Source organism: Rosa rugosa, chromosome 5, assembly GCF_958449725.1.
Source record: "Rosa rugosa chromosome 5, drRosRugo1.1, whole genome shotgun sequence".
NCBI lineage: Eukaryota > Viridiplantae > Streptophyta > Magnoliopsida > Rosales > Rosaceae > Rosa > Rosa rugosa.
The window spans coordinates 43,029,865-43,100,438 of NC_084824.1; the positions used below are offsets into that span (position 1 = coordinate 43,029,865).

At 37.7% G+C, this 70,574-nt stretch overlaps 6 protein-coding genes and 1 long non-coding RNA gene across 21 annotated transcripts; 5 read left to right on the plus strand and 2 right to left on the minus strand.

Moving 5' to 3' along the window:
• The first annotated feature begins 935 nt into the window (after nt 1–935).
• LOC133711700 (probable receptor-like protein kinase At1g11050) lies at nt 936–3,512 on the plus strand. Its single transcript, XM_062137803.1, has 7 exons — nt 936–1,591; nt 1,696–1,849; nt 1,958–2,168; nt 2,267–2,320; nt 2,414–2,504; nt 2,592–2,742; nt 2,857–3,512. The coding sequence occupies exons 1-7, from the start codon at nt 936–938 to the stop codon at nt 3,163–3,165; spliced, it is 1,626 nt and encodes a 541-aa protein (XP_061993787.1). The 3' UTR covers nt 3,166–3,512.
• A 220-nt stretch (nt 3,513–3,732) lies between these two features.
• Nucleotides 3,733–7,697, plus strand: LOC133708392 (uncharacterized). 14 transcript variants are annotated; one of them, XR_009845818.1, is made up of 8 exons: nt 3,741–4,203; nt 4,529–4,659; nt 4,821–4,915; nt 5,127–5,315; nt 5,948–6,014; nt 6,117–6,236; nt 6,639–6,735; nt 7,379–7,697. It is a non-coding gene; the product is annotated as an uncharacterized LOC133708392 (long non-coding RNA). The 14 variants fall into 14 exon arrangements; XR_009845821.1 differs by having other exon boundaries at nt 4,833–4,923; XR_009845819.1 differs by having other exon boundaries at nt 3,742–4,203; nt 4,833–4,915.
• A 14,239-nt stretch (nt 7,698–21,936) lies between these two features.
• Nucleotides 21,937–33,717, plus strand: LOC133709692 (DNA ligase 4). The gene is made up of 27 exons (XM_062135511.1): nt 21,937–22,336; nt 22,553–22,644; nt 23,430–23,515; nt 23,602–23,738; nt 24,127–24,201; nt 24,310–24,401; nt 24,695–24,766; nt 25,263–25,342; nt 25,470–25,507; nt 25,605–25,611; nt 25,720–25,875; nt 27,059–27,134; nt 27,850–27,974; nt 28,071–28,105; nt 28,333–28,391; nt 28,982–29,065; nt 29,443–29,538; nt 29,620–29,668; nt 29,780–29,867; nt 30,046–30,249; nt 30,376–30,501; nt 30,581–30,680; nt 30,767–30,872; nt 31,004–31,134; nt 31,246–31,407; nt 31,895–32,050; nt 32,723–33,717. The coding sequence occupies exons 1-27, from the start codon at nt 22,001–22,003 to the stop codon at nt 33,510–33,512; spliced, it is 3,558 nt and encodes a 1,185-aa protein (XP_061991495.1). The 5' UTR covers nt 21,937–22,000; the 3' UTR covers nt 33,513–33,717.
• Nucleotides 33,718–34,172: 455 nt separating this feature from the next.
• LOC133707828 (uncharacterized) lies at nt 34,173–37,264 on the minus strand. The gene is made up of 2 exons (XM_062133311.1): nt 36,070–37,264; nt 34,173–34,511 (listed from the first exon to the last, which is right to left on the minus strand). Exons 1-2 carry the CDS (start codon nt 37,177–37,179, stop codon nt 34,353–34,355), a joined length of 1,269 nt encoding a protein of 422 aa, XP_061989295.1. The 5' UTR covers nt 37,180–37,264; the 3' UTR covers nt 34,173–34,352.
• A 3,424-nt stretch (nt 37,265–40,688) lies between these two features.
• LOC133707827 (mannose-6-phosphate isomerase 1-like) lies at nt 40,689–42,424 on the plus strand. Its single transcript, XM_062133310.1, has 3 exons — nt 40,689–41,174; nt 41,275–41,655; nt 41,734–42,424. Exons 1-3 carry the CDS (start codon nt 40,827–40,829, stop codon nt 42,310–42,312), a joined length of 1,308 nt encoding a protein of 435 aa, XP_061989294.1. The 5' UTR covers nt 40,689–40,826; the 3' UTR covers nt 42,313–42,424.
• A 21-nt stretch (nt 42,425–42,445) lies between these two features.
• Nucleotides 42,446–47,212, minus strand: LOC133707826 (uncharacterized). Of its 2 annotated transcripts, none has more exons than XM_062133308.1 (8): nt 47,058–47,212; nt 45,315–45,613; nt 45,194–45,217; nt 44,596–45,063; nt 44,335–44,484; nt 43,922–44,065; nt 43,392–43,834; nt 42,446–43,204 (listed from the first exon to the last, which is right to left on the minus strand). In XM_062133308.1, exons 2-8 carry the CDS (start codon nt 45,592–45,594, stop codon nt 42,590–42,592), a joined length of 2,124 nt encoding a protein of 707 aa, XP_061989292.1. In that variant the 5' UTR covers nt 45,595–45,613; nt 47,058–47,212; the 3' UTR covers nt 42,446–42,589. The 2 variants fall into 2 exon arrangements, with proteins under 2 accessions (XP_061989292.1, XP_061989293.1); XM_062133309.1 differs by having other exon boundaries at nt 45,315–45,605; nt 47,058–47,193.
• Nucleotides 47,213–56,367: 9,155 nt separating this feature from the next.
• On the plus strand, nt 56,368–57,066 carry LOC133711702 (F-box/kelch-repeat protein At3g04660-like). The gene has a single exon (XM_062137804.1). It carries the CDS (start codon nt 56,368–56,370, stop codon nt 57,064–57,066), a length of 699 nt encoding a protein of 232 aa, XP_061993788.1.
• The last annotated feature ends 13,508 nt before the right edge of the window (nt 57,067–70,574 follow it).

Sequence of the window (70,574 nt, forward strand, 5' to 3'; positions counted from 1 at the left end):
TTTGCTTACGTGGAGTGGGTGTAAATTGAATGAAAAATATGAATGAGTTTTTTCGAATAGAAACTTAAATTTTTGGGTTTGTGTCTAATTTTCTCTTGTATCTTACGGGAATTTCTTTCTTTTTTTCCTTTTTTTTTTTTTTTATTTTTTTTTTTTATTTTAAACCCCACCCCATTCCCAACCTTGATAGGGCTCGAACTCCTGACCTCTTATATATGAGGCCAAAGCCTTACGGGAATTTCTTTCTTTTTTTTCCTTTGCTTTACTGCTAAGTTTGGTCTCTTTCTCATTTTTTTCATCTACCTAGTTTTGCGTCACTCTTGCGTTTGTGACTGCGGTTATGTTGTATCCTCCTGCTTGTGTCTTTACCGGCCTCAATGAAGTTTCATTCATGTCCAAACAAAGATGAATATTTTTTTTTTTTTTTGGGTGTTTGATAAAATGATTGACAGACAGCAGGCCGAAGCCGCCGAACGGACAGCACTCACAGCAGTCCAAAAAGCCGTTACGAGTCATGGTTAAAAGCACGACCCGGGCAAACGTGCAGCACGAGTCTACAGCCCAAGGAGAACACAGTCAGCAAAGTGAACTTTAAATAAGTCGAGAGAACCAGTCAACAATGGAAGCTCGACAGACGGACAGAGACACAATGACAGAGAAACCACGAGTTAAAATGTGGACCTCTGCAATTCTCTGATATATTTGCAGATATCAGATGATAGAAATTGGATTTTGTCATTTTATGGTTGAAGTGATGAAATTCATTGGGCGTTTGTTGGTGTTTCTCTCACTACTTCCTCTCTCTACCGCTCAATCTCCAAATATAATTAGCAACAGAACAACATGCCCCATGCATTGATCTCAACTATGTTCTTAGAGTCCCCTTCAACTCCTCATCATGCAAAAACTTCCGAGCCCATCCTAAAACCCCCCAAATGGACATCACCCAGATCCCATGTTGTCAAACCCTATTGTCTCTCTTTGCAATAGGCCTTGCTCAACACCTCAAGGCCACCACTTTTTTCCTACTCCCCAACATAGCAGCCTCAAATTCTTGCCTCCAAAACTTCCAGTCCAAGCTCACCTCTCTAGCACTCCCTTCCGATCTTGTCTCTTATTGTTTTGACCCTATACAATTTGTAACTAGCCCCAACATCTGCGCCCAAATTGAGTCTTCCCAAGATTGGGTCTCTAAGCTTAATCAGACCACTGCACTTGACTCTGCATGCAAGCCAGACCTCACTGATCTATCATCCTGTGATGCTTGCGTGGCGGCTGGCCTTAGAATTCAGCAAGAATTAATCACCGTTGATGGTAACAGTTCTCACTCTAGAGATTGTTGGATCTTCACAGTAATGTATGCAGCAGCTGGTATTATCAATGACTCTGAACCTGAAAGTGAGGGTACTTGTGTTTTCGGTTTATCTTTATTGAATAACACTCTTGTGGATACTGCTGTGGACACTCCTGTGAATTTGCCCAAAAAGAGCTATACAGCTCTTGTAACTGCAGTAGTCTCAGCAACAGGAGGGTTGCTTACGATATTATTATTTTTATACTTCTTATGGAAGAAATCTTTGGGAAAGAAAAGGTACTGTTGTTTGCTAAAACGCACTCTCTCTGTCACTCACATAGCATAGCACATAGATTGAATTAAATCAAACCAACAATGCTCTAACAATAATACTGTAACAGGGCATATAGTGAGAATATTAGGAATTTTAGTGCTGGAAATGGGAAGAATGATACAGAACTACCGGTCTCAAGTTTAAGGAGTATATTAGCTGCTACAAACAACTTCTCTGAAGCTAATAAACTAGGAGAGGGAGGGTTTGGCCCTGTTTATAAGGTGACACTTCCACTATCTGCTCCCAATATTGTTGCAAGTACCCATTTCTTCATAATATGCTAAATCTTGTTCTTCAATAGTTTCAATCGCATTTTTCTTCTTTTACAGGGCATCTTAAAAGAAAATCAAGAGGTAGCCATAAAAAGACTGTCAAAGAAGTCAGGGCAAGGATATCAGGAGTTCATGAATGAGTTAAAACTTATAGCAAAGCTCCAACATAACAATCTTGTTAGGCTCTTGGGTTGCTGTATTGAAAAGGAAGAGATGATATTAATCTACGAGTACATGACTAATCGAAGTTTGGACAAATTTTTGTTTGGTATATATATGCTCACTTTTGATTAATTTTCATTATCGATGTCTAAGATACATTAATTTTCATTGTTAGTCATTCTTCTTTATGGTTTCTGTGATCAGATCCAAGGGAAAACACAAAGTTGGATTGGGGTAAACGCTTTCAAATTATAGAAGGTATTGCTCAAGGAGTACTTTATATCCACAAACACTCTAGATTGAAAATCATTCACCGGGATCTAAAAGTAAGTAATGTTCTGTTGGATGAAGAAATGAACCCCAAAATTTCAGATTTTGGAATGGCAAAGATTTTCGAGATAAATCAGACTGAAGCAAGTACCAACAGGGTTGTTGGGACATAGTAAGTACATGTAGGGTTATAATTTCAATATTTAAAACTCAATGGCATCACTACTATTACTCACATCTCCAGCATTAATTCATACAGCGGTTACATGTCACCTGAGTATGCACGCTATGGTCATTTTTCTGAGAAATTGGATGTATTTAGTTTTGGAGTGTTGTTGCTGGAGATTGTAAGTGGAAGGAAGAATTCCGCTTTCTATCATCTTGAACACCCACTAACTCTTGCTGGATGGGTAAGTGAAAGTCTAGTTTTTTCTTTTGTGAGCTGCACTGACTATAACTTTATTAGTTAGCTTCAAATTTAAGTGAATTGTCTTCCATAAATTTTAATATATGTTCAATCTTAGGCATGGAAATTATGGAAAGAAGGTAGAGGAATGGAGGTGATTGATGCATCAGTGAGAGAAACATGTCTGCCTCATGAAGCTTTAAGGTGTATCCATGTAGCATTATTGTGTGTTCAAGAAGATCCAGTTGATCGACCAACAATGTCTTCTGTAATTCACATGTTGGCTAATGAAGCTACATCACTTCCACTATTCAAAGAACCTGCATTTTCAACACATAGTAATTATAAGGCTGTTTGCTCTTCTTCTCCATCATCTAGCATTTTTTCGAACAATCTGGTAACCATTAGCATCCCTGAAGGTCGATAGAGGTTCAATGCCTATCTGTCGGTGAGTACTGTTTACAAATTACACTTTGAGCCGCATAATTTTATGTCCAGATGTCTTCGCTTTGGAATACACTTGTGTTCCTTCTCTTCCATTGGACGTAAAATTATGCAGCCTTTCTATTTCAATGAACTGCAGAATCCTAAGGGAACAAATTAAAATAGAAAGGTTGGAGATTTCCCTTGCCAAGTGTATGAAATTGTCAATCCAAGAGAAGGCACTGATGGATTTATTTGTTAAAACTTAGGCAAGAAGGTAGCTAGAGTGGGTTGATGATCTCTAAGCCAAACCTATGAAGCCTTATGATGTATCTATGTAGGAATCTTGTCTGTTCACTACTAGAAATCTGTTCATAGACATCGCATGTTTTAAATCGGTTGTACTTGCACACGATGTAAAAAAGTAATCTAACATCGTTTTACGAAAATACCGATTTAAATGTATGTCATTAACATCAGTTTTTAAAATGACCGGTGTTAAAAGTTTTGTTCGAAAATTTGCGGGAACCTATTTTTGCAAAAAACGCTAAGTCTTTTAAGTGAAATGAAGAAGCGGGGACTAAAACTCAAAACTTTCACACTTAGAAAAAAAAATTGCGCCCAACCCCAAAACTAAAACTTGAAAAAGTGAACAATTTCTCTGAAACTTTCGAACCCTAATGACTCTCACTCCTTCCAAACCCTATCTCTCTCCCTTCCCCCCGACTCTCACTTTCTCTCTCTATAAACTATGGAGAATATGATGAACAAGCTACGGACCAAGCCCCAAATTCAACGAAGATTTCTACAGCGGTACCCTCCCCGGCGGCGTCATCAATCTCGCCTCCTCCATCGTTATGCTTCTGCTCTTCTCCGAGGTCGTACCACAGCATCCCTTATTCCTCTTTTCCCTCTCTCTCTCTCTCTCTCTCTCTCTCTCTCTCTCTCTCTCTCTGTGTCTAATCAAAAAGGGGTTCTGAAACGCGCTGAGCCTTCCTCACCGCCTCCGACTCTCCGATCCCTCTTCGACTTGGTTTATGAGGTACCCTTTCTTTCTCTGCATCTGCTTTGCGATCTCTTTGCCTTTGCTTCCTTTTCTCTTCTGTAAAGTTTGCTGCTTTTGATTACATGTTATTGGGTCACAGATCTGGTCCTTTATCTAATTGGATTCTTTCAACTATTTCGAGGGAAATTTTGATTCTTTCTCTTGATGGGTTTTGCCTGTATCAGATTATTAGTTCAATTTATTGATCTTATCTTGCTGTATCCTATCTAATTAATTTAGCTCTTTGAAGTCGTATTATTTGGTCATCACACAAGTTTTTGTTTGAAGTCATATTGGTTACTAATTAAGTGATTCTTTGCAGATGACAACAGCAATAGCTATTGAAGATGTCCGTAGAGAGGTAAAAATACTGAAAGCATTATCTGGACATGAGAATCTGGTCAGATTTTATGATGCATTTGAGGATGCCAATAATGTCTACATAGTCATGGAGTACGTGTAATTTTTCTTTTAGTCTTATTTCTTCACATCAATTTATAGGAGTCAGCCTTGTTGGGACATCATTTGTATTGTTGTTGATGGTTTAGTTTTATGAACACACACACATATATTAAGCCTAGTCTTAGAACTGAGAAGAATGAGAAGTCTTACAGATTGATATGCAGGAAGAGCACACAGCATTGTTGTAGCTGAGAGGGTCGTACTGACTTTTATGCAGAGGATGAGTGGAGTAGCAACTATAACTATGGTACCCATGTCTGTGTTGCAACTAGCTCTTTCTGGGGATTTTTTTTCTGCATGTCTGTGTATTAGAGCACTTATATAAAACTAGCCCTCTCATTTTTTCATTTTCCCCGAAGACCTGATGCATATCCAAGTACTCCAAGTAATGATTTTCTGTATCTTTAAAGATTGCACAGTTGTGTCTTGTTTCTAATTCCTCTGCCCTTTATTTACAGGCTAAATCAGCAGTTCCACTGTCAAAGACAAAGATTCAGGTGTAGGCCGCTGGGAGTTCTAGAAAAGGTCAGAACGGGGAGCCAGGGTCCGGCCGCATTAACTACTCTCATGATATTGCAGATCCTACTCTGCCACATAACTCACAGATAGCTGTCTTATATCGTCCTTCTGTTACACATTTGCTGGCAGTAAGTCTGATAGGAATTAATGGTTGCCTGTTTCCCTTATAATTACTATGTTTTATTTGGCATGTCAGGTTGTGAATAGTAAAAATCTTCCTTTCGTAGTTCCTTAAGGAATTAATGGTTCTGTTACATCTCTACCCTGACCCCCTTTATGGATAGTGTTTGATTTGGTGTCCCTTTTTGTAGTAATTATGTTTGAAACTAAAGTTTCATGCTCCTACCGAACCTAAAGTTTGTTGCTTTGCAAATGATATCAATTCTTGAATGCTCTTAAAAGGCACATTTTCAAGTATGAATTATTGGTATATGGACCATGACTTTGTATAGCACCCAGATGAGTTTGGGCTTTAAACACAGTGCTCTAAAACCTAAACCACCAGATACCAAATGCCTAATACCATTGCTGACTTTTATTTATTGTGCCGTTGAGTAAGCATGTTATAATAAGTTTCAGTAAACACATTGATGAGTTTGGATGAAGATGGATTCTTACAGCATTTTTCCCCTTTTGGAATAGTTAATGCTCCTCATATATCAAGAATGTTATCCTTTATCTGCATCAAACAATCTAGTGTTTTCTTTTTTTGTTGAGAACTAACAAAAAATAAGAATCAATGTATTTACTTGACTGGCAGGTTCTGGCTACAGTTTGTGAGGAGCTTTCATCTGATGGAGTTGTCTTGATATATCTATCCGCTTCAGGTTTGAATAATTTTGTTATCTTGATATATCTATCCGCTTCCATCATTTCTTTTGTTCATTATATTGTCTCCATTAAAGGACATGACATTTAATTGCAAGCAGGTTCTGGAATGTACTCTGATGCGACATCTGATAGACTAAATCCTTCTTGCGGACAAAGTAAAGGAGATGACTCAAGCTTACATGCTAGTGGTTTAAACTTTGGGAGCCATGGAAATGGAGGTACTCTTCGAAACAAATTAGAAACAGTTAATGACGTAGACCTACTCAAATACATTTATATATATATATATATATATATATATATATATATATATATATATATATATATATATATATATATATATATATTCCATGCAAATTGAGACGATTAAATTAATTTTCATGCGTAAGAGGTTTAGCTTGCTGGTTTATGCCCCAATTGTCTAATTTGCCTGGGTTCATATTTGGATGATGTGCCTCAAAGGTTGACCTAACAAAAGAAAGAAAATTCAAACTTCTAAAGTGTGCCTTTGTTAGAATCTGTACTTTTTGGTTTTAGGAAGGGATATATTTCATACCATTTAATTATTCACATGTGGTTAAAAAAATACATAATTCATTAATGGAGTTCATGATTGATAGTTTATGATACTGCAATCAACAGGAAGAGGACATGAAACGCGCTGAGCCTTCCTCACTGCCTCCGACTCTCCGATCCCTCTTCGACTTGGTTTATGAGGTACCCTTTCTTTCTCTGCATCTGCTTTGCGATCTCTTTGCCTTTGCTTCCTTTTCTCTTCTGTAAAGTTTGCTGCTTTTGATTACATGTTATTGGGTCACAGATCTGGTCCTTTTGATTACTGTAGCATCTTCCATATAACAGGAAAGTGACTAACTCACTGATTGATCTGGGAGTCACTAAGACTCACACCAAACCACATGTTCAAGATATAAAGTCACTAAACTACATCAATTTAGGTCATAGGGAAGCGAGAGATTGCTCTTTTTTGAGCTCTCTGTTTGATTACTCATAAAGTTGGTGCTTCTGCAGTTGTAGCATCTTTGGTTCTTCAAGGAGTTCTCCGTGGTTTTAAGGATACAAAAACTCATCTTATCCAAGTTTTGTGTCCCTTTGTGCATGAACAGTCATTTTCAAAAGATAACCAGTTGTTTAAGTGTTAAGTTGTCTGCTGCCTGTTATTGACTGATAAGCTGTAGGAAGTTATAACTTATAATATACCTTCATTTCATGGTCAATCCTTTGAGGAGTTGTATTATTGGCATGCAAGTGCCATTAGCTCAGTTACAGCCATTCAATTTTTCAGATTATACAAGTTCTCATTGAAATCTTATTGTAAGTCTAAGAGTTTAGAGTATTCCAGGTTGCAGATGAACTTGTAGGAGAGTTTTCTGACCCTATCAATGGTGTCACATCCCCTGATCAAATTGACGAGGTGCGCATTGAAGTGGCTGATTATATACAGAGTTTGATGTAGGAATGTGACTGCCAAGATGTTTTTTGAGTAAGGCTAGCTAGTTTTGGCTTTGAAGCAAAGCTTGGTGTGGAACTTTTGTACATTGTTGCTCATATTTTTCCAAGCTAGCTTTTGTAAGTTTAGGGGTTTATTTTGGCTCATTATGTTGAATCATGAATTTGGAAAGAACATTAATGGAAAGCCCCTAATTTTGGATGATGAGAAATGCAATTTTTTTCCCAGCAATAGCTAAATGCAAACTTTTCACATCATGCTTGTCAAAATGAAGTGAAGTGTATTAAAGCATAATAAAACAGTAATGCCAAGGAAAACGAAGTCTGTTGAGAGATTAGAAATCAGTATCAAAAATGAAATCGATGTCCTATGATTATCAATATATCGAATTGTAACTCAAAATCGATGTAATCAAAACTACTGCACATCGATTTCTAATCACCAAACCGTAATCTTCAATGAACTAACACATCAGTTTGAATAAACATAGTCGACGTACATAATACCGTTGAACATCGGTTTACTTAATTGAAAACGATGTTCAGTCTCAAAACAAACATCATTTCTGAATAAAAACACGATGTATAATAAAGATACAGACATCGTTCCTAGGAAAATAATGTAGCAACCTACATGTAAAAATGGCCACGAACAAACAATACTCATGGGAACTGATGTCTACAAGTGTACTGGACATCGCTTCTGGAATAGAAATCGATGCAAATGTTCAAGTAGGTATTGTTCGACATATACTTTTTAAAGCATAAAATCTGAAAATATGAAGAATTAGACATACCTAACATACAAAAATATGATGATTATAACGATTATACATCGATTTGTTTTTTAGAATCGATGTTGGTTGTTATCTGGGACATCGGTTCAAAACGCGCTTATACTGATGTCTATACTTTTCTCTACACCCACTAAGACATCGGTCGAAAATTAGTTTAACATCGGTCCAGAACCGATGTCTATGAACAAAATTCTAGTAGTGGTTCAAGATGCTCTAATCTCTGATTGATCAACCAAAAATGTATTCGGTTCTTTTTGTTCTTCTTATGCTGCAGGACAATGAAGCTATAGTACTTCCATTTTCCAATCTATTTGCAATTCTCATTGTCAATATTATCCATTAAAAAGTAAACACGTACAACTAATGTGATTACATATTCAGGACTGAAATAGCAAGACTAAATCTAATATTTGTTGTGGACTAGTATTTCACGAGGTATTCTTCTCACTTAATTGAGGCACTTTCTCAATTTCTAAATTGAGGCTCTCAAGCTTTCAGTTCTTTACAAGTGAGACACATTTTTAGAGAAGCAAACAGCGTGGCCAATAGGTTAGCGCATGTTGCTAGTTACTCTTATGTTGATGAGTATTGGTTAGACGAGACTCCTGCTATTATTCAGGACGTTCTCGATGAGGATATTATTAAAGCTTGTAATGTAACCCGGAGTGAAGGTCTAATGTCCCCTCCGAGGTCTAATGTCTTTACTACTCACTTGAATAATCAGAACTAGGGGTGTTTCCCCTATCCAAAAAAAAAAAAAAAAAAAATTGAGGCTCTCTGTTTCTATCTCATCAAATGTGGTAATTCTTTTTGCAAGGACTCCCTGTATTTTGATATCAAACTCTCCGAAGCTTGGATAAGTTTGGATGCAATAGTTTTAAGAGAGTGAAATCCACACTCCCTAATTTGTAATCCACACTCCTCCTTTCCTTCTTTGGTCAAAATTCTCATAAAAAGACAAAGCTTAAGTTAGTAAAGACAAAATTTAAGTTACCAAAAAAGAAAATATGGAGTGTGGATTGTAAAATAGGGAATGTGGATTTCAATCCCCTAGTTTTAATGCCTATTGCCTTTGTATGCCCCTTCATGACATGGTAAATGTGGGAATGTCAATAGAGATTGAGACATGCTGATGTTTTCTCTTGCTAAGGAGAATTTGGCTGAAGTGGAGTGGTGCCTACCTCACTTTTGTGATTCTCTGCCTCACTCTGTTGGTTCTTCTCTTTAGAGTCACCAATAAAAAGGTTGTCATTCTGTAAGCAATGCTTACCAACTGTATGACCCTTAGACTGTAAGAAAGAAAAATAGAGGAAGATGAAGTATAATTTTCCTCACATGTTCATATGCCTACTGCAGATTTTAAAAAAAAAATTAAATGATCAGTCTCCGGTCTGTGCCGTGGTCTATCAAATTTCTGTGTATCCCAGGTAGACCATTAGTAGTAACCTATCAAATTGTTTTCTTTGTATTTGGTGAAAACATTTAACATGCTCTTGCCTGTTATTCTTTACAGTGTTTAAGAATGTACAAGCATGTTTCTTCTTTGGGATCTTCTCCATCTTTTAGCATATTATATGCAGGTGGCCCCCGATTAGTTGATAACTTTGACATACTCGAAATGTCGAGTTTAAACTTGATGACCATAACTTATAAGTACTTTAGATGGTCATCTAATTAGTAAGATCATTGAGGAACTTCAGGTCCTCATGTAATTAAGGATCAAGGAACTACAGGTTCTGATCTCTTTTAATTATAAAACTCACGATCACAAATTTAGGGTATACTCATACTCATTCATCATAAATCAATGATTGAATATCTGATTACATATAAATTGGTGTATATAATCCCCTCAAAACTTCAGGTTTGAGGTTGACCGAGATTAAAAATCTTCTATAAATTGTCCATATACTCGAAACTTACGGCCCGAGTCTGCACAACTAGAACTTCAGATTCTAAGGTGGAATGCTTTAAGCAAGCATAAAGAAGAATGTATCAATCAACATATGAAAATTACTCGAAACTTCTAGTTCGAGTTGACATAAAGTCAAATAAACTATGAATGAATTATATGTATAATCGAAGCTTCAGGTTCGAATATTTTTCTATGAACTGCAAGTTCTAAAATTTCGTAATTTGAACTTCGGGTTCAAATAAATTTGGTGCTCGAAACTTCAGGCTCGAGGTGACTAAAGTGAATCTTCAAGTTCACTTTTAACTAATTTATATATTATACTCAAAGCTTCGGGTTTGAGTTTTACTGTTAGAACTTCAGGTTCTACTTTGAAATTTTGAACTTCTGGTTCAAAAATATTACACTCAAAATTCATATGTTCGAGGTATAGGACTGTTGGTCCGTATGAGTAACAAAAAAAATATGTACAGTAATGAAGATATACAATAAAATAGAAAAATTGCGGGGAAGAAAAATAAATGGATAAACTATGCAATGAAATTAACTATGGAAACTTCTGGTTCCATTAATGAAGAAATTACACAGAACTTCTGGTCTGCTTAACTTCACAAAATGATAATGTTTTTTCTCTCCTCTAATCACACAAGAACATAATTTTATCTTGTGGATAACGTAGTTTCTAGCTTTAGCCAAGTGTTCAAAGTTGAATTTCAAATTCATATGGTGGTATAGAGGAGGGAACCCCGGTCAATACCAAAAAAATTTTGAGGAACTTCTGGCCCTCTTATAATTATTGGGATAAAAAATATGTGAGTTCATATACTTGATTATATAATTCTGAGGATCTTCTAGCCCTCGTAATTGTATAAATTTGAGAGACTTCATGTCGCAATCCCTGAGGAACATCGATCAAGTCGTCTTGTAATCAGATCAAGAGACTTTAGGTCTCGATCAATTTTGATTACAAAATAAGGTGGTCAGATCAAACAATAAATCAATAAAATAGAGGCCAAAATAAAAATTTACCTTGTTCGATCAGTGAAGCTCACCTATACGGCTTGTAGACCAAAGGAAATCAATTGTTTTGCATGATACAGACCAAACAAATTTTTTTTTCTCATGACTGCAAGTCTTGCAAATGTGAACGGCGGTCTAGCAGTAAGAAAGCATATATCTATGATAGAGAAAAAAAAAAACAAATCTGTTTTGAATAGTTATCGAGATATATTATCTATAACCATGAAAAGACTTATGGAAAACGTATCATACTCAAATACAAAAACTAAAAAGATGAAACGTCATGGTGCTGGAAGTAAGTAAACATTTATTTAGATAATTGTAATTATACTATATAAGGAACAATTGTATGTATATAAAACAAAAGATGGCAACCCTGTATGATTATATAACCATATGCCGTCCAATGTTTATGGACGCATGGATGATCTAAGAGTAACAATTATATCAGTGCAATCTTAAGTGAACCACATGTATAATTATAAAGCTTTGATGGAAAAAAAAATGGATGCAAGCCGTCATGAAAAAAAAAAATAGCGAACCCAGTACACTATAGCTAATAAAAGAAGAAGAAGATGGATCCTGACAAAATTGAAAGGTGCACACCGCTATAAAAACATATTCAATTAGGAACTGATGCAAGCTTAAGTGGTATGTACGTGTAATGGAAATTGTGCTATCATGTCAAGAACAAGATTGGGAGATCGACTTCCACATCGCACAATGAATGAAGATATTAAACTCATAGATCAAAGTTAAGGTCAAAAGCAACAAGGCTGCACCAAAAACTTTAAGATCATCATGGAGTCTAAAAAATAGAGCAAGCGTGCTGATAACGTGTTATAAAGTAGAGAGAAGATGGGGAGAGAATTGTTAGGAGGAAGTAGAAGTGTTATGATTCCGTCTCATTAGCCTCCTTTATATAGAGGTAGGGTTTAGATCAAAGTACATAACTAATGAGTATTTACATGGACATCCACATAGATAATAATATTTACAACAAAGATTAGTCTTTTTATAAATATTGCTCCATTTATGAGACAAGTTGGTTATTCTTCTTCGTGGTTTGTACAAACAGATCCATCTGGAAATTCAGAATTGGATTGGAATACTCGTTTTCGAATTATTGAAGGGATTGCACAAGGAGTGCTTTATATCCATAAGTACTTTAGACTGAAAATCATTCATAGGGACCTCAAAGCAAATAATAATTTGTTGGATGAAACAATGAACCCCAAAATTTTAGATTTTGGAATGGCAAAGATTTTCGACATAAATCAAATAGAAGCAAATACCAACAAGATTGTTGGAACATAGTAAGCATAAATTATGTAGCTATGATCTCATTCATGTGAACTTTCTACGATCACTATTTTAATTACTTGTATATCACTCTTGCAGCAGCTACATGTCACCTGAATACGTACGCTCTCTATGGTCATTTTTCTAACAGATTAGATGTATATATTTAGCTCTGGGGTGTTGTTGCTGAAGATTGTAAGTGGAAGGAATAATAATATTTTTCATCATTTTGATCGTTCACTAACTCTTGCTGGATGGGTAAGAATTACAACTTACAGTTTAGTCTATTATTTAACTATAACTACGGCAAAAATTTGTGCAAGCTAGATTAATGTGTTTATAAGTCAAATCTTAGTTATCGGAGTTATGGAAGGAAGGAAGAGGAGTGGAGGTGATTGATGCATCAATAAGGGAAACATGCCAGTCTCATGAGGCTTTAAGGTGTATCCATATAGGGCTCTTGTGTGTTCAATAAGCTACAGCTAATCGACCAACAATGTCCTCGGTAATTCTTATAAGCTGCAGCTAATCGACCAACAATATCCTCAGTAATTCTTATGTCTGACACGCTAAAAGTAAGCGCGTAATTTAACCTTGTAAAATGTCATCGTTAGCATATGGTAAATAGGGATCGTTCAAACCGGAGATTGAGGGTACACCTGTAATTGTGTAAAAAAATAGAAAATTAAAATAATAAAGTATTATTTACAAAAACAATAAAAAGAATAAAAATATATACAAGTAAAACCTAAAGTATGCTAGATGAATATGCAAATGTACAAGTCATAAACAAGGGCTCACAAGTGAATCAAAGTTCATGGTGAATATATGCAAGATGGTGTAGTGGTTTGATTTTTTTTTGCTTTGAAAATGGTTTCGAATCAAATTAACACAAAATGAAACTGAAATGTAAACTAGGCTATATTAAACTAGATGTGATAAAATGGATGGAAGTTAGAGCTTTAGGTTGTTCACCATAGCCTCCCTTGCATGCATTGATGTTCAAACTATAAGTAATGCAATCCCAAATATCCAATTACCCTCTTAGCATCCGGATAAGACTACTAAGGCCTACATTCCTTTTATTTTATCAATTTCCACCGGATAAGTGCGAAACTAACTACCCAAGAACAAGTTATATTACCGGATAAGTATCAATTCCTTGCTTCTAGATGCATAAAGATTTGAGTTTAGATAATCAAGCAAGCAAACCAATCCTAAATCTAGGTGATTTTAACTCACTACCCTCACATACACACCTAGTGTGCTATCATGCTTTCAATGTCCAAAGCTAGCTATTCTCTAAACATTGTTCATGTAATGACAAATGCAAAGTATTCAAATTAGCTAGATTTAAATACAAGCATTCACTTCTTGAATTAGTATGTGAAGATGATCATGGAAAATGAATCAAATAAGACGCAAACATCAATTCATTACAAGTTTGACTAGGGCATTCAACCCTAGCCCCAACAAAGTACTACTCACTCATAATTACATATACCAACTTCATAATCAAATTAAACACCAAAATATAATCTAGAGTAAAAGGGATAGAGTTGGCTTAGTGGTGTGTCGAATGGTCTCCAAGCTCACGTCTTGGTGGTGATGGTGGTGGTGGTGATTCCCTCTCCTTCTTGCTCTTGAAGATTTGATAATAAAAGATAGTGAAGCTTGTATTATGTATTATGTGAATAGGTGGAGTAGATGGAGAAAATGATGATAGAAAAGAGAGTGGAGAAATGATGTAGTAGTGGTGGTGTTAATGGAGATAGAGGATAAGAAATGGTGGTGGTGATGGAGGAGATAGAATAGTATGGATAGTATGAGTTTGGATTTTTGGGAGGTGGATATGGAGGTTTTATGAAGGAGATGAAGAGAGAAAGGAAGATGTAATGGATGAAGGAATGTGTTTGAGAGTGAGAGGAGAAGGTGTTTATATAGGGAAGAAAAAGAGGGAAGTAATGATGAATAAAAACAAAGCATGAAGGGAGAGTATGGGAGTGGTTTGTAAAATATGTAAAAGATAGAGTAATGATGAAATGAAAGCAAAGCATGAAGGTGCAGAAACATGGAAGTGATGATGATCTATTAAAGATATTGGAGTAGAAAAATATATCCAAGGAAAAAGAGAAAAGCATCTAGCTTTCTTCATGTGGGTAGGAAACATGAACATGATGAATGTTGAGCTGGTTTTAGGTCAGTTTCTGCCCCTTTATTCCTTCAATTATTTCTCCACCAAGACTTCATAATGGGCCTCCGATTTCTTCATATCAAATGTTCCTCTATGAGTGTAGATTATTCTGGTCAAATTTCAGAGCTTAATTACATGTGGTTGGGCCGAAAACGCTGCTGGACTCCTTACAGGTCCAGTTTTCCAGTTTTGCTTCTGCAGAAAATTGGACTGATTGTTTGAAGGCCTTCCACTTCTATCTAGCTCTTACACTCTTCATAAGAAATGTTTCTTAGGATGTCTAGAATGAAACTGGAGAGTTCCAACTCATTCGGATTTCGTTTGGTCAAACGGCTATCCCTCCTTTCTTGTCTAGCTCACTTTGTTCTAGCCGGAGTAAGAAAATGTTCTAAGGTTGACTTTCCACACATCCTTGGTCTGCTTGCAGCTTTGGGAAGAAGAATTCAAGATACAATAGTTTGTATCTTGGATCTAAAACCACAGCAATAAGCAAAATTTTGTTAAGATCTTCAAGCTGCAGCCAATACTTGTCAAACTTTTTTTTCATCGAGGTGCCAATGCTAACAAGAAGAGGATCCTCACTAGCTATGCATTTATCAAGCTCACCAACAATTGTGCACATCCAAAGAAGAGGCTCATTAGCAGTTACACGCTTAGTGGCACTAAACTTCAAGGTTGCTTCATAGAAGATCTTGAGAAATTTAACGAGCCTTGCTGCCTTTTCCCAATCTGCAGCTCTAGGAGGCCCTTGTCTCTTGCTTGCACCCACTCTCTCCTGAAAGTAATTCTCAAATTGCTGATCTTCATCCTCAAGCCTCATAAAAGCTTTCTTATACTTGCATGCAAGATCCAACATGAAGTATGTTGAATTCCATCGTGTGCAAACATCTAAAGGTACAATTCCTCCCTTGTGCTCAACCTTTTCTTGAGCTGCGCACTTCCTAAACTTCTCTAATCTTACAGGTGATGATCTAATGTACTTGACAGAATTCCGAATGCCATCAATGGAGGAGTCTAGCTCCTCCATTCCATCCCTCACAATGAGGTTCAGAATGTGGCAGCAGCATCTCAAATGCAAAAAGCTGCCTCCCAACACCAACTGATTCCAATTTCCTATCTTCTCCTTCATGTAATCTAGGGCCACCTGATTTGGACTTGCATTATCTACAACAATGCTAAAAACCTTATCGATCCCCCACTTAATCAAACAAGATTCAACCAGCTTGCCTATTGTTTTACCCTTGTGATTTGGAATCACACAAAAGTTTAAAATCCTCTTGTGTAGGTTCCAACTAGAGTCTATGAAGTGAGCGGTCAACACCATGTAGTTAATGTTTTGGATACTTGTCCAAGTATCCGTTGTGAGTGAAACCCTTTGCTGACTAGAAGCTAAAAACCCCCTAATTCTCTCCCTCTCAGCCTCGTAAAGCTTCCAAATGTCTCTAGCTATTGTTCTCCTAGAAAGTGGCTTAAATTGAGGCTGAGTCACCTTCATGAATTCTCTAAACCCTTCATTCTCAACAAAAGAAAATGGCAATTCATCACGAACCACCATTTTCACACAAGCTAGCTTAGAAGTTGTCTTATCATAAGCAACAGAAATTAATTTACCTCCACAATCTGCCGAATCAAATGTCAAGTACTTCTGCCTCTTATTCGGGGCATAAATTGGTGATTTCCTGCACTGGAACATCACGTGTGTCCTCATTGCTGTTGTGCCATTGCTTCTGGAGTCGCTTGCATAGGTTTGGGGGCAGTACTTGCACTTTGAACGCCCTGGCTTCATGAAACTCCCATCTGGATTCTTGCATTTCTCGAAATGCTGCCACACAATTGAGCTATTCTTCCGCTTGCTTGTTCCGTCTTGTTGTTCACCTTGTGGGGGAAGTGGTGGACGTGGTGGTACTGGAGCATCACTTTGAACAACTGCAGCACTTGGACTCGGTGTGGGGGTCGTCCCGATGCTAGAGTCTACAGTTCCAGCTGGTGAAGATGTCGGAGTTGAGGAAATCCCTTCCATTATCTGCAAGTAGCCATGAAAAACAATTTGTTTCAATCAACTCTGCAGCAAATCCAAAACAAGACTTCACACTTATCTTCCATAATTCCATAACTATTTCCAATGGTCACTTAGCTGGGTATAGCTATCAAATAACTTGATAGTAAACCTATCATTCTATCTCTCTGTTACTATATACTCTGGTGTCAACTGGTTTTGACACAAGAATTGGAAAAAGAAAAAAATTCGAGAGAGACAGAGAAGTGAGAGAACTGACTCATCGTTGAACTATCACACAAACTAGTCACATCAGTCATCACACTCTCATAAGTCATAATCTCATCAAAGTATCAACTGGTTTTGAACACAAGAACTGGAAAAAGAAAAAAATCGAGAGAGACAGAGAAGTGAGAGAACTGAGAAGAGAAGGGAACTCGATCCTTACCGGCGATGGGGTTCTAGCCATGAGAGAAGCTGAGATACTTGAGAGAAAGGCGCCGAGAGAAGCTGAGTCATGCGAGACCACCGCCACTGCAGGCCCGTAGACCACCGTAACTCCGCCGCTCACGATCGCCGGATCTTCAGGCCTTCTCGATTAGGTAACTGTCGTGTCCTCTTTTCGATTAGGTAACTGTCGTGCCTTCTCGATCGCCGGATCTTCAGGCCTTCTCGATGGGTCAGTTTCGATTGAAAAACCGGCGGTGGTGGTAGTTGTGTGAGGCTCACACTGTGAGCGATGATGGAGAGATCGAAAGATGAGGGAAAAAATGAAAAATGAAGGAAACGGCGATCTGCTAAGCTAGGGTAACTTAATGATATTATATATATATATATATATATATATATATATATATATATATATATATATATATAAATCATTAAAAATAATTATATATATATAATAATAATAATTCGGTCCGGTGCGGTTCAATGCGGTCGGTTCGCAGCCATGAACCGAAACCGCACTGCAGTGAAGCGGTTCGGTGCGGTTCTATTCCAAAACGACGTCGTTTTGATTACAATTCGGTTACCGAACTGGAAAAATCGGTTCGGTTCGGTTCGGTCGGTGCGGTTAGAAAAACCGGTTTATGCCCAGTCCTACATTTCCATTCTTCTCCATCATTTCCTAGCATGATAAGGAAAACATAATAAATATATATAACTAAACACAAAGGTTAAGCAAAAGTACAAGATTAGGGAAATAATGAAATTGGATTAGTCAACATTAAATTTGGACTTTAGAACAAGTAATTTCCATGTTTTAGGGCACAAATATGTATATGAATTATGATCCAACAGTGTTCACTCATCCTAAACCATGCCTATATAATTAAACCTATTTGGCCTTGTTTGTTTGTCTAGATTAATAATCGGATAGGACTAAAAAAAATCTAAGCTAGTGTTTGGTGGTTCAGATTACTCTAGGATTGGAAATTTAAATCTTGTTAAGGTAGGATATCAACTCCTGTTGGAGAGGTGGGATATGCACAATCGTACAAGATTATAACGATGACCATCCTTGGATCTTGACCAAATTACCATCATCCTTCTTCAATTAAAATACAAACACCAACCTTGTATCCTCCTCAATGCGATTTGATCGAACCCAAACATCCCTCTGCTCAATCTCTCCGTCTCCGGCGGTGATGGTGCGAGCTGGACATCCCTCCTCAGTCTTTCTCTTCCATTGCGCCGGCCCACTAGCTGCGCTGAATTCGACTTCGATTTCCCTACACTCAACGGAGCTATCCAAAACGAACGAAGATCAAAGAGCCGCGACGTCGTGGCTCTGACCTCGAAGAGAAAGCTATGCCGGGTTGTTGGGCTTGAAGAGTGAAGCTTTAACGGTGGTTTAGAGGAGAGTGAGATAGAGAAGGGGTTGGCTGTGGAGGCCATGGACTCGGGTATGGATTAGGGTCAGGTTGGGTTAGTGAAGAGGAGGTGAGTTTGCGTTTGAGTATTGGAGGTGGTAGAGAAGAGGAGTTGACAACGGATTTGGTTCTTGTACTTATCCATTCCAGATCTAATCCTTTGATACCAAACACATGAAAACATTAAAACAAATCTAATCTTATCCTAATCCAATCCAATTATTATCCTAATACATTCCTATCCTGGATGCCAAACGTGGCCAAAAGGTTGGACTTGTTCAATCTTTCTCTTTGCTATAGATTAAAAGTCTCCTCAAGTAGTGGCGGATGTAGGGGTTTTTCTTAGGGGTGGGCACGGGCCAGGACGGGCCGGTTATTGAGTGATACCGAGCCCGGTACAGAAAATATGATTTGGGGACTGGCCGGGACGGGACTTGGTTTTTTCAAAGTTGGTACTGAATGTACCGAAACTGACCGGGATCGGGTCGGGCCCATTTCGGGATCCCAGACCTTTTTTTTTTTCCCCTATACACACACTCACAAGTACTTAACACTTATCCAAATTTTCCATATTTCAATCATTACAGGATGCATATGTCCTCCTAGAACTACAACTTATAAGTCTACACATTCAATTTTGCCTTAAAACAAATCAAACAATGTAAAATGACAAGAAGAAATGATCTAATGTAGATGGACAATATGTACAAACTGCAAACAACCAACTCAAAAACTGGAAGTCTGGAATGCAGGAATTTAATAATGCAGTATTGTAGATTATGCAGTGATGCAGTAAATGTAAAATGACAAGAAGAAATGATGTAATGTAGATGGACAATATGTACAAACTGCAAACAACCAACTCAAAAACTGGAAGTCTGGAATGCAGGAATTTAATAATGCAGTATTGCAGATTATGCAGTAATGCAGTAATGCAGAAGCTAGTAATGCAGGAATGTAGTATTGCAGATTATGCAGTAATGCAATATAACAACCAAGTCAAAACCTAGAATGATGGAATGCAGTAATGCAGTATAACAACCAAGTCAAAAATTAAAGATTTAATTTAATTAATTTAAACGGGACGGGACGGGACTACCCGGTATCGATTGGGCTAGTACCGGTACCGGGCCCGTTTCCACGGGAAGAGCCCAAACAGTAAATTTCAGATTTTGATCCCAGCCCGTACCGACGAATTTCGGGACGGGACCGGGACTTCGATTTTGGGTGCCCAGCCCTAGTTTTTCTTATGCAAGGAAAGACTCAAACAAAGTAGTATTTTAAGAAATCAAAAAATAATGTTTACAAACAATAATTGAAGTCATTTTTTGTTTTTTTAGGGGTTGTGACCACTTACCCGATTTTAGACTAAAAATTGCTCACTTACTCCAGCAAGAGTTTTTTAACCTCATTTTCCCAATCTAACATCTATTGACATTTTAGCCCCTATTAATTAAATTTAAACCCATCCATCTCCTCTCAGTCTCTCTCTCCTTCCCAAACTCTCTCGCTCTCCCCCCGATCTCCACCTCCTCTCTCTCTCTCTCTCTCTCTCTAGCCGGCAGTGGCGACCACGCCTTCAACACCTTCTTCGTCGACCTCGATCTCGGCGCCGGCTAGCACATCCCAAGCCCCATCTTCGTCGACCTCTGCCAATCACCGAACACCGTTCTGGTGCCGATCACTGATCTGGTGCCGACCATCCTCAATCACGGATCACCGATCTGAGGCCGGTCGGAGATGGGCTGCAGGTGAGAGACTGGAGAAGAGAACCTGGGGAAGACGAAGGCGGAGATGGGACCGGTCGGAGATGCGCTGCAGGTGATGGGCTGCAGGTGAGCGACTGGAGATGGGCTGCGTCGGGGCTGGGACCGGACGGAGAAGGGCTACAGGTGAGAGACTGGAGAAGAGTCCGGTCGGAATCAGGCTGGAGAAGCATGGGTGTCCACAGGGGAAGCCCAACCCGAAACAAAGAGACCCCAACCCGCCGCAGGGAAGCACCGGCGAAAAAAACAGCCGGCCTCACACATTATTGGCCCCCAGTAGACTTTGATACGAGGGACAGGGATCACTATAGTGTGGTGTTTTGATAAGTTACCTGTTGTTTTCTGTGTATTAAAGTCAAATTATCTGTGAATCCTACAAAATGGTGCATTTTTGGTGGTCTATTGGGAGGCAGTAGAGACATTGGACTTTGTATTGGAGGGCAATAATATGATTATTGGGAGGCACTAATATGATTATTGGGAGCCAATAATATGATTATAAATTGATCAATTGTGCCTATAGTGTATTCATTTTGGTTTTGGGAGTTCATACAATTCACTGGACGGCAATAACATGATTATTGGAGGCAATAATATGATTTTTGGGACGCAATAATATGATTTTTGGGGGGCAATAATATGATTACTGGGAGGCAATAATATGGTTACTGGGTATTATTAGGGACCGGTCGCCTGATTCCGGTCACCGGTAGCCGGATTCCTGTCCCTGGTCGCCGGATTCCTGTCCCCGGTCGCCGGAATCCGGTCACCAGTCATTGGATTCCGGTCACCGGTCACCGGATTCCGGCCACCGGTGTCCGAGGCCGGCCACTAGTCACTGGAGTCCGGTCACCGAAGTCCGGCAAGGTGGAGGATGATTTCTCCCTCTAAGTGAGAAAGAATGAGAGGGCAAAAAAGTCCCAAAAATAAATAAAAAGAATTAATTGGGTAAATGAGAAATAATCCCTTAGAGTGTTTTTGGTAAATGAGGTTAAAAAACTGTTAGTGGAGCAAGTGGGCAAATTTTAAACTAAAATTGGGTAAATGAGCATTTCCCTTTTTTTTTTTAATAAATTCCATTAGAAGAAAAGCCAGAACGCTCATTTACATAATATCCCTAATCTATTGGAATATAGTACCATTCACTATTACAATGACGCTCATTTATTTCAAAAGAGCCTGCAAAACCATACTAATGATTCTTACACAATATAAGCTAATTTGAATCTCCCTTTTTAATACATGCAATTGTGGTTTTGTCAATGCACACAATTGTGATTTTGCCAATGCACGTAATTGTGATGCGTTAAGAAATCCATTACTTGGTGAAAAAAAGAAAAGAAATCATAGCATGCAGGAAAACCTACAAAATCAAGCAAATAGTGAGGCAAGTAGACATATATAAGAAGGAAACTATATTGCTGGAGATTTAGTAGACTATGATACAAACCTTAATTTTCTAAATTTTCCATTATCACAAGGAAAATGGAGGCCTCAAATAAGGCCCAAGGAGATTTGCCTTGCCGGGCTTGGGCCGGCCATGGTCGCATCAAAACCAATGGAGTATAAAGGACGCTGGAAATCCAATATATAAAACTCCCACCGTTCAAACGGAAACCACAGAGAGAGAAGCGCTCGAATCAGAAGAAGAAGGATGAATAAGGAGGAGACCAAGTTCAGTGTGCTGTGCAGCCTCTTCAATTGGATGCAACGAAGCAAAACGTCAGCCCTAAAGCGCTCCAAGTTCCGGAAATTCCTTGACAACTTCTGCAAAGCAGGGGATTACTTCAGCGCAATCCGGCTGATTCTTCCGAACCTCGATCGGGAGCGGGGTAGCTATGGCCTTAAGGAGTCGGTGCTCGCCACCTGCCTCATCGACGCTCTCGGCATGTCCCGAGACTCCGACGACGCTCTTCGCCTCATCAATTGGCGCAAGGGCGGCGCCAAGACCGGCGCCAATGCCGGCAATTTCGCCCTCGTCGCCGCCGAGGTTAGTTTCGGTTATTTATTTTGCTGATTGGATCTTGGTTCATTTCCATGAAATCGAAGAAAGCACTGTTTCTGCATAAACATTGAGATTAGGTTCACAATTGCGAAAAGAATGGTTACATTGTTTTCAGCATTAGTGACTCAAAGTCTTTTGAGTGTGGTTGGAGGTTCTCTTGGTTTTAATGGTTATGTTTTGCATTTGTTATTTGTGATCAAGGTGCTGCAACGGAGACAGGGACTTAGATCAGGTGGACTAACGATCAAGGAGTTGAATGACTTGCTTGATCGTTTGGCATCCGGTGAGAACAGGTATGTTGCTTTTGTCCTAGTTCTTAATGAGCTTGTAAATGTTTAATGTGACGCACCTTATTGCTAATATTGTCTTCATATGTGCTAAACACTGTTGACTTGATTTTTTTTTTCCTTCATTTGGTCTCTCTTTCGCTCTAGCACAGTAAGTTAGGATGGGGCATTACTTAGCTTTGTGGACAAACAGAACTTGGGTTAGTTAGTAAATCCTTGGATGTAGAGATCTAATAATGAACAATTCCCCTCTGACCTGCCTAATATCGTTGGATGTACGTTCTCATTCATTTGATCATATTGATAACTAATTGTCTTTGTTTATTTGCCTACTTATACCAGAAAGAGTCTATCTTTTTTAGAGGATTGTTTTGGTCGCCCCTTAGCATTGCTATCCATAACGTCTATATGTTGTTCATGTTGTTTTATATAACTGATATTATCAGTAGACAACACCACAGTTCATATAAGGTTTATGTGGCTGTATAGCTTATCTTATTTAACTTGAGTTTAAGTAGTAAGTACAATTCTTCCACCCTAATTTGTTTTCCTTACTCATATATATTTGTGGATAAGTATTGTATTCAAATGTATTTGTTGGAACTTAGTTTAAATTACTTGTGTATAATTGTATGTTCCCATCTTGCTTCAAGTATGTTTTATCAAGACATCATTTGGCTCACTTCAAGTATACTTAGTTCATTTTCTCCCCGTCACGCCTTATATTTACCTTCCTTTTTATTGGGGTGGGGTTGGCGGGTTTACTAAAATAGATTCAACCATGTGAACAGGGCAGAGAAGACTTCAATTCTTTCTACTTTGGTACAGAAGACAAATGCACAAGAAATGAAGTGGATCGTCATGATCATTCTTAAAGGTGTTCTCTAATGAGGTCCATGATTTGTGTTTCTTATCATCTATCTATATAAGCTTTAGTTCTTTATGTTTCTATATTTTCTTCAGATCTCAAATTGGGAATTAGTGAAAAGAGCATCTTCCATGAATTTCATCCGGATGCTGAAGACTTGTTTAACGTTACCTGTGACTTGAAATTGGTTTGTGAAAAGCTGAGGGACAGAAGTCAACGACATAAACGACAGGTCTGTAACTAATCTAAAGCAACATTGATATATCTGTTAAAAACATTTTATAGTGTAGCAATTGTTTCCTAGTATTTAATACTCACCGCTTCAAGCTACAATCAAGGTTTGGAAAAAAAAAAACCTCTTCAAGCTACTCTGAGAGAAACTATTTTAAGCTATTGTTACAACTTACATTCCAAAGATTTAAAAACTGCCAGTGAGTTTTGTGAGTTCCTTGTGAACAAAACATCTTAACGATTCTCTTTTTAACATCTGCTCTTGGTGTTATAAATGTCTAATTGAAATACCTTAAGGAGAAGATTTCTTCATTGTATTCTGGTGTATTGTTTGTTTTTCAAAATGCTTAAATGAACAAACTAAGTATGTGTCTGTATATTAATTGCAGGACATTGAAGTTGGAAAAGCTGTGCGCCCGCAGCTAGCTATGAGAGTTGGTGATGCAACTGGTGCATGGAAAAAGGTTTTATATAACTGATAACAAAAATTATGCACACTAACATAAATGTGAATTCGAGTACAATAGGGATAGTGTATAAACTTATTCTGTCTTATATTTTTTTCGTGTTAGTTTCATGGAAAGGAAGTTGTTGTTGAGTGTAAATTCGACGGCGATCGCATCCAAATTCATAAGAATGGAACCGAAGTACATTACTTCTCAAGGTAGAGGCCTCTTATCGGAATACACAAGTCTTACTCAAAATTTATTAGTTTGAAGTCTTTATCTTGGGGATGTTATATTCAGAATGACATGCTTTAGTTGTCATTACAAATTTTTAGCACACTAATCTGTACATTTACGTTTGCAAAATGTCAGGACTACTCCGGTAGTAATATTTTTCCCGTTAGAAATTATGTATCTTGGGCAACAGCCACATCATGTTTTATAAAGTGATAGTATTTGAAGAATGATACACTCAAAAATGTTTTGGTAGTAAGTTATTTTTCTTGTGCAGGAATTTTCTTGATCACTCTGAATATGGACATGCGATGTCAGACATTATTATACAAAATGTTCAGGCCGATAGGTATTTATCTGTATCAACTTTCCATTTTTGGCTGCCTATCTCTTATCTCTTGTATCCCTAACAGAATCTATACTAGGTATGCGTATGCTTTGCTTTCATTTTGGCCCATTTGCTTCCTTTCTTGGCTCCAGAGTGTAAAGTACCTTAATAAGTTCCCCATAATATGGATGATGATGATCTTTCAGTCATTTTTGTGGTCTTTGGTATAAAGGATCAGGCTTTTAGGCTGTAGTAATTCTTGTATTTTCCAGCCATCATAAACCTGGCATTGTCTAAATTTAGAATGTTTTACTCTCTCAAAAGCTTTTGAGTTCCTGTTAAGCTAACACGATGTAATGCATATAGTGGCTGCCTTCCTCATTATCCATATGTGAAACTACTTATTGAAATGCATATATTATTTACTTTCAAATTTTATACATTTTGGCATGAGCAAACACATGCAGTTTTCTTTTCAGTGAATTCCTAATTGTTCTTCATCTTGCAATCTTGGTAGGTGTATTCTTGATGGTGAGATGTTGGTCTGGGACACATCTCTGAAGCGTTTTGCTGAGTTTGGTTCAAATCAAGAAATAGGTTTTTTTTCTTTTCTTTTTTTTGTTTTTGATTTTTTTTTCTTTAATGAATTAAATTTTTTACTTCTGATTTCCTGTTTGCATATTCTGTATTTGCCATTTATAAATTTGTTTTCCTTGTTTGACAGCAAAGGCTGCGAGGGATGGACTTGACAGTGATAAACAGGTTTATATTTTAACTTTTTTATTTTAATATTTTCAAGTTTATAGAAAGAACCAAAGTAGAGTTTAGCTAACTCTTTTTATAACCTGTCTGCATGCAGTTGTGCTGTATCCTTTTTGTCTCTTGCCTCGTTCAATAGAATGTTGCAAATCAAGCATGTTGAAGGTCAGTTATGAAAACAGATGAGTGTGTACCTTGACATGACCATTGACTAGATGTTGCATTCGATATCCTTTACGTTGGAGATACTAGTGTAATTCACGAGAGCTTGAAGGAAAGGCATGAGCTTCTCCAGAAAGTAGTGAAGCCTTTGACGGGTCGTTTAGAGATTTTAGTACCCAATGGTGGCCTTAACACTCACCGTTCTTCAGGTAACATTGTCTTCATAATTGTTTGTATGTTTTGTTCAATAGTCAGAAATTGACCTTGTGCAGTCTACATTGTGACTGATCAGATGATTTTTTTTGGGTTAGGTGTCTGCTTACATATATAGTATATATATTTCATTTTCTTGGTGTTTTGTCGGCCTCCCATGTCAAGCTTGGATTGTTGTGTTTTAGGTGGAACAAAGCAAAAATTTAGTCTAAGATAGGCAGTTTTAAGGAGCTCAACCCAAACTTCAATTTTGTTCCTATGAGTTATAACTAAACTTATTGCCCATCATGACGTCAAGTCGTTCATGATACTTCATGATTCAGTTGAGTTCATGTGGTGCTGACTTAATTCTTTGATATATGGACTCCCACAGACATGAATGATCTTTGGATAAACTTGTCGATATGTACTGTTTAGGAATTTAGGAAAACAACTTCCTGCCGTGCATCCAGACCATATTCCTTCTATTCTGTATAGGTAAATTTTTGGTTTGTACTTTGTAGCATAAATTCTGCGACCAGATTCTGGAAGGCATCTGAAGATATTTTTATAATGTGTTAGAGTTGATGCTGCCAGGCATTCTCTCTGTTCCTGTCTTTGTCTCTCTCTATCTCCTGTTCTTTTTTTCTAAGAGATGTGACTGGGTATCAACTGTCACAACTCCCGATTCTTTAACTTATATGTTGCCTTTACACTTCATATAGTAGAAGCTCCACATTTGTACATGCTGCATTCTCTATAATATCCAGCTTGTAATGAGAACTACGCCGGCTCTTGACAGTGAGTTCCCTCCACATTATGTAGGAGTAATACCCTTTTGGAAAACCTCTTAGTAATTATGTGTCTTGCCTGGGGAGAAACTTTTTAGAGAATCATCTTTGACCTGCAGATATTAACTTGTTAATTGATCCAACTGGGTGAAGAGAGTTCTTTTTGCAATATAGGGTGTTTCTGTATTTGCATTTTAGAAATTAAAGGATGATGGAATTCAAAAAACACGTCTATTATTATATCCAGTGCTAGAATGATGGTTGTCATCTTCTGTCTCCCTCGTAGTAAATTCCTGGCATATCAATGCAATACTAACTGTTTTTTCTATAAGTTCATGAAGAATTAAAGATTGTCAAATAATTCAACACTACTTGTTAGATCTCTTATATACCTGTGCTGTTCATGCAGGGGAACCTTGTTGGTCCCTAATTGTTCATACTCTGGATGATGTCGAGAGGTTTTTTAAAGAAACCATCGAGAACAGGTAAGCATCCAATGCCTTTTAAGGTACAGTAGTCTTGCAGCTTTGAGGCCCAAAATACCTTCAGCACTCTGGTTATAAAGTGGACAATTGCTCTATATCACATCTTTCTTTGGGAAAAACAAATTCTCCTCTAAGATTGATTCTAATATCTTCATCGTCTCATTCATCTTTCTTCAGTTTTTTTCCCCCCAATGGTATCCTGTTTTGGTTCTGTGTTTCTTTTAAAAACACCTTTGGCTTACAGCCATTTGATCCCATAAGCATGTCATTGGACAATGCTTTGGTATAGCAACACTTGTTAAAAACCATCACATGAGTTTCCAATTCTAATTTAAAATCCTGGAGTTTAGAATATGTAGGTAGTGCTATAACATTCGCCCACATTGAATAGTTTAGATGCAAAGGCTCAAGCTAGTCAGATTCCAGTTTTTTGTTTTGCGCCTAGATGACTTAAACTTTAAATTGAAACTGTTTAAAATTACCTTAAAATCGTGTAAAGCATCACATCCAGCTGATATCTCACATGACCAAAAGAACTCTAGCAACATGTCCTCTTGTTTTTAACTGCATCTTGAGTTCCTTATGTCTAGAATCAATTCCTGTCTTCTTCAGTGGATAGAATGTATTCTTACTGCTCAATGTCTTTATATTGATTTGTTCATGTGTCATGTAATAAGATATTTCCTCGAGCTTAAACATCATTCTTGTCCTTCAGAGATGAGGGGATTGTTTTAAAGGATCTTGGTTCTAAATGGGAACCTAGTGATCGTAGTGGAAAATGGTTGAAATTGAAGCCGGATTACATACGGGCTGGTTCTGATCTGGATGTTCTTATAATAGGTCTGTGCTAATACTTTGTTAATTTTCTATTTGCCTCAAAGCAACATAATTTATTCCTCATATTGTTTAAACTAATTGTTTATATACCTATTCTAGGAGGATACTATGGTTCAGGACGTCGTGGAGGGGAAGTGAGTTTGCTGTCTTTTCAAATTTTCTAATCTCTTCTTTTGTGAATATAACTTGACAATTCTCTCTTAGTGCATGCATCTCACTCACTGTGTATCTGATCGTCCATGTCGGTCATTATGAGAGACAAGACGTTAAGGACCTTAGGAGAGACCAATTCTGATGGCTATGTATATAGCTGTTTATAGTAAACAACTGAGTTCCATTGATAAAAATCTCATTGTTGCAGGTAGCTCAGTTCTTGGTGGGTCTTGCTGAACGTCCAGTTGCAAATACATATCCGAGAAGGTAGAATTTTCTAATGATTACTTTATCTGGCAAAATGATTGGCTTCAATTAATGAAAATTGAGACCTACAACTTGGATTGTATAATCGTCTTAATCAAGGAAACTTTTCCTTATATTTGCTTCTGTAGAACTTTCTGATAGCTTCCCAAGAGAATATCATATTGTCCCCTCTATTTCTAACATATGTACATACATCAATGTATATGTTGGGTGTTATCCTTACCCAGGCTACTGTTTTATAAGAATTAAGCTGACGCATGTTTAGCTTGCTGCCACTCTCTTTAATTGAACAAGTTGACATTTCCTTAGGTTGGCCTGTATGTATCAGGTTGTTTTCTTACCTGTGTCATTTTATACTTGATAATCAATGTCAATTAGGATGACATGGCCTTTTCTTGATGCTAAATTACTCATAGTTAAACAGTTAAAAAGCCATACGATGTAGATCCATCATGTTTATGTTTGTTGGGGCTATATGTTATTGGGTGTATACTTTGGAATACCAGAGAACCTGAGTCATCGTTAGTGCTTATAATCCTTGTAACAACTGCTGTTAAATGAAAGTTTCTTATTGGGTTTTTATATTGCAGGTTTGTATCTTTTTGCAGAGTGGGTACTGGACTTTCTGACGAGGAGTTAGATGCTGTGGCAACCAAATTAAAGCCTTATTTAAGGTATTTTTTTTTGTAATGTAACCATACTGTTGCAGCTCCTCAGGGTTATCCAAGATAATATCCAATGAGCAACGTGAAATTTCTAATTGAAGCAAGCATGACAGCTTGTGCTGTGATAATTGCTTTAATGGCCATTCAGCTTATGATCTTGGACCAGAGATTGATATCATTGGTGATTTACAGTTGTTTGGTAATTTAAGGACCCATCAGTTTTACCATGAATGAGAAAATGGTGTTGACGTAGTGCTTGGAGTTGATGTAGAGATTCGGAATTTTTGGCAATCACTTGTGCTCGGAAAAGACTGTTCCTTATTTTGACAAATTTCAAGGAATATCCTTCAAATATATATTAAACTGTCTCTCTGTCTGTCTGTCAGGAAGTATGACTACCCCAAAAAGGCACCACCAAGTTTTTATGAAGTAACGAACCATTCAAAAGAGAGACCAGATGTTTGGGTTGAAAGCCCTGAGAAGTTAGTATGATTTTCACCTATAGGTATGTGATGTTTTCATTTTCAGCAGATAAATTAAGTGTTTTCTCCTTTGTATTGCAGATCAATAATCCTTTCCATAACGAGTGACATCCGAACCATAAGGTCCGAGGTGTGTCCTATCATCTATTGATTAGTGTTCAGATATATACATGTAGCTGTACTAGGAAGGTCAAAGTGTAGGTTTTTTATTACTTGGTTGATGGCTGCTGAATTCTTGCAGGTTTTTGCTGCACCATACAGCCTGAGATTTCCACGTATTGATCGAATTAGATATGATAAACCTTGGCATGAATGCCTTGATGTGCAATGTAAGAGGATGAAATTTATTAGATATGCATCCCAGAATTCTAGTTTCCCTCGTATATTCCTAATTTATACTCTAGGTTTCTTCTCTATCTGCTCAGTTGTGGCATTCAAAGATGGGGGAGCTCTTAACTATCATATGGTTTAAAGCTGCTGTTTACTTTCAATTTCTTGTATTTGCAGCATTTATAGAGCTTGTAGATTCAGGCAATGGTACCACACAAAAGGGGACAGATTATGGTGGCCTGCAGGATGATAAAAAGAAACACAAGAGATCCTCTAAAAAAGAAGAGAAAAGAAATCTATCTCTTGTTCCCTCTCATTTAGTTCAGACTGATGTTTCTGGTGTCAAGGAGGACAGCTTAATATTTTCAAAAATGATGTTGTGTATCCTTTGAGGTTAACAACAACATAATTCATCTCTTTATTCAATTGGTTATCAATTTAGGACTTGATAGCTTAATGGATTGTTAATTCTTTTCTGCTGTACTGCGTTGTCCTTGACATATTCAGACTTTGCTAATGTGCCTCCAACTCATTCTCTTGATTCCTTGCACAAAATTGTTGCTGAGAATGGGGGTACTTTTTCGATGAATTTGAATAACTCAGTCACACACTGTGTTGCAGCTGATAGCAAAGGTCTCTCTCTCTCTCACTCACACACACACACACACACACAACTTTGACCGGATATAATCAATAATTGTTCATTTGACAGGGATTAAATATCAGGCAGCAAAACGTCAGGGAGATGTCATTCATTTGTCTTGGGTCTTGGATTGTTGTTCTCAAAAGAAACTCCTTCCTTTACAGCCAAAGTAGTAACTATCTAATCTACTGCGTATTTGAAAAGAAATTTGTAAAATGTGACTTCTTTGATATTCTTTTTTCATTTCTGCTGAAGGTACTACCTCTTCATTTCTGACTCTTCAAAGAAGAAGTTAGAAGAAGAAATAGATGAGTTTTCTGACCCGTACTTCTGGGACCTTGACCTTGCAGACATTAAGCAGGTAATACAGAATTCTTAGTGAGTCTTAAAACAGTGAGTTTGCTGTAGAAGGGGATGGAAGCATCTTGATTAAACTTGAAATAAAACGGGCTTTTAGACAATGAGGTAATTTTTGTATTTGATTCTTGTCAGCTTCTAAGCAATGTGCCTAGATCAGAGGATACCAAACGTATCAACTATTACAAGAAAAAATACTGTCCTATGGAGAAATGGTCTCGATTTCACGGCTGCTGCATTTACTTTAACTCATCAATTCATTCCTTGTAAGATCTATTGGTCATATTATGCTCTCTTGGGACTCACGAATTATATTAGGCTTTCTTTGTTTTGTTCTAATTGACATTGGTTGCTTTCTTATTAATCTTTGCTTAAAGGAAACCGGATTGGGAAGTCGTGTTAGGAGTTACAGTAAGAAGGTTAAAGATTGAAGTTCTCATGGGTGGTGGCAGAGTCAGTGACAATCTTGCTGATGCCACCCATTTGGTACTCTTGTCAATTCAGGGGTGCGATGTGGGATTCGAATCCTTATTGCAAAGGTAACCCAGTAACATATGGCTCATAAACGTGTGACTATCTTGGATTAGTTATGGAGGCTCTAATGGAGGATGATCACTGGCATTTCATTTTGATAAATAAGATATGTGAACATGATAATTATTGACACAATTTTGGTTGTTTGACAATCTATTTACACCTCAATTCTTTTGGTTGTTCTTGTGCATTAGAAATTAAGCATGTCTTTGTAGTGTCATTATTCGTTCGTTTCTCCACTTGGCCGCATGGTTAATGCATATGGTTAGTAGTTTACCGGAAGGCTTAATTATTGTGATGCTTAGTGTAATTTTGATGTGGTTATCATTCTAAGAGCTGAGTAGTTTTCTTTGTTCTATTCCCTAGTTCTTGGATTTTTGTTTTTCCCTACAACTTTGCCCATTGTCCTCACCCTTCCTCATTACAGGTGTTATATTAATGCAGTTCTAACCTTCCTCTTATCTTTTTGTTATTGCTCTCTCTTTGTTACAGTTTGACTGAAGCAGAGAAACACTTTTTGCATAGCAAAAGGTTGCATATTGTTGGACTGCAATGGTTGGAAGACTGCTTGGAAAAGAACAAAAGACTGCATGAGGAATCATATAGTTTAAAACCCTATGGGTGGGAAGAATTCAACATCGAAGAGTGGTGAGTTCAAAATCTATCAAATAATATTTGCACATGGATGTCGCATGTCTAATGACTTCTCATTTTGGGCGGGTTAGTGAGATATAGAAGATATGAGATTTACGGTTGTTTATTAGATGAAATAGGCCCAATGTTTTACCTGGTCAATGTGCAGTGACTCCATTATTGCCAGGAAATGTTGCTTAAAAGTTCTTGTAGCAAGTTGTCTTTTCTTTTTATCATTTCCTTAATTTTCTTTGTCCACTTCATTGATGGAGACACTTCTGGGTTAGACTATCACTCTATCAGTGCCACGAATCATAACTAAAAAAATATATTTACTGCACAAAGTTCTCGAGTTAAATCATAGTTATTGTAGCAATTGGCAGATGTCTGAAATAAAATAAAATAAAATATTGCTTAGCTAATTCCTTATAGAACAGGGATTCTTCTTCTCTTTTTAATTTTTTTAAAATTTTTTTATTCTTTTTTATTTATTTATTTTTTCTTCCAAGAGCAAATAAGCATAGAGAATCAGTTAGGTGGGATATCTCTTTTTGGTATCTGCAATACTTTTAAACCTTAGTGCATCTCTGGTGTAGTGTAAATAGGTAGGAGTGTGTTATGATAACAGTACATCGATGGATTTTATGGTGATTATCTTAATTTTTCATTCTGTCTTGTTCTTTCTAGCAAACCTGACATGGTTTTAGAAGAAGCTCCCTGTGACAATGTGGAAATCCAGAAGGTTCCTTCTCTTTCTAACAAAGGGAAAAACAGAGGCAATGCAGCTCAAGAAAACTATGGGATCTTGGGCGCACCTGAGAGGGGTGGCAAAAGGAAAAGAGGAAGACCAGCTGGCACAAACACGAACAGAGGGAAAACAGGTGCCACGCAAGCTCGAAGAACACGTGCACGTATTGGCAGGAAGCCTGCTAAAATATCTGGCAATGAGTCAGATGAAAGTGGTTCTCATGATCGTACGTCATTTAAGGAAGAGGTTAATATCGCGGAAGGAAATCATGGGATGGTAGGTGACGGAAGTTCAGACATGCAAAGAAATGAGGCAATAAAAGATTCTACATCATTACAAAGTGGTAAGGCAGCTGAACAAGAGGTTGCTGGAGACATTAGATTCGATGGGCATTCTGATAAAATTCCTGAAATTGAAATGATTGAGAAGCATAATGGCCAAGACAGAGATAAGCCAGAGAAACTCGAATTTATGGCTGATCCAGTTCAAGCCATGTTGTTTGATCTGATTCCAAGTCTTGGAAAAAAGAATGCTCAAACTATGAATGTGAGTACTGAGGATGAGAAGCCACCCGTAGATCTGAATCCAAGTCCTGGAATGAAGAATGTTCAAACCACGCATACTAGTGCTGAGGATGAGAAGCCACCGTTTGATATGGGTGCAGAGCCTACAAAGAAAAAGAAAGTTAGCTATAAGGATCTTGCTAGTCAGCTACTAAAGGATTGGTAAATTGTTGAATGCTCTAATTGTGTACCTTTTCTTCTGTATATACGTAGAATGTGAATTAATAGGATTTGATGGAAGTTCGTAGTTTGTAATTTGATAGCAAGAATATCTTCCATAAAAAAAAAATATAGCAAGAATAACTTCCATCTTGCTGTCTGATTTTGTGGAAAGGAATTATGGGATAATTTGACTTGGTTTTCGGGGCTGATATTGTGTGTGTTTTAAGTGATTGTGCTCTGGAATTTTGGGGTTTAGGATTTAGTATTTATTGGGGTTTATGTTGAAAATGTACTAGAAAATAGAACACTAACAGGGGAACTTGAGGATGCCTACTCTCTGTCCACTTCTTCATGCTCCACATGATGTAACACTTTAAAATTCTATGCCAAGAACAAATAATAAGAAATATAGCAAATTTGTAATAAAATACTAATTAACATCAAAATATGTATAAAAAGCACACTTCGCAAAGAGATGTTCACTTGATCAACATTTTTATGTTACTTGAATTTATCCAGTGAACACCATTCCTTTACAATACACATGATTATTCGGATACTACTCACTTGATTACAGATATGTGAATCTCAGTCTCTTCACAACAAGCAGAGTACTTTTGAAAAGCACTTTGCATATCACTACTAGCTAGAGAAAGAATCCACATTGCCATATAAACATTTAAATTTTCTTTCTGAAATGCCAATGATACAAGCGTAGTTACTTGAAGAAACAGAAATGAAGAGAAAAGTTCCTATCTTCTGTCTCACGTTTTTCAAAAATACAGTTTCAGAATACAAAATATAAAAAATTGGTCGCAGAATGAGAATATGATATTTCCCAGGATCACCATCCATACTTGGCTTGTGTTTCAGCTTTTGTAAGGAAGCCTCTTGAACGCCGCTCCTGAAGTTCCATCTCCTTCTGCTTCATATCAAAGTACAGAGAACCAATCTGATGCTTCCTCTTATGCAGCTTTGTCGGCTTCCCCTTCGTCGAAACAGGCTTAATAGAAAAGAAACAAATAAAAGTGTCAACACGTAAGCTAAAATGGAAATAAGTTACTACAAAACATAATGAAACACAATAGATAGGACCATGAGTCAGAGTTCCTTTTCTTGCTGAATGAAAGTTGAATAGGTACAGCGATTTAACAGTTAAATGATTCTGAATCTCTCTAAAATTAGCATTACCATGTGATAGTTCCATGTACAAGATGAATATGGTGCAGTGAACTATGAACTATGTGATACTTCAAATGTACAATTGTACAAGATGAACTATCGGATAGTTCCATCTATCATTTCAGATGTAATTAATGAACAAGCTGCCAATCTATGGGCAGTACGAATTAAAAAGTTCAATCTAACTAAAACACAAACTTATAAGTCATCCTTGCTTTAGAGGTTAGTGCTGTTTATTATGTTTATTAGATTATTCAAAGTTAATCTAGTTAGGAAAAGGTGACTTGCCAAATTCCAACAAGTTGACTTGTACTGAAAACAATGTCATAATCAAATAAGACAAACAGAAAAAACCCATGTCACATATGGACTCAATTCCTGCAATGGCCACCTATAGACACTAAGCCTCTACAGGACCATGCACCAGGAGAACAATGCATCACAAATGGACTCAATCTAGAAAACAATGCACCCCTAATCTGGAATATCTCTACAGAGCAAATTGATTACCCAAAGACTGCCTGCACTGCATTCCAAGGAAACACTCCAGCATCATGGAACAAACCCTGTTTTCATCCCATATGGTCACACACACTCATCGAAAATTAAACTTGTTGTCTGGCCCCAGAAGAAGTCACTATTACAAATTACAGATAATCTTTATAGATTCTTTTCCCTTCAAAATTTCCTTATAAAATTTTAAATGTCATGATCCTTTGTCATCCCTCTTCATACCAGGGTCCAGATATAAGCTCAGATGCCAACTGAATCCTTGATCCTAAGTCCTACCTGATGCCCAATACTATACTAAGCAGCACTATACATAGAAGCATAGAGGAGCACTCACTTCCCAGTGTAGTGTTCAATGTCCAGTATATTAACACACAATTTCAACTGTATTTACATAAACAACTAAAATAACCGTAAAGTAGACTATTACACTGTTTTTATATTATATATTGCTCATACCCTTCATTTATCACCTTATTTCAACAGACTCAAGGTGCCCAACAGTAATCATCCACAAGGCAGAACCTCTCATTGCCACATCCCATTTCATTAACCTAGTTACAATTAGCACAGCTACTGCCTTTAATGTTTGTATTGCACTTGCCAAAATAGATGCAGAGGTCATTAAGTTACCAGGTTATATTTTCCTACTGGTTCAGGAAGAATGCAAAAAGAGTTTGATGTCCACAAGAGAATAGCACATAAAATGCAACTTATAAACAAGCAAAAAGAAAGTAGTCAGTCTCTTATCATCTACTTAATTGCAACTGAATGCAATTCACTTTCTAAAGATATCAAATCCTACAAACTTATAAGTGACTCAAAACTAAATAGTCAATACATGTCAAATGATGATAGATGATACATACCTGGTAAGAAGGCCCAAAAGCTATCCCGGTCACCTTGGATTGGTCCTCCCTCGGCCGATTCTTCATCAACTCATCCTGCTTAACCTCAAGTATTTCAGTTGGGACATCATTCCTCCTCCTCTTCCCACTCACTTTAACCCCAGTATCACCTGACACACCCATTGCCGCCGCACTCCCCGACCCATCAGCCCATTCGTTCCCATGATTTCCAGCATAACCATTATACCCACCATAACCACTGTAACTACCATAGCTCGAACCATCACCGCCACTAACCCCAGAATCCACATTTTGGTCAACACCATATTGGTAACTCTCATACCCACCATAACCTTCTGCATTTGGATCAAAATTTGATTGGGGATCATCATAACTTGCTACATTTTCATTTCGATCCAAACCCACATCGCTCTCCACTTTAGAACCAAACGACTCTGTTTCAACGGTGGCTCTCCTACCGGAACCTACACCGGAACCTAAACCGGAATTCACACCCGAGTTCCTGGGCGCCGGAATAGCTGATAAGAACGACGTCACGGACAAAGGTTGCGCCGACGAGGCCTCCGAGGCTTTTCGCCGCCGCCTCTCTTCTTCTTCTTCCTCATCGTCGTCGTCTTCGAGATGGGAAGAGTTTGCGAAATATGGGTTGATGGGAGGCTTGAATTGGACGACCCTTTTGGGGATTTGGGCAGGAGAAGATGAGGAATTGGAGACGGGTTTGTTAGGGATTTGGGATTTGGGGGGAGGAAGAGAAGAGAAAACAGAAGAAGGGGGTTTTATGTCTTCTTCTTCTTCTTCTTGTTTTGGTTTGGGAAGGGATTGGAAGAGAGAGGAGGGTTTGGGTTTGGGTTTGGGTAGAGAGGAGAAAAAAGAAGATCTTGAGGTGGGTTTTGAGTCTTGGTCTTCTTGGTGGGGAGGATTTGATTGGGTTTGTTTTGGAGGAGGAAGGGAATTGAAGAAGGATGAAGGTTCGGGTTTGGGTTTGGGCAGAGAAGAGAAAAGAGAAGAAGAAGAAGAAGAAGGGTTTGGAGGTGGTTGTAGTTGGTGGTGGTGGGGTTTTTGATCTTCTTCTTCGTCGGAAGAGGCGTAGTTTGCTAGCAGAGAGTCCATCAGAGCGAGCGAGATGGAGAGAGTCAGAATGAAGAAGAGGCTGCTGCGGCGGTGCGCTGGAATTCAACTACGGAAGGAAATCAAAATTAAAAGACTCCTTTTTCTTTCTTTTATATTAGATGAAATATTTTCACCAAAAATCTTATATAATTAAGCCAATTCTTGAGAATGTAATGTCAAAGTCGGGAGCATAACCAAACCAATTTTGGCTAACACTATTACATGTTTTACTTGGTAGGTTATGAGCCACTGTATTAGCCTCACACAAAGCAAAAACTACTTTAAACTCCGCATGAGTGCGCTTGCTTAGTAGTCTAATTTCTGATCTCTACGCCAATTAGAGTTAGTTACTGACCCTTGAACCGACTCTAACCCTGTCTAATTGAGTTAATGTGACCCTTGTACCGGCACATTAACAACAAAATGTGAATATATAATCCTTGAGCCTTGGACACGACTACCACAAAAGTAGAAAATTTGCATCTAAATTAAATAGCTTCCGACACATAAGATTTCGGTGAAGGAACCTCTCTAGTACCCTACGACTAGAAATCCTAATTGAATATCCTAAGACTTTTATGGACTGCTAAAAGTTTTACGCCCAAACTTTTAAATTTCATAGATTTCTTTAAAAGTTCCAGTAATTCCATATACCCCTCTCAATTAGGATTTTTAAAGACTTCATAAATTCCACCAAAATCGAAGAGTATTCAATAAGGACAAAATATCATTCATACTTATGGAATTAGAAAATCATGGATAATTATGGACTTTATAATTATAATTTACCAAACTCTAATAATTTTCCAACCACCAGACCAAAGATTTGAAAAAAATCTATCAAAGTTTCATTTTTCCCAAAAAAAGAAAAGAAAAAAAAAGGTCTATCAAAGTCTTTCTCTCTGAATTAGGTTGGTCCTCATCTCTCTGAACCACAAAACGATTCGGGTTGACTAGGTCATTCCACTAGCACAACTAGTGCCAGCTTCTCCATTGTCACTACTGGCTCGACATTTTTTCTTAGTTTTTTTTTTATTTTTTCTCTAATATTTTATGATATCCAACATGTTCATTGTAGTTGTTGAATGTGATTTTTTTGTTTTTCAATTGTGATACTTGAAACCCTAATAGAAACAAAAAAACAATTATGAAACCCTAAATCCCAAATATTGTGGTCTACCCCTAAAACCTTGAATATTATTGGTATAAAATACTGGATTTTGTCTTATATTATGGTTCAAAGAAATCTTTAACAATAAAAAAAACTTATGTTTCGACCTAGCAACTCTCTGCCAGGGTTGGGAGAGCGCCGCCCTCGGGTTTGGCCTCTCTGTACCTTTCTTCATCTTGTATGGAGTACACCTACGGCGTCTCCTCTGGGGGTTCCTAAATCAAGATTGGCTTGCACCGTCTCTTCTCCGTCGCCGACTCCTTCTGCGCCATGGTGGCTGGTAGGCACAGTGACATGTGTACTATCGGAGTTTCAGCCTCTTGATGTTAGTGGTGGCTTAAGGAGACCACGGCGGGCGAGGCTCAAAGGTCGAGGAACGTTACCGGCAGCGCAGGGTGTTCTGATTCGATCATGGCGGAGGGGATTGGAGTTTTCGTTCGGGTCGGGTCAGATTCTATTTGAGCCTCCTATCTACGACTTGCTGCAACTCAGACATGGCTATCTCCTGGCTCTTCGGCGTCTGCTGTTTGTCGGGCGGCAAAGATGCAGAGGGGTGGTCGTTGCTCTGCTGTTTGGGTGGTCCTATTTCCAAGGTGTTGGTGTTGGTTTGCTTAGATCGACTGGTTCACACTTGTCATCTGGCGGTGTTGGAGTCGGGAGTTGTCTGGATCATTGGGGCAAGTCGACCGGAGGCTTGGTGGCAGGTGGGTGCAGCGATGGCGGCAAGACCAGAGTCCCTATTGCATTGACTACAATGGCAAACCCTAATTGGGTTTGGGCTTGGCTCTACTTTTCTGACTTGGGCTTGGGCCCTCATGGGTTGCCTAAGGCTGCAGAGTGTGGGTTTCTTCTATTCTGGATTCGAATTTGGGATCCCGGTGGATTTCTTATAAAAATTTGGGATCCAGGACGACAACCTCGACTTGTCAATTAATTTTGTTAGATCGCAAATATCATAATCTCTGAGGGTTTTTTATCTTGCTTCGGAGATTACTGATTTTTGTTTGGAATTAATGTGCGTGAACTGTCTAAAAGGTGGGTGTACTGGGGGTATAGTGGGTTCCTGTTCTTGTTTTAGAATAGGAGTCTCAGGGTACTCTGAGAAACGATTCTTTCTGTCGACCCCTTAGGGGTGTTTCGTTTTTGTACTGCTTGCTGAATCTATATAATGGGCTGACCTCCTTTCGTCAAAAAAAAAAAAAAAAAAAAAAAAGAAATCTTTAACAATTGAATTTTAATTGATTGATTATAAATCAAGACATTGGCCAAAATTCTTATGATATATGTTAATCGGCGAAAACAAAATTGATGAGAATAATTAACTATAAACATCAAGTGATATATATTGTATCTTTATGTTGATTGGAAGATTAGGAATGAGAACAAACTAGCTAGACAAAGTAATAATCATTCATAATCACTTGAGTCAATTTCTACTAGAAGATACTTGACCATTTGAGAGGGAACGAGTTATTATCTTATTTTGCGTTTGGGCTGCATTGGTTTTGTTTTTTATTTTTATTTTTTATATGTGCTAGGAAGTCTATAGAAGTCATTCATAATAAAGTAGATCATTTTCATGAATTAATTAAAATTTTGTTGCTAAAATAAATGGTTTTAAGAAATCAATAGCAATCTATCAACATTTTAAAGAGTCTGTGGACTTTTCAAAAAATCTGTCATTTAAAAAAGTCTGCACAAATCCAAATATAATACACCCCCTTTAATTCCCATGTTATTCATTTATTTGGCATGTTTTTCTTACCAACCTAAGAGTTAAGACTGCTTAGTCTTTCTGGGTGCATCGTGTAGGAATGGTGAGGCGGCGGCGGACTGGGCTCAGGCTCGAGCAAGTGCGGCGGTGAGGCGGTTTGGAAGCGGTGGATTCCCACCTATTTTGGTTGTGGATCTACCTGTTTTGCATGTCGTTTTTTCTTTCGTCATTGGGCGGGCAACAATGGTGGCTCTTGAAGCGAAACGGAGGCGGCGACGGTTCGATGCGACAGGGGCAACGGGTTGTGGCGGTAGGGCTACGACAGGTGGTACTACTGCGGCGAGTCGTAGTGGCTAGAGCTCGTGGGTACGCAGATTGTAGATTGTGAATTTGGAGTGAAACTAGTCCTTGCTTGTTGGGCCTAGGGCTTAGCTTTCTTTGAGTTTTGGGCCTTTATTTAGTTATTTTTGCTAAAAAAAAACCGCTTACATTCATGAAGACTCTGTGCCTTCTTTTCTTTTTCTTTTTTCTTTCTTTTACCAAATTATGTAGAAATTTGGATAACACAGACGTCAAAAGCAAGTAACTTTCCTCTCTCATGTTCCCCTTTCAAACGCTTTGAAAAGACCGCATGATATGACATGACCATTTCCACAAGCATCGTATACGCATCTCATATCTGGCTAATCTCACATTAGTTGGTTCAGTTTCTCGCTGGCTATTGCTAATTCATTAGTCAATCAATCACAGCCAAATTCATTCATGGAGATGCAACAACCAAAGCAGAGGCAGAGGAGTGTTCAGAGGCTAAGATGCTCTGTCATGAACTACGACTGGGGTAAGAAAGGCCGAGACTCTGTGGTGGGCAGGTTGTGTGCCTCCAATTCTCATTCTGAAATCGACCTAGAAAAGCCTTACGCTGAAATGTGGATGGGAACACATGACTCTGGACCCTCCTTTTTGATTGATCAGGATCTGAATAATAATAATAGCACCACTACTGGGTCATCTCCGTCTCTCAGAGACTGGGTTTCTAACAACCCTAAAGACATGCTTGGTCACAAGGTTGTCCAAAAATGGGGCTCCTCTGATCTGCCTTTCTTGTTTAAGGTACATTTTCCTATTACCTTGAAAATTTTAATTGTCTTTAATTTGCAGCGAGATCCGATCCATTGAAATAATGATGAAATATATGGTTGTGTGTGTTTAGGTGCAATCCGTGGCAAAGGCATTGTCAATACAGGCACACCCAGATAAGGAATTGGCCAAGGCTTTGCACAAGTCTATGCCAGATATTTACAAGGATGATAATTATAAGCCTGAGATGGCGCTGGCCTTGACATATTTTCAGGCTCTTTGTGGTTTTATCACTCTTGAGGAGCTTAAGAAGGTGATTGGTAATGTCCCTGAGATTGTAGAACTAGTTGGTAGTGAGATCGAAAACCAAGTGCTTCGCACGACCAAAGAAGATGGGGAGGATAAAGTGAAGTCTGTTATACGTTTGATTTTTACCCAACTCATGTCAACTAACAAGGAAATTATAACCGCAGTAACAACTAAATTGAAGAGTCGTTTACAGACGGAAAGCCAGGTAACAATCTGAAGATTCATTTATTGTTAACTGCAGTCTTATGTATTCTTCAATATCTACCTTTCTTTGATCGATCAGGTGAGGCAGCTGACAGAAAAGGAGCAGCTAGTGTTGCAATTGGAAAAGCAATATCCAAACGATGTGGGTGTGATATCTGCATTCTTTCTTAATTATGTGAAGCTTAATCCTGGAGAAGCATTATGCCTTGGAGCAAATGAACCCCATGCCTATATATCTGGGGACTGCATCGAGTGCATGGCAACCTCAGACAACGTAGTTAGGGCTGGCCTTACTCCCAAGCATCGAGATATTAAAACCCTTTGTTCTATGCTCACATATAAGCAGGGTTTGCCTGAAATCTTGCGAGGAGTTGCTGTGAATCCTCATGTAACAAGGTATATACCGCCTTTTGAAGAATTTGAGGTTGATCGGTTCCATCTTCCCCACGGAGAATCAACAGAGTTTCCTGCAGTACCTGGTCCTTCCATTTTTGTGGTCACTTTTGGGAAGGGAACCATATGTACGAGTAATGGAGATCATGCAATCATCCAAGGAGATGTTCTGTTTGCACCTGCACACACTGAGATTAGCATAACAAGTGCATCTGAGTTGCACATATATAGAGCCGGAGTGAATAGCACATTTTTAGCCTCATAATTAAATGCTACGTCAATGCCAGAGTATTAAATACCCATGGTTCTAACCCTGTAAGCAATCTTACTATTGCCTAAGCCACATTTGGCAAATTCAAATCAAAGTCACCATGATATGTGCAGTTTTTCAGAAAAGAGAGAGTAAACGGAGAGTTAATTTTGATTAAAAATTTAAAATTCCCAATATTAGTGCCATACATACATACGCTTACATTTATCTTTAGTCGTGACAATTATATTTACACAAACACATCGAGTAAAAAAGTACTTTCGGTATATATCTAGTGCAGGAGGTGGTTGCATGGACGAAAAGAAACTCTTGAGATATAAGCATGACAGATCATATCTGTTAGAAGAGGAAACTGTAGTAACGCGTAGAAACCAACTGGAACTGCAGCAACCAAAGCAACTGGAAATTTTATCTCATGAAATCCAGGGCCAAGAACCATAAGAAGTGTGGCAACAAATGTCATCATCATTGTAGCCATAGAGATAAATAAGGTAGCAAGCCCCACGATCAATCTATTCGGTAATGAATTGAGAAAATCTCCTTCAGTGTAGCGTGATGTAAGAATGGACAGAAAACTCAAGATTGAAGTGGTCGATGAGATGAGGGATATTGAATCTGATATGACAAAAACCGTGAAGGCCCTTGATTTAAGGAATATGGGAATGCCTGTGTTATTGTTGTTGCCACCGGGGACAGTGGAGAAGACAGAAAACATTACAGTGGCAATAAGAGTTGCCACAACCATGCATGATGATGCAGTGCCCTTCATCCACTCTTCTCCTTGTCGTAGTAGTTCCTTGTGTTCCTTGGTGAAAAGAAGTTGAGGTGTTTCTCCATCTGAGTTCCTCATTTCTTTGTATAATGGCTGGACAATCTTCTCCACCTCCTAAGTTGCAATAAAAGAAGTAGTTGATAATTGAGACCAAATGTATAAAGAGTTGCTAGTTACTAGTTACTAGTTACTAGTGGCAGAGCATCAAATTTGTCACTAACCTCCCAATTATGGCATAAAAACTTTCACATTACAGCTTACGAAAACTATGAGCAAAAAGTGACTTAGGGAGAAATCTTACCTTAAACCAAGTCAACTCTCTTCGCAATTTCAATGCTGCCCCTGTATCAATACTTAGTCGATTTGGAGATGCTCGTGCAGCCAAATGAAGCATGTTATTGTTGTTTATATCTTTATAAGAGGCTATTAAGTCTTTCAGACCGCCTAATTCATAAATGAGATTGAAAACTTTTTCCTGTCGATGAATCAATGCAGCATGAAATATGCTTCGGTTTTGTTCATCAACTTGCCAAATGAGACTGGGGTACGATCTAACAAGTATAATGAGAAACTCTATATTCCCCAATTCAGCAGCAGTAAACAATAAGCGAGAGGGTACATTGATCAAATCATTTATCCCCAAATCACTCCCTAGTGTCAAAACTTTTTTCCAAAGCAGCTTCACAAGTTCAGTTGCTTGCATATGATTCAACTTTTTGTCGTATGAGACCTGGATATTGGGGACTGAATGAAACAACAAAATGAAAACCAAGTATTTAATTTTTAAACAAAAGTTCAGAATAGTGCATGAACCCAACATCATTTACATACCAGATAATATCAATCGTTTCCAAAGTCCCAGCTGATTTCCACTATAACATGCCGAAGGCTCCACTATTTGGAGTGTAGTATCCACAATTTCATCTTGAACAGAAGTCATTTCAGGGTGTTGTTCAACTATATCCATAGCCACATCTGCAATCATCAAGAAGAGTTCTGTTAGAAAGACTTTCAGGCTTTAATTTTTTACCTAGATCCTCTACTTGGGCATTTTTCTTCTTCTTTTTTTCCTTCTCTTTGTTTTTCCAATTTTGATAGCATTCTGCACTCCTAATGGCATGAGAGCCTTGAAGCTTCCCTTAGCTGACTTGGTGAAACTATTTTAACAGACATACCAATATTTTCATATTGAGAGAGAAAGGCAAAACAGAGAATGGTCTGAAAAATATCATGAGTTTACTTACACGAAGTTATCCATCGTTGCAAAGATCCCAGCTGACTTCCACTATAACATGCTGAAGGCTTTCGAGCCAATACATGTAGTGCTGTCTCTCCATTTCTATCTCGAGCAAAAGCCATTTCAGGGTGCTTTTGAATTATATCCAGTGCTACATCTGTAATATATCATGAAAAAGAGTTGACAATATTCAAAGTGAACAAGAAAAGTTCTATTGCTGATCATCTTCATGTGTGTTGAAGCAATATCCTTAATTTTCTATGCTTACCATAGAGATCTGCTGTTATGGCAGAAATAAGAAGCCCTATGTAATCTTGTTCTGTCAAAATTGTCTTATCGTATAGATACCATACAATTTCTTTGTGGCCTAGCAATGTAGCCATATGAAGAGGTGTTAGATCTTTAGTACCTCGGATCTGAGGTAATCTTGGGTTAACATCCACCATTACCTCAGCAATCCTTTTGATACCAGATACAGCAGCAAAATAAAGGGCGGTGTTTCCTACATCATTCTTCAATTCAAGGTCATTTGGTGTCATCCATTTTACTAGCTCCTCAACAAAAAGTGTACGTTTTGCCCCAGCTGCAATGTGAAGAGCAGTTTCTGAACCCTTTGTGATCTTAGCCCTCACAGCTTCTGGCTGTAATTGCAAGAAATTTCTAGCAGTCATCCAGTCACCATTCAGAGCAGCAAGATGTAGTGTCACGTACGGAACTAGGTTGGTGTTTATGATAGCTACCAAGAAAATACAAATGTTAAGTGTTATCTTTTTTTTTTTTTGGTCGAAAATGTTATCTTTGAACATGCCATGAGGAAATGAAAGTTATGAAAAGATAATGATATAAAGTTTGAATGAGGTGCTTACTTGGTGTTGCTGTGGCATTGTTTTCTGGGGTAAGCATGCGCAAAGAAAAAAGTTGTCAGCGCACAAAAATTTCAAGAAGGTACCAGAAACAAAACTGGAATAATATGCTCAAACTTAATACCTGGAGTATGTGTAACATCCTTCTGATCTTTTCTTAGTACATCGCTAGATATATTTGTACGTTCTTGAGTTGGAGCACTCTGAGCCCATTTAGCAGGTGTTGTTGCTTGTACTTTTGGTGGAATTTTATTATCTATCTTCTTTGGTTCGCGAAAAGTACTCGTGAAGAGAGCTATCACTTGTGCTCCCAGGCCATCTGGTAATGGATGAGATGTCTGCAGCCTGCTTTCAAATGGCCCTTCTACTTCATGTGCAGGTTCCTCCTGGAAATCCTCTGACATGATACCCTTTGCTATATGGCTTTAAAGGTGTGCAAATTAATTAACATAAAAGTTACAAAAGATGGAACACATATAGAGTAGAGATTTCTCTAGGACAACATGCGCAAGTTAGCTAGCAGCCTAGCCGGCGAGTCAATTTACTCGAATTCTATTATAGCAGTTGAAAACTGTAATATATGCAATCCACAAAAAGCTAACTCCATTTTTGTACACTCAGGTAGTTTTATTTTTGGAAGAAAGCATTTACATAGTTAGGTTTGTGGTTTCCTAAAGAGATGGATGCAAAACTATAGTGTAGCAGTGGCTAAGTGGATACTTCTTAAGAGACATACCGGTGCATAGTATCTGGATCATTTTCTACATTGTATGTAGCTAGTTCTCTCTCTTTTTCTTTATTTTTTATTTTTATTTTTTTTAGAACGAAAGAACTTTTATTCAACCATAGCAAAGATTACAAAACACGGGGACGAGCAGTGATGTTTTCCCCACTCTCTTTTCTAGTAAAACATTCAATTACGGGTGTATCATTATCAGTGACATCCATTTGTCAAGAGGGCCCAATCTCTAACCAACTACGACGTTCATCTTCTCAGCCCACAAAGATAATTACCAATCTCAAGAATCATGATACAATCTCACAACAAACATTAAGAAGAACCGCTTCACACTGTTCTGACCGTGTCCCGAAACAATTAGACCACACGACAAGGGTAGTTCACCATCACACTGATAACAATAAGAAGGCACCTAAATTATTAGAACACATTGCCCCCGAGAATAGTGCCATAAAAATGACACAACACCAAGACCAAGAACCCAAAATCCTAGATCAATATAGTAGGAACTCATTTAACCTGACCAAAAACTTAAAAATAAAAATAAAACTCCAAAAAGAAGACAAAGTAAACAGTTACGGCTGGCTACCTATTCTCCCTCCAGAACGCCAACTCCAGCCTCTCGGTTTCCCACCTAAATTATAATATCCTATAACATATATGATTTTTTTTGAAGAAAATGAGTGGGGTCCATGAGCACCGAAGACCCAAATGAGATCCACGGCGCAGAAACCTTCAAGTCTACGGCACCGAAGCAACCCATATCCGCCCTGACATCGCTGCCGCAACCACAAGGCAGCGACCCATTTCAGATGAGAACTCAGAATATCCGATCTGTGGCTCCTGAGAAAATGACCAACTAAAATCGAAGCAGTAAACTTCAAATAAGACATTTTCTAAGAAGATGAGAAGAACGAATGAAAATCCGTTTTAATGAATCCATATTGGGAAGAAAACCCACCCACAGAGAGGAAAAGAAGAAGAAGAAGAACGAGAAACATATTTGCTTGCTGCACTTAAAAAGTAAACATGTATTCATCATCTTCATAAAAGAAAAATAAGAGAATTTCATATCTTCATCATCAGATCGATCATTACATGCATGCATAAGAGTTCTGGGAAATTTACCTCACAATTTGATTCCACGTACAACTGCTGAAGGATCTTTGAATCTGCAAAGGTATCCAATGAAAGTTCTATCTTCTATGGTAGAGGTCTAGGAAATTAGAAGACGTTACATGTAAGGGCACACAACTTCTGGTGAGGTCAAGTGAGTTTTTTGACAAGTGGGACTAATGGGAGGATTTGATTTAACCACGTGGGGAAAATGGAAGGTACGATGTTACTTCCTAGAGAGATCTGAGCCGTTGGAATAAGGGAAATGAAAAATGTGGTCTACAAGGCCGCGTTAGGACAGGTTTACTCATTAGGGGAAATATACTGTGCTATGGCAAGTGTCACGGACACATTCTCGAGTAGGGAAATTTTTCGCTTCCCTCAAGTCCGTGATGGCGCCTTGCTGCCCCCCATATGACAACAAGACCAGCCTAGCACACCTTAGAGTAGAATGTGCTTACACTCAAGTGTTACGCTGCCACCCAACACTCAAAGGCCATGTTTGGTTGGTGGAAAGGAAATGAATCATTTTTCTTTCCATTGGGAAAGTGAATCCTGAGAGGGGGGGGCACCAATTTCCTCCACTTTTTGCTTTCCTTTGGGAACCAATTTCCCTTCCTTGGCTGTCCCAAACGCAGGGAAGGAAACACTTTCCTTTCCCAATGCCCAGATTCTGGAAAACAAACATGGCCAAAGTGGACACCAATGTGTGGGTGAATGTTTTAATCGACAAGACACACGAAATACGGGGAAACCCCAACCCTTTATTACTCACACTAACAAAAGGAACTCGTGTTGGATCTCCACAATACAACCCCTATTGGATGTTGTTTAGAGTCTCAACACACTTGGTTATTTATAGAGGGCAGCCAACCCTCGGAAGTTGACAACCCCAACTTCCCTAGGTACGTGTGTCGAGCACTCCACACTTTTCTCTTACGGTTGACATCCCCAACCGCCTAGGGATAAGATCGCTTAACTAGTCGATCTTGTGGTTGACAACCCCAACCACCTAGGTTTATCCAAAGGGGAGTTACTCAAGGTAACTTCCTCCAACTTCCTTTGGATAGGAGCTAATAACCTATGCTAACCGCCGCTTGCATCGCCCTTGCATCAGCTTGCTTGCTCGGGCTTGCGTCACGCACTTGCAGCTTGCTTGCTTGCTTGTCAGCATGCCATCCTCGCCCCTCGCTGTGCGCTGCCCCTGGCAGTCCCTCGCACAGGCCATGCATTGCCTACTCTCAATGCCATGGTCTTGCCATCAGTGCTTAGCGAGGTTAACCCTCGAGTCCCCCTCCTTGCCTGCTGATGGGCCAATGTTGGCTTTGCTCGCTGCCTGCATGCTTGGCTAGCGAGGATTGCCCCCTCGAACACTGGTCTTCCTTGCCTTACCTTCCTTGGACAACCCTTGCTGCCCTTCGACACTCGAGGTAGGCGCAAGACATGCCTTAACCTCGGTGCTTTTACCCCTTGCACCTTCAAGGGTGTAACAGCAAGCCTCAGACCTACTACTACTCAAGTAAAAACATTCAAGAGGTTTGGTTTTGTTACCCTAAAGTCTAAACCATCGACGCTTCATATTTAGTAATGTATCGCATGTCCGACGTCACTCGGACATTTTTCAACACAAGTCAAAACTATGTCAGTTGACTCCACATTATTTCCTCACGTGACCTCCTCCTGCAGTCCTGCTGATAGAGTACCCTCGAAAGTTGAAACAGTTGGTCTACATAATATAGAAAGCAGATAAGGTCAGAACACTAACGATGCCAAAGAACATTATTAGCAACGCTTATTGCTTTACATGTGTTTCTTTACCAACCCCCCCTTATTGGGCGCCTCGTGGACTAGGTCTATGTTCGTTTTGTTTTGCTCTTAAATTTCTTCACAATGTCTCTCCTTTGCCAACAACATAGAATTCCTTTGTGCAATCTGTTTCCTAGCAACCAATACCCATCCTGCTCGGAGGCTCAGCCTTTACTTGATCGTACAGTGAATCTTACCTATGTGGTTTGCATGATTATCTCTATTAAATTGATGATTGTTCTCATCCAGAAGGTGGCAGCTAGGATGCTCTTGAGGGGAGGCTGTGTGGAGGTGAGGATGGCTCTGCGGCCTCTGCCGTTACATTTGCTAAGTGACAGAGCAATATTGGGGCACAGTGAGTCCCGTGACCCATTAGACTTTTTACAGATAAAATTTAGTTACCCAACATCACAAGTTGCCATCATGGTGCAGCGGTTAGGCTTGCTTATGTCCTGAAACCCTTTCAAGGTTAGATTCTCCCTAGCAACAGTATTTTTGTTTAAATTATTTAACAACCAGAGTCTACAAATGCTAAAAAAATAGGAAGTATGGCAGGGGTGTTTCAGCCTTCTATCCAAGCTGTGCAGCTCATTACAAAACAATGGACGATCGAATAAATGCAAGCCTAATACGAGAAAGAACAACCTATACATGATAGACTTGAAAAATTCAAAAAATAAAATTACACAATAGCCAACTCGCTCTTTTCCCTTAGGTTAGAGCTGCACTCTTCAAAAGCACCTCTTATTTGCAATAAGAGATTCTTCTTAGGTTTTGATTTTTTCTTCTTCTCAGAACTTGCATTAGCTTGTGCACCTTAACCTTTCCCAGCAATACCATACAACAATTTATTCTGACTACTCACCGGCCGGCCTGCCTCTCTTTTTCTTTTGACTAGTATCCGTAGGGGTTGCATTGATCAACCCCATATTTTCAACATCGAGATTCCTCTTGCCTACTGCAAGGCTCAAGCGAGGTTTCTTTGGTGAGACGCCTCTTCCTCTTCTTGTCAGTAACTGGCTCTGCTATGGCGGCTACAATCTCCTCTAATTCACAAATTGTCACATGCCTGCATGACTTCTGCTATAAGAAAGCACCTGAATAAATAGAAGTAAGGGTTGTAGATTACCCACGTAATATCTGAACCTTGAAAACAGGGTTTGCCCATTTGCAGAAACTCTAACACCACAAGAACTCACCACAAGTGTTGCGTTCTACTTCCCCCTCCTCCACATCATCCAAGGGTGTTCCCATACATGGCAACCCAACGTGAGTCACTCGACCACAGCGTCAAGATCTCCCAAACAGTTTATCAAACTTAAATCTTACTAGGATTTCCAGAGTCCTCCACCCAATATCTGTGTTTGAATAGTAGAGGTTGTGAGAGTTCGATCTTAAACCTAATCTTCTTGATCCAACGCCAGAATGCAGGCCGTTTTAAGGAAGAAATTAGAGAGAGAAAGGAGTACTTTTTATTATAACAAACTCGGGGAAATTGATCTATTTGTTACCAGAGCTACAATACTAGTTATATACATTTCTAAAATGAATGTGTGCAACCTTGATACGTGTAGCACAGCTGTAGGCTTAACAGGCCGGTCCCATTCCTTCAAATCTCCTAGAGTGCTTCCGATCATATTCATTATTCTCTCCGATCTGAAGGTCGAAGGTATCTCTTGCAGCAGGATCCAATACGATGACACTTGGAAAGGGACCTTGTCAATAAGAGTGAAGCCATCATATATAATCCGCTAGCGCCACCAGAGTGTTATGCTCACTACACCAAATACCAACGACAGAAAGGATAGAGGATCGCTGCGGAGAAATCTCACAGTGACTAAATATATGCAAGAACAATAAACTAAAGAACACAAAGGATTGTTAACACGGTTCGGCAAAAGCCTACGTCCGCGGAGCAACAGGGAGAAAGGTATCCAGTATCAAATGAGGGTTTACAAAGGATTACAGCAGCTCTGTTGTCACAGTAGCTCTCAAATGATTTGACGGCAGCTCTAACTCAGACAACAACGTACTCTCTTACTTGAGAAATCCTATTGTGATGTAGGACGATATTTTAGCCAATTTCAACAAAGAATCTTGAAAAGAAAGAAGCGTTTTCACATTAAGAATAATGATTTGAATATTGGAAATTGGTATTCAAATAGGCTTCTTTATGATGGAATTAATAATAAATTACTCTTTTGGATATATCGGGATTCTCGAGCAAAATCTTAGTTGGGATTCCAAATACTTATTTGCGTAATATTCTTTAGTATATATGATTATATTTCTGATTTTTATTTAATGAGGTGTAATTAGGTTTCCTAGTTTTAGTCATAATAAATTGTTATTTTTGTTTTCTAGTTGCATTAGGTTTATGCTGTGTGCCCTATATAAGGCACCTCTTAGATTGTAATTTTCATTCAAGTTATCAATTAAAATAAATAAATATTAGAGAAGTTTCTCTATGTTTCTTCGGCTGTGCCTATAATTGCTAGTGGATTCTAGCTCATCTCATATGGCTTTCGACGCTTGACGAAGTCTCTTACTATCGTGTTCACGCTTCCCGCATCATTTGGTATCAGAGCGGGTATCGCCCGCTCCTTAGCAGACGACGATCCAAGGGAGAAGTTCACTACCACCAACCTCAACGATGCTGGTCGTAGAGTATCTATCAAAGAAAGTTTCGTTGAAGATGAACATGTTGAGGGATTCGCCCTAGGACAACCTCATCAATCCAAAAAAAAGAAGGAAAAAAAAAAAGAAACATGGAACGTTGGATATTCACAACGCTGGATTATGACGACTTTCGAACTACATGTATCATCAAAGACAAGTTATGCTCGGTAATAATTGACAGTGGTATACGAGAGAACTTTGTAGCGAACAAAGTTGTGGATTATTTTCAATTACCGACAGTCAAGCTGAGTGATCCATACTGGATTCCATTTGGCGAGGATGAATATGCACAAGTGACAAAAGTTTGTAAAGTTCCTGTCTCTATGGGAAAATTTTATAAAGAAGAGATTACTTGTCATGTGATTGACATGGACGATACTAATGTGCTTTTTGGAAGACCATGGCATGAAAGCGTCAAAGGTGGTTATTGCAAAGACAACATATATTTATTTAGGTGGGAGTCGCACAAAATTAAAATCAAGCCTGGAATGAAGAACATCAAGAATGACCATCCTGAGGTGTGTGAAAATGAACATGAAGAAGCCACTTTGAAGATTGAAGAGAAACTCATTAAAGACAAGGAAGCTGATTCATTCATCACATCGATATCCATGTCATGCATGCCTAATTGTGTTCAAGATCAACCCAATGAGAAGTCAATGTCCATTCCTTTTCAAGTGGAGGAGTTTAAGTTTCAAGATGCTTATTCTAAACTTGTCTACGGTATTGGATTCATGGTGATACCTTTTAATTTCGAGAATATTGAAGTTGATGACTTATCATGTTTTATTCCTACTAATGATGGAGCTGCATTCAAGAGAAACTCGAGGTCGAGTTCTTTTCAAGTGGAGGAGATTGATGTAGGACGAGATTTTAGCCAATTTCAACAAAGAATCTCGAAAAGAAAGAAGCGTCTTCACATTAAGAAGAATGATTTGAATATTGGAAATTGGTATTCAAATAGGCTTCTTAATGATGAAATTAATCATAAATTACTCTTTTGGATATATCGGGATTCTCGAGCAAAATCTTTGTTGGGATTCCAAATACTTATTTGCGTAATATTCTTTAGTATCTAGGATTCTATTTCCGATTTTTATTTAATGAGGTGTAATTAGGTTTCCTAGTTTTAGTCATAATAAATTGTTCTTTTTGTTTTCTAGTTGCATTAGGTTTATGCTATGTGCCCTATATAAGGCACCTTTTAGATTGTAATTTTCATTCAAGTTATCAATTAAAATAAATAAATATTAGAGAAGTTTCTCTATGTTTCTTACGGCTGTGCCTGTAATTGCTAGTGGATTCTAGCTCATCTCATATGGCTTTCGACGCTTGACGGAGCCTCTTACTATCGTGTTCACGCTTCCCGCATCATATTGCTACCCTTTTATAGCCTTATAATGACTTTTACAAGAATGCCCTTAAACCAGTACAACAATAACATATAGAACACTGACAAATTGAACCACTAAACTACACGGAGCACGGTTGAAACCCCAAAGGTCGTCCGATCCAAACTCTAGCCTTATCAGCCGGATCAGAGAACGGGAAGAGGACCTGATCTTTCTTTTGGAGCATTGATGGTAGTTTAAGGAAGAGAATGGTTCAGTGGGTAATTCAACTCAGTTCGTTTTATTTGTATTATCTGGCTATTATTTGAAGAATATAATTGGAGAAAACAATAGGTGAAACAAGCAATTTGTAAGGTGGTACTTGCCTCGCTCTAAACTGTTTTAAAGAACGATTATTATTTCTTTTTGAATTCAATCAAGGATTATGTCTTAATATATAATGATTCCTCTTTTAAATTCAATCAAGGATCTCATAATGTTAATTAAAGTCAATATATTAAAATTGCTAATTTTACATTAACAAGATTGCAATAATTTAGGATTACAATTAATATATTAAATTTTACTGTTTATTGTGTAGAATATATTAAATAAGGGTATGTTAGGAATGAAAAATTTAGGTGTTGAGTTAGTAAGATAGAAAAGGAAAAAAAATCCAACGTGGCAGCTGAGTCATAGGACCGCGATTAATAAAAAAATTCATCCGGACTACATCCAATATGGGATGTGAATTTTGGACTTATTTCAAATTAACTCAGATTTTTATTAATATAAAGGTAAGGCCAGAATGACCATTACATATCATGCCTCTACCATCTACAGATATACAAGTTGTGAATCATGATGAACACACCACGGTGATACATAGGATATGACCATTCATTTGAAAATGTCATGCTCACTTACTCAAAGCAAGCCTGATCAACTATGAACCAGTACGCATAGTAATAGGCTAGTTTAAATAGAAAAAACTAACTAAAAAGTGGGTATAGAAACCCAATAGTCATTCTAGACCCAAGAAAACCAGGCCCAAATTTATCTTCAATGCTCCAAGCCAAACCAGTGGCCCAAGAAGCCCATCAAGGACAAAACCTAGTTGCCACTAAGATGTCTTCACCGTCATCAGAAATAATGACACTGGCCGGCCAAACAGCCATTGTCCAACCCCAAAAATATGTCTCAGCTCCAAAGGTAACCTACTAGACAGTTGAGACCCCAACAAGCCAAGTCTACAGAGTTCAATAAGACCATCAAGGATCAAACCTAGCTGCACTATTAGACACCACCAAGACGATGATGCTGCCATCTGGGATACTAGCTTTAGCCGATCCAACAACTACCACACTAAGAGAACCTTTGCCGTCAAAATTACCCAGAACCTGGTTTGGACATAGGTCCAAACACACAGCCAGCCATATTGATCTAGACACTCAAGCACAACTTCGGACCATCTCCAGCGTCCTCTGCAACTTTGTCAAATCCCCGGCAAATCCCAAACATTCCTTGGTGCTGTATTGAAGCTGTCCATCGAGCTTCCTCCCTGCAAAATTAGTTTGTGCCAGATCGACGAAAAACTCATTTCTTACTATCGCCTCCAGCCCTTCAATTTGACTGTGGAGTCGAGTTTGACATGACTTGGTTTCTCATCGATCCAGATTAGCCCCAGCAGAGCCACCACCTTGGCGTAAAGAACATGCTTGGTCAGAGCAAGATTGATTCTTCGATGGAGGGGGTGCCATTGGCTTTGGGTTCGTAGGCCATAGATACTCTATGGTGCCGGATAGTTGGACGACTATCACAGTTACTATAGCTGCCAATGGACAACCCACTTCCATGAAGCAGGATGATAGTGATGGCAAGGATCAAGGAAGGTGATGGTAATCAACATTGAAAAGTAGTGATAAATAACCAGATGCGGCTAGGGTTTAGGGGAGCAGAAGCCATGTGTGAGGAATTTGTTAGGGGAATTATTGATGATTTATTCATATTTAATGAGGGGCATAGATTGAAGTTTGATGAAAAAATAAGACAAATGTAATTTATATTATATTGAGCTCCCTAACACGTGTGGTTTAAATAAGGGTGCAACTATTTCCACCCTACTAAATGTTTTGTTCACCCTCCAATCAAATTTTTTCTTTAAAATCCCAAAATTATCCTTAAGTACTATTATTAACAAAAAAATAATTGTAGTAAGCACAATTCTATGGATAAATGAAATTTTACCCAACAGACATCCAAATTATCATCTCAGCTTTCTATACCAAAAAAAAAAAAATTATCAACTCAGCTTCTTCATCGCTAGTCTCCAGACAATTAGTTAGATGAAATTTTCAAGCTGTAGTAGTAAGTGAAAAGAATTGTTGGTTAGTATTATTTTGTTCTACTTCATGTGACTCGTGTTTGATTCTACAGCTGATGAAGGGAGAAGATAGAGAAGAGAAAAAAAAAACGAAAAAGTAAAAAAGAACTAGAAGGCATGGGGTTGTACCACGATGGTGTGCTTATTTTTTTTTTTTTTTTTCTTTTCTAGTTTTACATTTTCAATAGTGATATATATATATATATTTTTTTTTTTTCTAAATTATTTTAGGGTGAAATTGGAAGTTTCAAGGTAAAAATTTAATTGCAGGGTGAACAAAGCATTTGGTATGGTGGAAATAGCCTTATCCTTTAAATAATTGAGGGGGTGTATTTTAAATTTCTCACTAGGGAATTGCAAATGTAATTTAAGGACTACAAATGTTGTTCTCATTATCTAGACTAATCTCTGATTTTTTTTAATGACTAATTTAAAATTTGAAGTTTCAATTTGATATTTGAATTTCTTTTTCTTTTCTTTTTTCCCTTTTTTCTTGCCAAGTTTCCTAAAAAAAAATTAATAACAGGAAATCTCTACAAAAGGCCATTGCGGTAAAGTCGATTTCTCGTTTCTCACTTTAATTCAGAATTCGGATCTCTACCCCTTTCTGCGTTGTGAAATTTCATTTGCACATGCAAGAAGATGCAGAGGTCCCTAACTTTCTGGAATACCTAGCAGCAAACCTCTTGGTCTCCTTTTTGCCTTCAATAACTCGCCTCTCTACCTCTCCGCTGCGAAACCCTAAAAAAATAAAAGCACATGATGCAGAATCACTCCCAACTGATCTCATATGGTTTGATATCCTCCCAAGGCTACCGCCCGAGTCCTTGATGCGCATTAGGTATGTCTGCAAGTCTTGGTCTACTCTAACCCGAAACCCTAGTTTTGTCAGCGCCTACCGTAACTTCCACCGCGACAGCGACAGACAATCTCACCTCCTCCTCATCACTTGGGACAAAGCAACAAAGCAGCACCACCTCTTCTCCTCCGATTCGAAATCAATCAAGAGGACGAAACTCCAACACCCCCCACTCATCACCTTTTAACTTTGTCCTCCACTACATGTGATATCTATGGAGCACAAAGCATCAATGGCTTGGTCTGTTTTCACCTTTCTAATTACATGGCTGTTTCCAATAACATGGACCGCCCCGACCACCCAGTTCGAATATTGAATCCCACAACCCTAGAATGCATTACTATCCCGTATTCCTCACCCAGCTACCCCACATCCTATGTTACATACCACTTCGGGTTCAATCCTCTTGCAGACGAGTATAAGATTCTCCAAGTCCAACGGTTGGAAAAAGATTACAGGGGTATGAGTAGTTGGGTGTATCAGATTTTTACCCTTGGAAAAAGTTCATGGAGGCAAATTGAGGAAGACTTTGACCTTAATCATCTAGTCCCTTTTGATTCTCACGAGTGCCACTTCCGTAAGGGTGGTTTGTATGCCAATGGGGTCATGTATTGGTTGACACGGGACATGATAGTGGTTTTTGAATTTGTACGTGAGAAATTCAGAGTGATGCCACTTCCACAAGGTAGTCGTCTTTATTCTCGTCCGAAGCTGTTTGAAATGGGCGGATGCTTGGCTATAATACGGCTTCAAGAGAAAGGGTTAGAGTTATCGATCTTAAAGGACTACCAAGATCAGGTGTGGGTTAATGAGAGTACAACATTTACGGTTCGACCACCGAAGGGGGTAGAATATCATATTCCTTTGGGTACAATCCACACTGGTGAGGAGATCCTCCTCAGACCTCAAATGACGAGAGTAGTGAGGAAGGAGATGGTCCATTTTTACAATAGGAAGAGGTGAAAACTGCAAACATACATATAGCACATGTAAAACTAAAATAAGATTGTACTCAATCTAAGAACACAAAATATAATTAAGATTAACATAAGCTTAATATTAAGATGAACAAAATATAAATCATATATACCAACTTGAATTAGTCATGATAGATCTTCTCCTCTATCCAATCCTGTATGCAACCTTTTATGGGGCAAAGCTTATGAATAGCGTGGTGATTGATAGAGCAGGGATCTAAGACTTTTATAGGCATCACGGACTAGGTACCTCCCATAAAGGATTCTTAGTCCTAATTGATGTAGGCCTTTGTCAAACTATTTCATGTACATTTAGGATTACTCTATAATTAAGTAATCAACAATATATACCGTATTCAGTACTGATTATAGATAAAGAGGTCATGGACTCAAATAATTCAAGCACTGTCTAATTACTTATTCTGCAAATAAGGTAGCTAAGTTGTTGTGGTCCTTATTGAACATTGATAAGTCCACATTAATTCTTACAGTCTCCCACTTGGACTATCAATGCTCAAACAACAAGAATGCTACTGCCTCAGATATAGTAAATATGAAGTGTGCACATAGACAAGCCAAAATCATCAAGCCATCCTTAAACTCAGTCATTCTATGACTAATCACATTAAACTGCAGGAAATCAAACACTTAACTAAGCATCAGCACCCTGCAATTATAATGCAACAATTCACAGAACACAGGAGCTATTCTCTGTACATGAAAACCCAGTTTACTCGGAATAAAATCTGCCATGCAAGTAAACAAATGTATGATCCAATCTTAAGGATTCTTAAATATATAGAATCTGTAACTTAAGGCTTCTAAAGAAGCTTCACACAAATTTCGTCAGTCATGTTGTAACTTATCTGCAAAGATCGCTATAATACTGAAATAGCTCATTACTCGAGTAAAATAAATGCAGATAAATTCAACAATGCTAATTAAGTCAGAAATTTGCCAAATACTAAATAGGAACTTCAAAAGGTTAATGTTATTACATCATAAAATTTAATTAAAGTAAATCGTTACAGCAACAAGTTCTAAGAATTATCAAAGTAGTTTAAGTATATCAGAGTACTCCCGCTGTCCAAAAGCATGTCAAACTTTTAGGTACTCTAATAGTCTGCGCATGATTTTATAATTATGCAATTGCAGAATTCTTGGTAAATGAAGGTAACCAAAAGAGGTACCAATCTTACAACCTCACCTTCATTATCTTCCAGTCCTTTTTATAGCATTCCCTGAAAAAGATTCTACTCCCACTGATCTCTTAAGGTATATGTATTCAGTAAAAGAACAAAATAACGCAGATGCAATAAAGTCCAACTCTTAAAACTTCGTTTCTTCAACACATATGAAAGACTACGCTGCATGTCCCTTGATAGATTAATGTGAATGAAAACACAGCTGGATTAAACAGAAAATATTAAACCATATAACTAAGAGTGTCACTCAGAGGTCAAAACAATTCATGAGAAACAAATGAATTTACATTACCCCTGTCAAATATAGATTAGCTGTAGACACCCTATAAAGGTCCTTACTAATTAGTATATGCAATTTCAATTTCAAGATACTGCAATTATCAACTAGATAGAAACGCAGATGAAATGCAAAAATACACAAGGATAGATTTCGCTACAAGCCTGGTATCTATATCTTGTAATGCAAATGAACTTGTAAATCAAGCACAAAAGTATATTGATTATTTCCACAATTATGACTGATCTTTAAACAATTTTTTTTGTTTTTCATATTTGATGAAATGAAAATAATCACTGTCCATGTTAATTTTATAGCTAACCTTCCACCTGGGAGTAGGGCACAGATTAAATTCTTTAACCAAACCGAATCGAGATTGGAAAACAGAGACGAAAATAGGATTACATATACCTATAGTCCAGTCATGTAGATGATTCTTAGTAATCAATGACTACAACACCTGTCATGTAATGTCACTGTTTTTCATATAGCATGATATAAGAATGTTTAAGTTATTACTAGAACAAATTGATATGCTGTAACTAGTATAAGCAAATAGGTTAATGTAGTAAGTCTGGTATTTGGACCATGTTAACATATTCTCAAAAGAAGTCACATATTATGCATGAATTCTACTACAGGGAATGAGCTTTATTTCCCAAGGCATTAATAAAGGAGAATAATATAAAGTGGTATTCAGTTGGCCAAAAAGACACAAGACCACTTGTGATATAATGAAAAATAATCATAAGAGAACATCCCTGTAATTAAATCTGGGACCTAGCTGTTCCAATATGTCTCTAAATTTAGTTCCTTTAATATTTTCTAAACAGAAAGAGAAATACCAAAGACAGACTAGCTATATGTAACAAAAATAACAGCACATGTCAGATTTTCAGGGCATTAGAGCAACACACAACTTGTGTCCATCCTTAAACAAGTAAATTTAATAAACTTGCCAATAGCAAAACATTGTTTTTATTTCGTTTAAGTATTTACCAAGGGCTTCTCTTAAATCACATTAATATACAGAGAATGATTCATATGACTCCTAACAATGAGGAAAACTATGACTCATTGTTACAATGTGAATAGATACCAAAATATATTTTCTTTCATAAGTAGTATAATTATGTTTATCGAAAGATTATTATTTGTGGCAGGAAAGGCAATATGATAGAAATTTAAAACAAGTCAATGTTTAAAGATGACTGCACTTATGGCAGTGGCAACTTTGAAGTAGATTTTCATGCAGAGAATGGAAAAGTAAATTTAATCTTGAAAAAACCTTTTCTAAAAGATAACACAAAATAATGAATGCTTTATATGAAGATCCGGGAATTTAAAGTAGTCAAAATAATAAATAAAAGACGCCCAAGATATGTATATATAAGCAACTTAAGTTTAACATCAAGAATCAGATATGCGAGAAATATTTTATCATGAACAAGCTTCAAAGCAAAGCAACACTCTGACATTCAACATACAAACAGTATACCATATACATAACTCAATGAATATATAATTATGTAAACCACCACATCTTGGTTATGTAAGGTATTGTCTGATGTATTATAGATTTTATAACAACCAAGCAAGCAAAAATGAATGGTTCTTTTTAATTAATGCTCCATGAATAAACCAAAATAAAAGAATGTCAACCACAATCAAGCAAAAACCAAACATTTAAAGTCAGCACCATAACTATCCAAGACATTCAAAACGATTGATAAACATAGCTACTATTTTAACTAAGACATATGTAGAATGTGCAGCAACTTCAGGAGATAATTACATTTATTTTTCCCTTCAAAGAACCATGAAACCAGTAGCTATTGAGGCATGACAAATCTCTTCCCCCAAAGTAAAAAAAAAAAAAAACAGTTATTTTTGAAATCGATGGAAGATTCAAACACTGAACTCTTAGTTTCTGCCCCAATTTTACCTCTTGAAAAGAAGATGGAAAAACTTTATGGAATACAAGCTTATTGCTGTAACAGATCATTAACAGTTCCTTAAAATTTACCCTAGTTTGAAAATTAAGAACTAGGCATTAAATGGAGAGCCCCAAAGTGCTTCATCGTGTCAGCCTTACCTAGAGTGGCAAAAGGACAATTGACACTACTGAATCACATAACCAAAGACCAAAACTCAACTAGAGGTCGGTTAGATGATGTCAACACCTAGGGTGGCAAGAAGAACATCTCTAATGACCTCTGAATGTGAATTTTAATTTTTGTTATGTGCTAATATTGAATTTAAAAGTTGTGAATGTTTAAACCTCCTATGGGGAGCAAAGACACTGGCTTCCAAACTCAATATTACAAGGTATTGGTCCAATACTTATGTTTAATTATAGTCTTCTACATGGGATTGCTATTGACAATACATTATGTAAAAGACTTTAATCAAACCGAACCAAAATTTATGCAGAGTTGTATGTATTTTATTCGAGTTTTATGAAATTGTTCACAAATGATTATTACTGAATTGGGAGAACAAGTAAGGGCTAAATACTAGTTAGTACCCTGTGGTTTAGGTCCAAAATCATTTCAGTCCATGGACTTCTAATTTCATCAAAAACACCCCTGCACTTTCAATTTTGATCTAATAGGTCCAATTCGTTAATAGTCTTTCAAATAGTTGGATTATTTGTTGAAAAACTATTTATTTTTAATAGTAGGACTCACTCCTAAATTGACAATGTAGACCACCTCGACACCACATCATAAAACATAGACCATATATGATCCACATTAACAAGTTAAATAACTCAATTGTCGGAAAACTAACAAATTGGACCTATTAGATCAAAATTGAAAATGCAGGGGTGTTTTTGATGAAATTAGAAGTTCAGGGACTGAATTGATTTTAGACCTAAACCACAGGGTAGTAATTTGTATTTAGCCCAACAAGTAATCAGCTGTTATTAAGCATACAGTGAATCAAACAATGCAAACAGAAGCATCCAGGATCATAAACTCAACAAAATACAAGGATTCAATCAACACAGTTTGTCAAAACCATACATGCCTCACCAAGGTCCTGAAAATTACTTAAAACCAAGACAACTGATCATGTAAAGCATGTAGGAAATCATGATTGAATTACTGCAACTATATAGTTTTGCTTAATTTTGAGATAGGTATGGAAGCGTACGTACCTGGAAGCAAGATTCTCTTGTAACTTGGAAATAGCAACAAAATTAAAGCATACCCACAACAATAGGCTTCCTCAACCACACTTTCAGCAATAGTTATAGACAAATATAGGCGGAAAAAAAAATGTAAATCGAAATAATTTGTCAGAATAACCATTGTGAAATCAGGTTGGTCTTAGTAAACTCTGTTCTTTTCAGAAAATTCTTTCTTTCTGAACATAAAAGGATCAATCTTTCATGCAAACTCATGCATGAAATCAAATCATTAGTTGTACATAAGAGATTTGAATTGAAAAATATTGAGATGTGAGAACTGAGAAGTAACAAATCAATTTAGCATGCACAAAACATTGTAATCCTTTAATCTTGGTTATTTCGGAAAACAACCATTAACAAAATAGACAAAGACAGACTTAAAATCTATTTGGCTACACTTTGCTTCAATTATAAATACCAATTTAGTGGTCCTTTAATTCATACAATTTAGAAAGGGACTCATACTGACACCTTGATGATAAGAAATTTTATACTAATATGAATGGTTGATGATTATGCATTTATGCATACTAGTGAAAAAGACCATGAGGAACAAAACATAAACAATAGAAGGTTAAAGGATGAGATTTTTAAAATTCAAGTCAATCAATCAATTTTCCAATATACTGCAGTATCCTCCATGATTAACATTCAGCATAAAATTGCTCTAAGAGCTGAGTTTACTAAAATTGAATATAATGTTTGCATGAAAAACATGTAATTTGATCAATTTAAAGGTCTAAAACGATATGCATAAGTGTCAGCAGTAAAACCATTAAGCCAATTTCAAAAGAAAAGAAAAGAAAATAAAATAAAAACTCAGGCATTCAATTATGAAACCACGAAGAAAATAAAACTTTCGAATTTCTCGGAAAAAGGAAAAAAGAGAAACTAGGGATTGGAGGTTAATTAGATGCTGGGAGAACGCATCTAAAGTCAAACCCAATTGACATAATACATCCATCAAGCTTTAATGAAGAAATATACTGAAGAACTCCAACTTTTCAAGGTTTTGAAAATTTGCCACAAAGATCTCAGACTAAGATTCACAATACATACCTCAATCGAGTTGCAAAAGTATCTGGAACAAAACCCATAAAACGATTCTGACAAAACAAATCGCAAAACCCTCTGTTCTCTATTGTACTTCGCGCGCCAGAGAAAGAACAACGCCCAGAAAGAAAGAACTTTTTTTTTTTTTTTTTTAAGACCAAAGGTTTTTGGGTTTTGATTAAAAAACCTGGTTTGACCCATTAAAGACAGGTCGACCCTCTACACTTTTGTTTTCAAATAATCTGCAGCACCTTTTTTTTTATTTTTTAAACACATGCTCTTCCCCCTCCTTTAAAAAAAAAAAAAAAAAAAAAAAAAAGATCAATCGGTCCAAAACATTTTGATTCTTAATTGAGCACAAAAGCTCTGATACCAAATGTAAAACTAAAATAAGATTGTACTCAATCTAAGAACACAAAATATAATTAAGATTAACATAAGCTTAATATTAAGATGAACAAAATATAAATCATATATACCAACTTGAATTAGTCATGATAGATCTTCTCCTCTATCCAATCCTGTATGCAACCTTTTATGGGGCAAAGCTTATGAATAGCGTGGTGATTGATAGAGCAGGGATCTAAGACTTTTATAGGCATCACGGACTAGGTACCTCCCATAAAGGATTCTTAGTCCTAATTGATGTAGGCCTTTGTCAAACTATTTCATGTACATTTAGGATTACTCTATAATTAAGTAATCAACAATATATACCGTATTCAGTACTGATTATAGATAAAGAGGTCATGGACTCAAATAATTCAAGCACTGTCTAATTACTTATTCTGCAAATAAGGTAGCTAAGTTGTTGTGGTCCTTATTGAACATTGATAAGTCCACATTAATTCTTAATATATGCAATCACTCACAAATATACATAAACACTTATTATAACATAGCTTGATCCATGAACTGGTGTTTGGAGTTTAATATGATAATGACCTGAAGCCATTTGGTTTCTTGAAGCAACAATCTTCTGCACTACTCTCAGGATCTTGGTTGTCTCTATGGGACAAGACTCTTGTAACTCGGTGTTGAGAGAGTGCAGGACTATGCCTTTATATAGGAGCAGAAAACACAGTCCTCTTCCCATAAGAGTGTTTGTGTTTCACTAGGTTGCTCCTTCTTTTGCATACATATCTATACTTATCTAATATATCAGATAAGTAAACGGTTTTCCATCTAATATCTTATCAGAAACATATAAGATATCTTTACAAGAATTAGAGTCCTATGCAGTACCAATTGCTTCTCTTAATCCTCTAGTTGTTGTCCGAAGTAAATATGTGATAAGGTCCAATACATTCTTTCATTCTCCCACTTGGACCATCACAAATTTACATGACAAGAAAACTAGTATAAACTGAGCATAGCAATAATCTGGAGTGTGCACAAGGTACTACATAGTCTCACCAACCATTTCAAGACTCTGTCAATATATTGCTGCAACATTGAGCTAAAGAACAACAAATAACTAACAAGTTAATTGAATTCCAGAACTACAACGCAGCAGCAAAATAATACATGAATCACCAACAAGATATGATCTATATGTTTAATTGAGCTCCTGCATGAATCTGACATCTATGCTCAAAGTAAACTGTCCTTTCTTTATGATCTTGTATATATCAACAAAATCCATGAAAACATAGATTCCACCATAAATCAACCTGATATGTTTTCTGTTCATGAATATGATCAAATAATGTAGCCATACATTTAAGCAAAAACCATTCATACTCATAAGAATAACAGCTGTTAAAACAAGCATCTATACTCAAAATAAAATAATGCTGCAGCAAAATAGAAAACCATGGTATTAACTGAAAATTTCCATAGGGAAAAACTTTATTACACAATGAAATCATTGTCTCAATGTCATACAAATGAAGCATCAAAAGAATCAGAAAACTTAGATCAACTCCCACTGTTTTCAGCAATCTAAACTAGGTAAGACACCAATTTCTGCAATATGCTTTTGGAAAGCTGCAACTGAAATCGCGTTGGTGAATGGATCAGCTAATTGTGACAAGGTGTCAATATTAGCAACAGAAATCTCACCATGTTTCACTCTCTCCCTCACACTATAGTACTTCAAATCTATATGCTTAGAGTTTGAAGATCTTTTGTTGTTCTTGGTAAAGAACACTGCTGCTGTGTTGTCACAGAATATCTTCAAGGGTCTGCTAATAATGGTGTCAACTAGTTTGGTTTGGCTAATAAAATTCTTCAGCCATAGCCCTTCACAAGTTCCTTCATAAACAGCAAGAAATTCTGCTTGCATTGTAGAAGTAGCCGTGAGAGTTTGCTTTACACTTCTCCAAGAAATTGCTCCACCAGCCAACATATACACATAACCAGAAGTCGATTTCCTGATGCTGGATAACCCCCTACAAAATCAGAGTCAGTATAGCCAACAACTTCCAGTTCCTTCACTCTTCTATATACAAGCATGTGATGCTTAGTTCTCTGCAAATATCTAAGCACCTTTTTGCCTGCAATCCAATGTTTGTAACCTGGATCTGATTGGAACCTTGCTAAAACTCCCACTGCAAATGCCAAGTCTGGCCTGTACATTAAACTTCCTACCAGTCGAGCATATAGTCTGTTCTTCATTTCTTCCCTTTCCAAATCATTGCTTGGACACTGTGACTTGCTCAATTTATCTTCCTTAGAAATTGGTGCTTCACCATTTGAACATTGCTGCATATCAAATCTCTTCAACACCTTTGATATATAACTTTGTTGTGAAAGCCCCAAAAGATTTCTACTTCTGTCTCTCTTGATCTCAATGCCAAGAACATATACAGCCTCACCTAAGTCCTTCATATCAAAGTGTTTTGATAGAAAGACTTTAGTTTCTGATAGCAGATTAGTATCATTGCTGGCAAGCAAGATATCATCCACGTAAAGTATCAGAAAAATGAAATTTCTGCCCTTTCTCTTCATGTAAACACATTTGTCTACCAGATTCTCAATAAATCCATGTGAACTCACTACTGCATCGAATTTCAAATACCATTGTCTCGACGCTTGTTTTAATCCATAAATGGATTTGCATAACTTGCACACCATGTTTTCTGTTCCAGCTTTAGAAAACCCTTCAGGTTGCCTCATATAGATTTCCTCCTCTAAATCACCATTTAGAAAAGCGGTCTTTACATCCATTTGATGTAATTCCATGTCATAGTGAGCAACTAAAGCCATTATCACCCTAAATGCATCTTTGGTGGACACAGGAGAAAAGGTTTCAGTAAAATCAACTCCTTCTTGCTGCGTAAAACCCTTAGCCACTAACCTGGCTTTATACCTTTCTACACTCCCATCTGCACATCTTTTAGTCTTAAACACCCACTTACATCCTATTTCTCTATGGCCCTTCACTGGCTCCACAAGTTTCCAGACTTTATTAACTTTCATCGAGTCCATTTCTGCCTGCATTGCTTCTATCCACTTTTCTGCATTTTCTGATTCCATAGCTTGCTTGTAAGTCAAAGGATCGTTGTCTTCAACAACTTCATCTTCAGCTTCTTGTAAATAAACATGATAATCTGCTGGAATAGCAGACTTTCTCTCCCTCTGTGATCTCCTCAAAACTTGTTCAGGTTGTGCAAGTTGCGCAGGTTCTACATTTTCAGTCACATTTTCAACTTGTTCAATGGGAATGTATGGCTCTGGAGCTACTGGAACTATTGGTTCAGGTAAGGTCTCAGTTGCTAAATAATTCGGCAACTGTAGGGGTTCAAGAGACACAACATTAGAGTTTTCTGGTGAATCTTCTTCTGGTATTTCTTGAAATTCAAGCTCCAGATCTTCAAAATCATGTAAATAATTCATCTCTTCGACAAAAACAGCTTTTGAAATCTCCATAATTCTAGTACTGTGATTTGGGCAGTAAAATTTAAAGCCCTTAGATTTATCAGGGTAGCCTATGAAATAAGCACTCACAGTCTTAGAGTCGAGTTTTGACTCTTGAGAATTATATAATCTAGCCTCAGCCTTGCAACCCCATACATGTGTGTGCTGCAAACTTGGTTTTCTTTTATTCCACTGTTCAAAAGGTGTGTTGATTACAGACTTGCTAGGAGTTCGATTTGTGAGGTAATTAGCAATTTTAAGTGCTTCTCCCCACAAAAATCTTGGAAGACCTGAAGTGCACATCATGCTTCTAATCATGTTCAGCAATGTTCTATTCTTCCTCTCTGCAACCCCGTTTTTCTCAGGGGTCCAAGGTGTTGTGTACTGTGCAACAATGCTCTTGCAAGTATAATGCAAAAGCACCCTTGTTCTGTCCAGCTTCAGTAAACCTACCATAGTATTCTCCCCCCCTATCTGATCTTACCACCTTAATCTTCTTATCTAATTGCTTTTCAGCCTCTGCTCTGAAGATTTTAAACATGTCAAGTGCTTGTGATTTCTCCGATATCAAGTATACATAGCAATACCTTGAGAAGTCATCGATAAAAGTGATAAAATATTTGTTTTCACATATGGTTTTATGAGAGAAGGGTCCACAAATATCTGTGTGTATCAACTCAAGCAATTCAGTACTCCTATTTGCTCCTTTTTTCTTACTGTTAGTCATTTTCCCTTTCACACATTCGATGCAGGTATCTAAGTCACTGAAATCAAGCTCAGGCAGAATGTTTTCTTTTACTAATGACTGCAATCTTTCTTTTGAGACATGTCCGAGTCTCCTGTGCCATAGAAAAGCTGACTTTTCATTATACTTTCTCTTCTTTCCAGTTATCTTTTCTGAGTTCTCAACAAGCAGTATTTCTTTAGGATAGGAGCAATTTATTTTCCAGTAATCATTAACCAAAGAAGCTGAACCATAATAAGTTGAAGCATGAAGGATTTTTATTCCACTAGCTAAATCACTGTTCAAGCTGTAACCAGCTTTTACAAGGAGGGTAAATGTTGGATCATAATTCATATACATATTTGTCCCCTAAAACATGGAAATTACTTGTTCTAAAGTCCAAATTTAATGTTGACTTCCCTAATCTTGTACTTTTGCTTAACCTTTGTGTTTATTTATATATATTTATTATGTTTTCCTTATCATGCTAGAAAATGATGGAGAAAAATGGAAATGCACTAAAAATGTCAACTTTACACATTTTCCTACTTCGGCTAGGAGAAACCAAGCCAAGCAAGGAAGAAGGAGCGACCACCTGACCAAATGAACTTCAAATGAGCTGAAACCTTCCAGTTCCATTCTAGACATCCTAAGAAACATTTCTTATGAAGAGTGCAAGAGCCAAATAGAAGTGGAAGGCCTTCAAACAGTCAGCCCAATTTTATGCAGAAGCAAAACTGGAAAACTGGACCTGTAGGGAGTCCAGCAGCGATTTCAGCCCAATGGCATGGAAATAAATTCTGAAAATTTGACACAATGATCTACACTCATAGAGGAACATTTGATAGAAGAAATCGGAGGCCCATTCTGAAGTCTTGGTGGAGAAATAATTGAAGGAATAAAGGGGCAGAAAGTGACCTAAAAAAACAGTTCAACATATTCCTACCCACATGAAGAAAGCTAGATGCTTTTCTCTTTTTCCTTGGATATATTTTTCTACTCCATCATCTTTAATATATCATCATCACTTCCATATTTCTGCACCTTCATGCCTTGCTTTCATTTCATCATTACTCCATCTTTTCCATATTTTACAAACCACTTTCATTATTTTTATTTCACTCTTCTTTTTCTTCCCTATATAAACACCTTCTCTTCTCACTCTCAACATCAACCATTCCATCCCATTACATCTTCTTTCTCTGTTCATCTCCTTCATAAAACCTCCATCTCCACTTCCCAAAATCCAAACCCATAATATCCATATCCCACAACTACCATCACCACCACCATTACTCCATCACTACCACTCAAAATTGGCCAAAGTTGCATCATATCTTCATCACCATTCCATTTATCATCACCATCAAGAAGCTTATCATCCATCCATTCCACCATCAAGGAGGATTCAAGGAGCATTGAAGGAGGAAAACAAGAAGGAGTTAGTCATTGATTTGTCAAGCTTCAACTAGTTCATTCTTTCCTTAACTCTTTAATTTACCTTGATTTACTTTATAGATTTGATGCCAATTTGTATGACTATGAGTGAGTAGTACTTTGTTGGGGCTAGGGTTGAAAGCCCTAGCCAATCTTGTATGAATTGATGTTTTAATTTACATTTGATGTTATTTGTGATTTTCATCTTCATATGCTAATTCAAGAAGTGAATGCATTCATTTAAACTTAACTACTTTGAATGTGTTGTGTTTGTCATCTCATGAAAAAAATGTTTAGGGAGTAGTTAACCTTGAGCATTGATAGCATGATAGCATCCTCTATGTGCATGTGAAGGTTGTGAGTTAAAATCACCTAGATCTAGGATTGGTTTGCTTGCATAATTATCTAAACTCAAAGCTTTATGCATCTAGGAACAATGAATTGAGACTTAACCGGTAATATGAATTGTTCTTAGGTAGTTTATTCTAGACTTATCCGGTTGGAATTAATAACATTAAAGGAGTTTAAGCCTTTGTAGTCTTATCCAGATGCAAAGAGGGTAATTGGGAAATTAGAATAGCATCACTTGTATTTAAACTTCAATATTTGCAAGGGAGGTTAGTGGTAGACAATCCAACCCCTAACTTCATCCATTATATCACTAGTTTAGTTGAGAGTAATTTAGTTTACATTTGAGCATCTAGTTGTTTTCAATTCAAAACTATCTTCAAAAACCAAAATCAAATCACTACTCCATCTTGCACATACTCACCATGAACCTAGATTTCCTTGTGAATTTAGGTTTGTGATTGTACATTTGCATATTCTAGCTCTCCTTAGGTTCACACCCTAGCTAGTGAGAGGAATCCAATCCTCGTGGGTTCGACAACCTTTCTTAAATCCCTATACTATTACTTGTACCCCTTATACTTGAGGGTGGCTATTTGGCTAACAGTAAACGAAACTAAATTCCTTCTGATTGAAGGAATACAATAAACTGAATCTAAATCCAAAAAATTTCCACTATCTAAGACTAGTCTAACTGTTCCAACAGCTTTGACCGCCACCTTCATGCCGTTCCCAACGCATATATTGCACTCACTACTTCTTGGAGTCCTGCTCCTTAAATACCCCTGCATCAAAGTAATAATATGTATCGGTGAGCCCGAATCCAACCACCAAGAATCAGGAGTAACATCTATCAAATTAATCTCAATGGGAAAAACTACGTTACCTGATTTCTTTGCAATCCACTTCTTGTATGAGTTGCAATCCCTCTTCATGTGCCCCTCCTTTTTACAAAAGAAGCACTTGAATTTTCCCTTACCCTTGGCCTGAAAAGGTGTTAACGTTAGTGATCTGTGGGATCTCTAGTTAGCTTTAGAGAGAGAGAGAGAGTGACACGAGATGTATAGTGGTTCGTCTCCCGCCTTAGCGGGAAACTACGTCCACTTGAATGTTACACTAGTGTGTTGAGCCTTGCAGCCCAAGGGGATTACAAAAGATGTAATGGAGTGTGTTGAGTTGTGGGAGGAGGCATTCCTTTTATAGGTGAAGGAATGCTTCTCCTTTACATTTTCTTAGATGTGGGATGACTAAAATCACTATTCTAGTCTAGAAAGCATGTTTGTGAAGGCAACTTTGCAAGGCCGGGAATGTGGCTTCCCGGCGAGGTATTTGCGACTTCCGGATACCGTAGCGTAGCTTGAACATAGGGCTACAAGATGCAAGTAGCGGTTGG

Excerpts from the sequence above, each read along its gene's own strand:
- LOC133711700 (XM_062137803.1), top strand. The coding sequence starts at position 936 with ATGGACATCACCCAGATCCCATGTTGTCAAACCCTATTGTCTCTCTTT. Across the intron at positions 1,592-1,695 it reads AAATCTTTGGGAAAGAAAAG|GGCATATAGTGAGAATATTA; the intron begins GTACTGTTGTTT and ends ATACTGTAACAG. Across the intron at positions 2,321-2,413 it reads ACGCTTTCAAATTATAGAAG|AAATGAACCCCAAAATTTCA; the intron begins GTATTGCTCAAG and ends TGTTGGATGAAG.
- LOC133711702 (XM_062137804.1), top strand. The coding sequence starts at position 56,368 with ATGGCTGTTTCCAATAACATGGACCGCCCCGACCACCCAGTTCGAATA.
- LOC133709692 (XM_062135511.1), top strand. The coding sequence starts at position 22,001 with ATGAATAAGGAGGAGACCAAGTTCAGTGTGCTGTGCAGCCTCTTCAAT. Across the intron at positions 22,337-22,552 it reads TCGCCCTCGTCGCCGCCGAG|GTGCTGCAACGGAGACAGGG; the intron begins GTTAGTTTCGGT and ends TTTGTGATCAAG. Across the intron at positions 29,539-29,619 it reads TGGGTTGAAAGCCCTGAGAA|ATCAATAATCCTTTCCATAA; the intron begins GTTAGTATGATT and ends TTTGTATTGCAG.
- LOC133707827 (XM_062133310.1), top strand. The coding sequence starts at position 40,827 with ATGGAGATGCAACAACCAAAGCAGAGGCAGAGGAGTGTTCAGAGGCTA. Across the intron at positions 41,175-41,274 it reads ATCTGCCTTTCTTGTTTAAG|GTGCAATCCGTGGCAAAGGC; the intron begins GTACATTTTCCT and ends GTGTGTGTTTAG. Across the intron at positions 41,656-41,733 it reads GTTTACAGACGGAAAGCCAG|GTGAGGCAGCTGACAGAAAA; the intron begins GTAACAATCTGA and ends TTGATCGATCAG.
- LOC133707826 (XM_062133308.1), bottom strand. The coding sequence starts at position 45,594 with ATGTCAGAGGATTTCCAGGAGGAACCTGCACATGAAGTAGAAGGGCCA. Across the intron at positions 44,485-44,595 it reads CATAACAGCAGATCTCTATG|ATGTAGCACTGGATATAATT; the intron begins GTAAGCATAGAA and ends GATATATTACAG. Across the intron at positions 43,835-43,921 it reads GAAACGATTGATATTATCTG|TCCCCAATATCCAGGTCTCA; the intron begins GTATGTAAATGA and ends TGTTTCATTCAG.
- LOC133707828 (XM_062133311.1), bottom strand. The coding sequence starts at position 37,179 with ATGGACTCTCTGCTAGCAAACTACGCCTCTTCCGACGAAGAAGAAGAT. Across the intron at positions 34,512-36,069 it reads CTTTTGGGCCTTCTTACCAG|CCTGTTTCGACGAAGGGGAA; the intron begins GTATGTATCATC and ends TTTTCTATTAAG.